At 41.8% G+C, this 72,089-nt stretch overlaps 2 pseudogenes; both read left to right on the top strand.

Annotated features, from left to right (window-relative positions):
- The first annotated feature begins 16,315 nt into the window (after window positions 1-16,315).
- Window positions 16,316-18,767, top strand: LOC129852809 (NLR family CARD domain-containing protein 3-like; annotated as a pseudogene).
- On the top strand, window positions 18,439-21,968 carry LOC129852924 (ribonuclease inhibitor-like; annotated as a pseudogene).
- The last annotated feature ends 50,121 nt before the right edge of the window (window positions 21,969-72,089 follow it).

Raw genomic sequence — 72,089 nt, 5'->3', positions numbered from 1 at the left:
AGCAAAGTACAGACAGATCCTTGATGAAAACCTGCTCCAGAGCACTTAGGACCTCCAACTGGGGTGAAGGTTCACCTTCCAACAAGACAACGATCCAAACATTTCTGGAGACCTGACAATAATTGTGCAGCAACGCTCCCCATCCAACCTAACAAAGCTTGAAAGGATCTGCAGAGAAGAATGGGAGAAACTCCCCAAATGTTTTATTTGATTTTATTTCACCTGTATTTAACTAGGCATGTCAGTTTCAAATTCATATTTTCAATGACGGCCTAGAAACAGTGGGTTAACTTGTATAGGTGTGCCAAGCTTGTAGCGTCATACCCAAGAAGACTTGAGGCTGTAATTGCTGCCATAGGTGCTTCATCAAAGTACTTAGAAAGGGTCTGAATACTTATGTAAATGTGATATTTCAGTTGTTGTTTTTATTAGAACTTAGCACAAAATTCTAAAAGCCTGTTTTCGTTTCGTCATTATGGGTTATTGTGTGTAGATTGAAGAGGGAAAAAACTATGTAATCAACTTCAGAATAAGTCTGTAACCTAACAAAATGTTGAAAAAGTCAAGGGTCTGAATACTTTCCAAAGACACTGTATGTGTGCTTTATGACCATGGGTAACTCCTCAATCCTAATGCATGTACGTGTTATGTTGTATGTTGTACCTTAATGTGAGCATATTTACCCATACACTATGAGTGAGCCATTTGTGTAGCATGTCTGACTATCAGAAGGGAATTGGTCTGTGCTTCATAAGCATGTCTACGCATGCCTGTTTCCTTTGCCTTCTCTCAGACAATGCTGCCTCCTTCTCATTAAGACAGAAAAAAAACAAATGTCCTCAAGAGGTAACAGGGAGTGAGAGAACAATACCCATTGTGTGTGTGTTTGTGCGCACGTGTGTATGTGTGTATAGATGGTGTACAGATACCCTTGTGTGGGTGTGTGTGTGTGTGTGTGCACACAGCAGGCCTATTTCAGGGCCCTGATTTGATTGATAAATCCTCGCTGACGGTGGAGGAGAAAAGAGGCTCCATATAAATGGGAAATTAGCAGCGAACGTCGTCAAAAATAATTAACTCCCCTCCGCACCGCTGTCCATTAGGCCTGACACTCTGACACGGGAGGGGGAAAAAACGCTCGTGTCAACTCTGGCAGCCGCCCGCGTTGATCAGATAAACATTTTTTTGCTTTGTTTTGACGCCTGATTACAAAATGATTCGCCGGCGTGCCTGTCTACTCCTTACCCTTCACCTCCCCCGCTGGGTGAGTGACAGATGAGGTGATCCTCTGCTGGGGCTGTGTAAGATGTCTACCTCCGCCTCCGTCCTCAGCACTGCTGCATGGGCTACATGACATTGAGGCTCGCTGGGTTTTTAAAAACAGCTATGTATTCAGTTCAAACAAAACCTACTTTTTATTTTATTAACCTTGATGTTACAGAGGAGAAAATGTGTGACTAAAGTTGATGCATTTTGGTGTACTTTCATTGTGAACACGTGGGAGCTCATGTTGAGGTATTATGCTCTATAAAATGTCTCTTTCAAAAGTGATATTTGTGTTGATGAGAAACTATTTTTGTTGATGTGGTCCATTACAGTATTCTCAATTGCGAGTGTATTATTGTGAAGAGGTTGTCATTGTCCAGTTATGGATTATGTTAACCATACTGTTCTATCTAGCTGGGTGAGTCATTCATCAAACACTCATGTCCCAAACCAACTTTACTCCACCACAGATAAAACACTGATAGTATTCCTGGTGGGACTGTATGCTAGAGTAATAACAGTAGGCCAGAGTGTCAACCTGGATAAGACTCTGTCTGACTGCCAGAAGACGACTTTGCCAGGAGATATTACTGAATGATCATAATGTCTGATATAGGCCTACATAAAGTACATTGAAATTGGATTTACTAGATCAGCTTCGACATGGTTTAATTTACTGAATTAAGAGTCCAACTATTTGTGAGGTTATTTTGTTCTATTTCTCTTGTCTCTCTCTGTGAGAGGATGCCCTTTGGTTGCCGCAGTAGCAGTAGAAATGTTTTCACAGATCACCCATAAGGCTTTAGGAGCTGATATATTGATAAGGCCATGATAAGAATTTGATAAGGACCGTATCTTAAATCTGTGGATTTATTGATTTACTGCATGTCTGTTTACGGCTGGCACCCTTCTCAGTTCCCTCCGTCTCCTTCCTCCCCAAACCATTCTGAAGATATGAGCATCTCAGAAAGATAAAAACACATTACGTAATAACATTCCCCTCAGGTGTGGGGTGTAAAAGAATATAGGTACAATCAAACTGAAATCAAACTGATAGGACATGTTCCCCTGGTCTTTGTATTACCTCCAATTACAAAATGTGGTTGAACCAGTTGAACCTCTGAGCGTTAACACTAATGGCTTAAATGATGGACCTAGTTTAATGGAACTTCTGCTATCTATGTTGGTCCCTAATCACCTGTGGAGAGACCTGTAGTACAATTGAATTAAAAGTAAGCTGTCACAAATGCAGGAATACAAATCAATGTGTAAATGGTCTCATAACTATTTGGTGTTTGTGTGCTTTCATCTGCTCTCTTCTGAATATATCATAGTCCACACAATATGGCTCACTGAGCTCAAGGGCATGATAGCTGAACGGTTGTCATCTGTCAGATATACAGTAAACCTGGTCTGGAATTCTTTGGTCCAAATGTACACATTCCCAGAGTTTAGTATAGCAGCTGAGTAAAAAATGGTACAATGTTTCATACATTTTATTATTGTGTCCTTTTTATAGGGAGGCTGATAGCTGGCTGCTAATAAGGAAACATAAGCAGTAAAACCATAAAGGCAGGTAACTACTGCCTGTCACCTGAATGCTGTAAATGTTGATCTCCATTTTTGCCAATTACAGTAATAAACAGTATAATTTCAACTTTGGACCTCTTTCACACAGGCTGCAGTCTGCTGGATCCCTGCCAGAGTTTCTCTGGGCTACTTGTGCCAGTAGTAGCAATCTATCACTGTTAGGCATGCATTTATTATTGGTCATGTCACGGCCGTCGAAAGAACTGGACAAAGGTGCAGTGTGGTGAGCGTACATATTCCTTTATTTCATATGACGCCGACAAAAACAATAAACAATCCAAAACAACCGTGAAGCTAAAGGCTATAGTGCCAACAAACAAAGACAACTTCCCACAAAGACAGGTGGGAAAAAGGGCTACCTAAGTATGGTTCTCAATCAGAGACAACGACAGACAGCTGTCCCTGATTGAGAACCCTACCCGGCCAAAACATAGAAATACAAATAATAGAACGAAAGAACATAGAATACCCACCCCAAATCACACCCTGACCAAACCAAATAGAGACATAAAAAGGATCTCTAAGGTCAGGGCGTGACCGGTCATTTATTAGTATGGATAGCATCTAGATTAATGTATGAAACAAATTAACTTAAGCATAGGGCTGCTTTCAAAATTGTACACTATAATGGAGACTGCTTCAAAATATGTGCCCCGAAAATAGCTCCAAAGTTGAAAAGTCTGGTTAAAAATTATTTGGGGGCATAAATGGCTTCCATGACATGTAATATTTTGTGTAACTACATTTTGTAAGTCTTGGTAGTCATAAAAAAACTGCTGACACCGCGCCTAAATCCCATCTTTTAGAAAATTCAAGGAGATTAACCAATCAAGTGAATTAATATAAGTGGTGAGATAAGTCAAAGTTGTTGTACGCCTTGGATATCAAGCTAGATAGGGAAATTAGCCATGCAAAACTTATTTAGCTAAACTCAACTCCAGCAAATGGCATATACCTGTATATCTATAAAACAATTACAAGTACAATACTGTCGGCTTTTGATGTACAGCAACTTTTTGCACCAAGGAAAAAGGAAACCTTGACCATGGAGAGATGTGTGGGTGTCACTTAGCTAGCTAGCAAGCGTTAGCTTTAGCTAGACTTGGCTCACTAAACTTTGAAGGCTGTTTTCTAAGAAGAAGAGAATCCCGTTTAGCAATTTGCAAAGGAGAAAATGTTTGTTTAAAATGTGATTCTATTCAGATTTTTGCTACTTGAGATTCGGTTTGATGGGAGTCAGTCGCAACTTATAGTTCAATATGCATAATACAGTATAATATATAATACAGTGTTTCAAAATGCAGGGTCACAGCAACTAGAATCACATTCACTCCATTGACCTTGTGTCTAATTCATTGTGACATATTAGTAGAATTGATGCGCCATAGCTCACAGGTTGCCCCTTATCCCAACCTGGAGAGGACCAGAGTTAGGAGCATGTGCAGCAGCACATAGAGTTGTGCTTTGGCCTTTGGACACTGATTGCTGTAATAGCTCTGGAGTTCTGGTCACAATTCAGAGCACACTCGTTAAGTTCAGGCAGGTTTAGAAATAATTAACCGTGTTTGAAGTGGATGGAGAATGAAACTTCCGTTCATAAGAAGATAATAAGCTGATAGGACAGATAGCAGTGTGCTATTATAAATGAACTGAGAGGGATAGGGAATGAATGCATTTATGAATGCATGAATGCATGAATGAATGAATAAATGAATGAATGAACGAACGAACGAATTAACAAATTAATTAATTAATGAAAGGTATGGCTGGCCGGGTGTTATTAGACAGTTGGAGATTGGGCAGGTCATCAGTTTAGGAGATCATCAAATAAACTCTTTGCCTGAGATATACCATACTGTGGGTTTATGAGTTTATTTAAGAATGCACACTTGCATACAGTCACTGGGTTCAACCTGACTTAAAGGTGCACTCCTGAATATCTGAAACGTGGAGGGTATTTCTATGATACAGTACAGTACACCTTTAAGTGTTGCCACTCTGATTGTATGAATTCTAGGACTTTTAGCTTTGACTCTGAAAACCTCCCTTGAGTTAGCACAGGGATACCCAAGTCCAGCTCTCGCAGTAGTTGAAAAGTAGTTATTGCAAGGTAACTGTCCCCTGCAATAAAGTTTTAGTAGGTAGCTCCATAAAGGTGAACGTGCTGGTATTTCCTTCTGTACCAATGTGACATTGACCTCTGAGTAGTACTGTTTTACTACATAGTCATATAAGAAGTTAGGTGGTTATATGTTCCCTTCAAGCAGAGGGAATCAGGGGCATCATTGAGTGTTGTACTTCTGAGGAGATACTGTAAAACCCATTAAAACCCATTAAAGAAATCTGAAATAAACACTTTTTTTGTCTGATGAACTTGACCAATCCACATTTTATAATTTTGCACCCATCAGAACTGTAATGACAAATGGCATCGCTGGCATCTCTGTTCAAAAGTTGATACTTAAAACCTTTTTGGGATAGGGGTCAGCATTCGGAATTTTGGATGAAAAGCGTGCCCAAAGTAAACTGCTTGCTACTCAGGCCCAGAAGCTAGGATATGCATATAATTGGTAGATTTGGATAGAAAACACTCTAAAGTTTCCAAAACTTTCCAAAAAATAATGATGTGAGTATAACATAACTGAATTGGCAGGCGAAAACCTGAGGAAAATCCATCCAGGAAGTGCTATTATTTTGAAATGGGTGTTTTTCCATTGAAAGCCTATCCACCATTTAAAAGGGATAGGACCCAGATTCCATTCCCTATGGCTTCCACTAGCTGTGAACAGTCTTTAGACATTGTTTCAGGCCTTTATTCTGAAAAATGAGGGCGAATGAGCAGTTTCAATGAGAGGCCAGTGGAATTTCCCCAACCTGTTTGGTGCACAATCCCGAGAGTGCGCCTTCCTTGTTTTTCTTTTATATTGACGACGCTATTGTCCAGTTGAAATATTATTGTTTATTTAGGCTAAAAACAACCTGAGGATTGATTATAAACATTATTTGACATGTTTCTACGAACTTTACAGATACTATTTGGAATTGTCGTCTGCTTCTTGTGACCGCATTTGAGCCATTGGTTTACTGAACAAAATGCTCATAAAGTTAATCTTTATTTTAATGTATTGTACTTGTGATTTCGTGAAAGTTAAATATTTATAGTAATTTAATTTTAATTTGGTGGTCTGCAATTTCACCGGAAGTTGTTGAGGTGGGACGCTAGTGTCCTACTGATCCATAAGAAGTTTTAACTTAAAACCTCTAACGCCTCACAAACCCGGATCCGGGAGCACCCCCATCAAAAAAGCTGACTAGCATAGCCTAGCCTAAAGCCACAGGGATATCATATAATAAAATGTTCATGAAATCACAAGTCCAAGACACCAAATGAAAGATACAGATCTTGTGAATAAAGCCATAATTTCTGGTTTTTAAAATGTTTTACAGCGAAAACACAATATGTATTTCTATTAGCTAACCACGTTAGCAAAAGACACCACTCCCAAACTCCACCATTTTCTTACTGCATCAGTAGCTATCACAAATTCGACCAAATAAAGATATAAATAGCCACTAACCAAGAAACAACCTCATCAGACGACAGTCTGATAACATATTTATTGTATAGCATAGGTTTTGTTAGAAAACTGTGCATATTTCAGGTATAAATCATAGTTTACAATTGCAGCCCCCATCACAACTCTCACTAAAATGACTAGAATAACTACAGAGACCATCGTGTATTACCTAAATACTCATCATAAAACATTTCTTAAAAATACACAGCATGCAGCAGATGAAAGACACAGATCTTGTGAATCAAGACAATATTTCAGATTTTCTAAGTGTTTTACAGCGAAAACACAATATATCGTTATATTAGCTTACCACAATAGCAAACCAGACAACAGCATTGACTCCAGCCAAACATAGCGATATCGTATTCACCACCAAAATAAAATAATTTTCCACTAACCTTCTCAGAATCCTTCAGATGACAGTCCTGTAACATCATATTACACAATCCATATAGGTTTTGTTCGGAAATGTGCATATTTAGCAGAACAAATCGTGGTTATACAATGTGATTAGAAGCAACAGGTCATGCCTTCTGGCCGGCGCCATCTTGGAAAGGCACCTAGTCTAATCAATAAATAATCGTAAACTTGACTAAAAAATACAGGTTGGACATCAAATGAAAGATGCATTAGTTATTAATGCAAACGCTGAGTTAGATTTTTAAAATTAACGTTACTAGACATACAGTGTGCGTTATAACCAGACTAGTGCCGCAATAATGGCGGACAAATACGTTTACATTTTTCCACATAAATACGGAATAACATCATAAATAGCTCTTACTTTTGGACGAGCTTCCATCAGAATCTTGGCGAAGTGGTCCTTTGTCCAAAAGAATTGTTGCTTGGTTGTAAAACGTCGTGTTCAACTTCGGAAGTAGCAGCTAACATTAGCTATTTGGCCACAGCACGCCCAAATCCTCAAACTCAATACTAAGGAAATTCCGAAAATAGCAATATACTCGCATAAACTGATATAACTCGGTTTAAAATAACTTCGTTATGATGTTTCCAACACCTATATCGAATTAAATTACAGACGGATATATCTAAGGTCGATAACTGAGCGTTTCAAAATGCCATCCTGAGGTCTTGCTTTGCGTAATGGCGAGCGTTGAAAAGAGAGGTCTCTCGCTCCTTGGCCTTTTAAAAACTCTGGGGACTACGTAGAAAGTCCATTCCACTTCTCATTGGTTACTGACATCCAGGGGAAGGCGGGTGCAGTTCATGTCGACCCATAGGATACATACAGAGCTTTAAACTGATCTGAGAGCAGAGCCTAGTTTTCAGACCTTCACAGTTCCTGTCATGGATTTCGCTGCAGAAAGAGTTCTGTTTGACCCACAGACATAATTCAAACGGTTTTAGAAACTAGAGAGTGTTTTCTATCCAATAGTAAGAATAGTATGCATATTGTACGAGCAAGAATTGAGTACGAGGCCGTTTAAATTGGGTACGATTTTGTGCTTTGTCGAAATGGCACACCCCTAGTGGCAAGAAGTTTTAACCTTTCATTGCTACCCATCCCGGATCCGGGAGCATCCTCATCAAAAAAGCTGACTAGCATAGCCTAGCCTAATGCGACAGGGATATCATATAATATAATTTTCATGAAATCACAAGTCCAATACAGCAAATGAAAGATAAACATCTTGTGAATCCAGCCATCATTTCCGATTTTTAAAATGTTTTACAGCGAAAACACAATATGTATTTCTATTAGCTAACCACAATAGCAAAAGACTCAACCGCATATTTTCACAATTTTTCTACCGCATAGTAGTCACAATTAGTCACTAACCAAGAAACAACTTCATCAGATGACAGTCTTATAACATGTTATACAATAAATTTATGTTTTGAAAATGTGCATATTTGAGGTATAAATCATAGTTTTACATTGCAGCTACCATCAAAAATATCACCAAAGCAGCCAGAATAATTACAGAGAGCAACGTGAAATACCTAAATACTCATCATAAAACATTTATGAAAAATACATGGTGTACAGCAAATGAAAGATAAACATCTTGTGAATCCAGCCAATATTTCAGATTTTTTAATTGTTTTACAGCAAAAACACAATATAGCATTATATTAGCTTACCACAATAGCCAAACACACAAATGCATTTATTAGCAGCAAAAGGTAGCGATCACAAATCCAGCAAAAGATATAAAATTAATCAGTAACCTTGGACAACTTCATCAGATGACAGTCTTATAACATCAGGTTATACAATACACTAATGTTGTGTTCGAAAATGTGCATATTTAGAGCTGCAACCCGTGGTTATACATTGTGAAAATGTAGCATCGATTCTCCAGAATGTCAGGAGATATTTTGGACACTCACCTAATCTGACCAAAGAACTCATCATAAACTTTACTAAAAAATACATGTTGGATAGCAAATGAAAGATACACTGGTTCTTAAACTTCTTATGGCTGCAAGGCAAAGTGTTGAGTAGCCAGTGAAATCGTGCCCATTTCAAACGGCCTCCTACTCAAATCTTGCTCGTACAATATGAATATTATTATTCTTTTTGGATAGAAAACACTTTCTAGTTTCTAAAAGAGTTGGAATTATTTCTCTGAGTGAAACAGAAGTCCTTCTGCAGCACTTTTCCTGACCAGGAAGTGAAATGTCAGAAATCGATGTTCTTTTCAACTTGATGCCTATACATGGTCTTGACACTTAGGAGTCTGCTGACACTCTAAACGCCTTCCTATTGGTGTAAAGAGGATGTCAGAGAAGAAATTTTTGTGCTCATCTTGTTCTGTGGTGGAAAAAAAACTATTTCTTTGACGTGACCGTCCACTTCCGGTACTCTGAAGGAAGTGGGATTGACTTCTGTTTTGCCTTGGTAACGAACGGCTAACCTCTCCGGCTCTAATTTTTTTTGATACATGTGACCATATCATCGTAATGTATGTTTTTTCAATATAGTTTAATCAGATTATTGAAACTTTATTCGGGAGTTTTGCCGTGTTCCGTCCTCTGACTGTGTTTACGTTGGAGAAATTTATGCCACTCGGCTAGTGCCAATGCTATTTGAAGAGGGGAATTTGCCATTCTGAATCGAAACAACGACTCATCTGGACAGAGGACACCTTCTTCAACATTCTGATGAAAGATCAGCAAAAGTAAGACCCATTTTATGATGTTATTTCATATATCTGTCGTGCATGTGAACTGGCCGTGGGCGCCCAATTGTGTCTGTCTATTGTAGCTACGCTAATATAGCGATACATTTTGTTTTCGCTGTAAAACATTTAATAAATCGGAAATATTGTTTGGAATCACAAGATGCCTGTCTTTCAATTGCTGCAGACTATGTATTTTTCAGAAATGTTTTATGATGAGTAATTAGCTATTTGACGTTGGTGTCTGGAAATATTATGGCTGCTTTCGGTGCAATTTCGGATTGTAGCTGAAATGTAAACTATGGTTTATACATGAAATATGCAAATTTTTCAAACAAAACATATGCTATACAATAAATATGTTATCAGACTGTCATCTGATGAATTTGTTTCTTGGTTAGTGGCTATTTATATCTTTATTTGGTCGAATTTGTGATAGCACCTGATGGAGTAAGAAACTGATGGAGTTAGAAAAGTTGTGTCTTTTGCTAACGTGGTTAGCTAATAGATTTACATATTTTGTCTTCCCTGTAAAACATTTTAAAAATCGGACATGTTGGCTTGATTCACAAGATGTGCACCTTTCATCTGGTGTCTTGGACTTGTTAATGTGTGAAAGTTAAATATAAAAAAAAAATAGATTTTGAATTTCGCGCCCTGCACTTTGAGCTGGATGTTGTCATAAGTGTACCGGTGTCGGGCTGCCTCCGTAAAAGGTTAATGCAACCGCCGTGTTAGATTTTTAAAAATAACTTTACGATAACAAACAGCTTACGTTATAGCGAGACAGCGCCCGCCAAAAATGGCAGATAATAGAAATAACATTTTCCACAGATATACGAAATAACATCATAAATTGTTCTTACTTTTTCTGAGCTTCCATCAGAATCTTGTACAAGGAGTCCTTTGTCCAGAATAAATTGTTGTTTGGTTTTAGAATGTCCTTCTGTCCTGTCGAATTCGCTCCACAAGGCTAGCCAATGCTGATGACGTTCCCAATTTCTCTCGACGCAGAGAACGGAAAACTCCAAAAGTCCCATTAAACTTTGAATAAACTGATGAAACTCGGTTGAAAAACCTATTTTATGATGTTTTTCTAATATGTATCAAATAAAAACAAAGCCGGAGATATTAGCCATGTATACCGAACGCTTATCATAAGACAACATGGAGGTACTTCCCGCGCCTAGGTAGAGAAAGGAAATTCTGGACACGTCATTCCAAGAGCTCTTGTGTTATTTCAGGTATAAATCATAGTTTACATTGCAGCTACATTCAGAAATTGCACCGAAAGCAGACATAATATTTACAGACACCAACGTCAAATACCTAATTACTCATCATAAAACATTTCTGAAAAATACATAGTGTACAGCAAATGAAAGACAGGCATCTTGTGATGCCAGACAATATTTCAGATTTATTCGGTGTTTTACAGCGAAAACAAAATGTAGCATTATATTAGCCAGAAACACTTGGGCGCCGGCGACTACGACAGATATATGAAATAACATCATAAATTGGGTCTTACTTTTGCTGATCTTTCATCAGAATGTTGAACAAGGTGTCCTTTGTCCAGATGAGTCGTTGTTTGGATTCAGAATGGCAACTTTCTCTCTCCATTTAGCAAGCGCGCTAGCCGGGTTGCACGGATCTCTCCATGTAAACAAACGGAAGAGAACGGAACACGGCAAAACTCCCGAAAAAATTTCAATAATCTGATGAAACTATATTGAAAAAACGTACTTTACGATGATATGGTGACATGTATCAAATAAAATCAAAGCCGGAAATAATAGTCGCCTATAACGTCAGCAAAACAAAAGGCAACCCCACTGTCCAAATTGCGTTCTTCAGAGTACCGGAAATGGCGTACACGTCATTCCAAGAGGATTTATTCCATCCCAGATCGAGAAAATCACCTCATTTCTTCTCTCACAGCCTTCTTGACACCCAGAGGAAGGTGTATGAAGTGTACGTAGACTCTTACGTTCATTGCCCATGTATAGGCATGAAGTTGAACAGAGCATCGATTTCTGACATTCCACTTCCTGGTCAGGAAATGGGCTGCAGAAGGAGTTCTGTTTCACTCAGAGAAATAATTCAAACGGTTTTAGAAACTAGAGAGTGTTTTCTATCCAATAGTAATAATAATATGCATATTGTACGAGCAAGAATTGAGTACGAGGCCGTTTGAAATGGGCACGATTTAACTGGCTACTCAATACTGCCCCTTGCAGCCATAATTAACTTGGCTTTCGAAGACTTTAGAAAGGAAGGGCAGGATAGATATAGGTGTGTACCAGTTTGGGTCTAGAGAGTCTCCCCCTTTGAAGGGAGGGGATGACCGCGGCAGCTTTCCCATCTTTAGGGATCTCAGACGATACGAAAGAAAGGTTGAACAGGCTAGTAATAAGGGGTTGCAACAATTGTGGTGGATAATTTTAGAAAGAGAATGTCCAAATTGTCTAGCCCAGCTGATTTGTAGGGGTCCAGATTTTGCAGCTCTTTCTGAACATCAGCTATCTGGATTTGGGTGAAGGAGAAATGGGGAGGCTTGGGCAAGTTGCTGTGGGGGGTGCAGAGCTGTTGACTTGGGTAGGGGTAGCCAGGTGGAAAGCATGGCCAGCCGTATAAAAATAGTTATTGAAATTCTCGATTATCATAGATTTCTCGGTGGTGACAGTGTTTCCTAGCCTCAATGCAGTGGGCAGCTGGGAGGAGGTGCTCTTATTCTCCATGGACTTTACAGTGTCCCAGAATTTTTTGGAATTTGTGCAACAGGATGTGCACATTTCTATTTGAAAAAGCTAGCCTTTGCTTTCATAACTGCCTGTGTATATTGGTTTCTATATTCCCTGAAAAGTTGCATATCGCGGGGCTATTCGGTGCTAATGCAATACACCACAGGATGATTTTGTGCTGGTCAAGGGCAGTCAAGTCTGGAGTGAACCAGGGGCCATATCTGTTCTTAGTTCATTTTTTTTGTTGAATGGGGCATGCTTATTTAAGATGGTGAGGAAAGCAGTTTTAAAGAATAACCAGGCATCCTCTACTGACGGAATGAGGTCAATTTCCTTCCAGGATACCCGGGCCAGGTCGATTAGAAAGGCCTGCTCACTGAAGTGTTTTCGGGAGCGTTTAACAGTGATGAGGGGTGGTTGTTTGACCGCGGACCCATTACGGACGCAAGCAATGAGGCAGTGATCTCTGAGATCCTGGTTGAAGACAGCAGATGTGACGTTATTGACAAATAGACACACACCCCCGCCCCTCGTCTTACCAGACGTAGCTGCTCTGTCCTGCAAATGAACAGAAAACCCAGCCAGCTCTATATTATCTGTGTTGTCATTCAGTTATGACTCGGTGAAACGTTAGATATTACAGTTTTTAACCTGTTGAGGATGGGGGCGCTGTTGTCACTATTTATGCTAATCGTGTAATTTTTGAAACGGCTTCCCACAAAATTCTTGATCGTACAATATGCATATTATTATTATTATTGGATAGAAAACAGTCTATAGTTTCTATAGGAGTTGAAATTTTGTCTCTAAGTGGAACAGAAGTCATTCTACAGCAATTTCCCTGACATGGAGTCAGATTTCAGAAATTTTGGCCCCTGATCTGGAGTCAGTTCAAAGGCCGCAGTTATTGCTATGAGTATACGGACACTGCTTACGTCTTCCCCTGGATGCCTTTACATGATGACGATTTGAATGGGGTCGATTGCGCGTTCACAGGCACTACAAATTAAAAAACCCTGTAGCTAGGAACTCTTTTCTTGCTGCGTAATGCGCCTGGAGGACATCGACCCGCACTTGTTCCAAGCATTAGTGGAGGGAGTAATATTACTCTGGTCATGTTTCTACTCGTTATGGGAGTTAAAAACATCATAAGGTAGTTAATTTAAAGCGTTTTATAGCAATTTATATCCGTTTAGTGCGATTTTGGGACATTTATTTCTGAAACGCTGTGAATTGCTGGGCACGCTTCCAGTTCATGCTGAACGCAGTTGGCATTTCCACATGGCAAGAGGACAGCTTTCCACCAAAAGACGATTAGACCCAAGAAAGGATCCTTTGCCCAAGATACTGATGGAAGAACAGCTCAAAGTAGGACATTTTTATTATGATAAATCGTGTTTCTGTCGAAAAATGTTAGTGGCTTAGGACGCCATGTTTTTTGACGTAGCTTCGCTTGGCGCAAACTGTATTGAAAAGTAAGGATAATTTAAAAAATGTAATTCCGCGATTGTATTAAGAATTAAATTGTCTATCAATCCCTGTCCACCCTATATTTTTTAGTCACGTTTATGAGTATTTATGTATAAGAGTAGATCACTGTCTAATATGGCGCACGGACATTTTCTCACCAGCTGGGCTACATTTCACATTGTCTAACCATGATTTTGGTGGCTAAATATGCACATTTTCGATCAAACTCTATATGGATTGTGTAATATGATGTTACAGGAGTGTCATCTGAAGAATTCTGAGAAGGTTAGTGAAAAAATTAATACATTTTGGCGATGTTGACGTTATCGCTCACTTTGGCTAGAATCAATGCTGGGCTGCTATGTGCTATGTGCTATGCTAATATAACGATTTATTGTGTTTTCGCTGTAAGACACTTAGAAAATCTGAAATATTGTCTGTATTCACAGGATCTGTGTCTTTCGATTAGTGTATGCTGTGTATTTTTACGAAATGTTTGATGATTAGTAAGTAGGTAAACACGTTGCTCAATGTAGTTTTTCTAGTCCATTTGTGACGGTGGGTGCAATTGTAACCTATGCCATCTACCTGAAATATGCACTTTTTTCTAACAAAACCTATCCCATACCATAAATATGTTATCAGACTGTCATCTGATGAGTTTTCTTCTTGGTTAGGGGCTATAAATATCTTAGTTTAGCCGAATTGGTGATAGCTACTGGTGTTGGTGGACAAATAAAAGATGGTGGATTATGCTAATGTGTTTTTAGGTAATAGATGTACATCTTTACATATTGTGTCTTCCCTGTAAAACATTTTAAAAATCGGACATGTTGGCTGGATTCACAAGATCTGTGTCTTTCATTAGCTGTATTGGACTTTAATGTGTGAAAGTTAAATATTTAAAAAAAAAAATTTTTTTGAATTTCGCGGCACTGGTTTTTCAGTGGGGGTGGGGGGGGAGTGCCGCTAGCGGCACCCTCATCCTAGACAGGTTAATGTCCTGTTGGTAGGATAGTCTCGACCGTAGATCACCGAGTGTGTTTTCCGGTGATTGTACGTTGGCCAATAGAACCAACGGTAGTGATAATTTACCCACTTGCCCCCGAATTCTCACAAGGCACCCCGACCTTCTCCCTCTGTATCTCCGCCTTTTTCTTCACGTGAATGATGTGGATTTGGGGCTGATCTCTGGAAATCAGTATGTCCTTTGCGTCTTACTCATTAAAGAAAACATCTGTGTCCAGTTCGAGGTGAGTAATCGCTGTTCTGATGTCCAGAAGCCCTTTTCAGTCATAAGAGACAGCAGCAACAACTTTGTGTACAAAATAACTTACAAACAATGCAAAACAAAACGAACAAAATAGCACAGTTGGTTAGGAGCCCGTAAAACGGCAGCCATCCTCTCCGGCGTCATTATTCACACTCTCCTATCTTGCTTCTTTACTATAAAATGAATCTAGTCATGGCCGTATGCTGACCTCATAAACCAGAAAATATTTTTTATTTTGTATTTATAAATGTTTGTTCTTTTGATGTGTTGAGGGAACATTAAAGTTCCTCTTGAAGTATTTGGTTGTCCATATTTGCAGAACATGGAAGGGAAACAATCTCTAAAACTTGTCTGTCAAAATATGGATGTGGCCCTATTTCTCAGTTTGTCAACCCTGGCACTGTCTCCAAATGCTAAAGGGCCTCATTGCCAAAATCCCAAAGTATCCCTTTAAGCTCTGAGACGGAGGGAGAAAACATGCTATTACAGACTAATGTCATACAGTCACTTACATTTACCTGTATATTCCATGAATGTTATGACCGTGCCATGATATCTGGACTATTTTTAATTTTCCTATTTGGCTTCTGAATTGTGTCTTGTAGTTTCACTGTAAGTTCTATGAACAACATATTGCAGAACCATGTTGCTTTCCTAGACTATCAAGTCAAAATGAAATCAAATGTTATTTGTCACATGTGCCGAATACGACAGGTGTAGATCTTCCTGTGAAATGCTTACTTACGAGCCCTAAAAAAAGTATGTTTAAAGAAAGTAAGTAAGACAATAAACTTAATAAACTGAAGGTAAAATAGTAACACAATAAAAAAACAATAACCGGTACCTAGTCAATGTGCAAGGGTACGGTGTAGTCGAAGTACTTGAGATAATATGTACAGGTAGGTAGGTAGGTGAAAAATGACTATGCAGAGATAATAAACAGAGTAGCAGCAGCATGTGTGAAGAGTGTGAAGGAATGTGAATGGTTGTGTGTGTGTGCATCAAATGGGGTGGTGCTATGCAACGCATTGGAGGGCCAATAAAAAAACCTGGTATAGGCTGCAACCCATATATAGACATAAACACACTTGACAAAATTGGAAGTGGTCTCTCACTCTTTCTCAACCCCCCCCCCTCTCTCTCACCCAACCAGCATAGCTGGTTTCCTGTTTGCTCAAATGGGTTGCCCACACACTCCCCGCTCTTAGTGACAATAAGGCAGAGAGTCAAAGTTGAGCGCCACAACACCACACTGTGAAAAGTGTATTCATGTTACAAGAATTGTTTTGTATTGAGACTGGGGATACAGAGATTTTGAGGGCACTACCTTAAAAATGAAGGCGGGGAATGAGAAAGAAGGGAAAAGAGGAGTCAGAAAAGGAGAGAGAAGAGGGGGACACTGAAGAAAGAAGAGAGGAACCCTGGCTGTCCCAATAATGGAGCAACAATTCTCTAGAGAGACTGAATGTAAGGCAGAGAGTCAAAGTTGAGCACCACAACACCACACTGTGAAAAGTGCATTACTGTTACGAGAAAGGTTTCGTATTGATACTGGGTATACAGAGATATGGAGGGTACTACCTAAGAACAGAGGAGAAGGAGAAAGAAGAGGAGACACAAAAGGAGAGAGAAGATGGGGGCACAGAAGAGAGAAGAGAAGAGAGGAACGCTGAGTCTGTGGACAGGTACAGATCTCAGTCAGAGGTTTTCCACGGTGATGCCCATAGCAGATCACCTGCTCCAGAAGTGTATGATCCATGAAGAGGTGTATTCAAACATTCACACTGCCCGGACCAGAGAGGAACAAATGAGGGAGCTGTTCAAGGCCTTAAATTCAGGGGGAATAAAAGTCAAATCAGCCTTCCACAGGATCCTACTGAAGACAGAACCTGTCTTGGTCCAGGAGCTGGGTGGAGCTACGTCGCCAGCCATGAACCATGATCATCAGACCAGGAGCACTGCACAGATGAAAGTGGGTGACATTATACAGAGAGTTAAAGAGAAACATAAAGCCAGTCTAAAGGAGAGGTTTGCATTTGTGTTTGAAGGTATGTCAACAGATCAAACACTCCTTGCAAGTATTTACACACAGCTCTACATCACAGTGGGTGACAGTGGGAGGGTTAATAAAGAACATGAGTTTCAGATGTTAGAAAATTAATCCAGGAGAAACAAACCACCATGTATTCCAATGAACTGCAATGACATTTTCAAACCCTTAGGTGGACAAAAGGCACCCATCAGAACTGTAATGACAAAGGGCATCACTGGCATCGAGAAAACAGTCTCTGTACAAAAGTTGATCCTTGACTGGACGGACGGAAAAGCGTATCAGGATGTTGATCTTTGTGCTCCCATTCTGAGAGCTGAATTTGATTAAAAAAATGACCAGTACAGTCTTCAAGAACTTATACATTATTGCCATCCTGAACTTAAAGAGATAACCAACACAAATACACTATCTTGGCCGTAAAGTAATGTTCATCTTTGATGGTCTGGATGAAAGCAAACTTCCATTAGATTTTTGGCAGAACAAGAAGTTGAGTGATCTAACAGAGATGTCATCAGTGGATGTGTTGCTGACAAACCTTATCAAAGGAAATCTGCTTCCCAAAGCTCTCCTCTGGATAACATCCAGACCAGCAGCTGCCAATCTCATACCCTGTGAGGTTCCTAACCAAAGGACGGAAGTACGAGGGTTCAAAGACAAACAGAAAGAGGAATATTTCAGGAAGGGGTTCAGTGGTTCAGCGATTCAGTGAAAAGTAGCTGGCCAGTAGAATCATGTCACAGATAAAGGGAATGAGGAGTGTCTACATCATATGTCACATACCAGTCTTTTGTTGGATTACTGCATTGGTTTTTGAGGACATGTTGTGTGAAGATGAGTGATGAGATCACAACTCTGACTGAGATGTACACTCACCTTGTGCTTATTCAGACAAACCTAAAGAATAAGAAGTATGATGGGCAAAATGAGCATGATCCACAAAGAATCATGGAAACAAACAAAGGAATCATTCTCAAACTGGGGCAGCTGGCATTTGATGAGCTGGTAAAGGGAATAACATATTATGTGAGGATGACCTGAGACAGTGTGGAATTGATATCAGTGAAGCATCTGTGTACTCTGGGTTTTGCATATAAATCCTTAAAAAGGTGTCTTTGTGTTATCAGATGATGGTGTACTGCTTTGTTCACCCGAGCTTTCAGGAGTTTCTTGTTGCTCTTTATATGTTAAACTGCTGTGTGACCAATGTCATAACGTTGGATTGATTAATGTGACGACAGCTGTTCAGCAAATGATTAACTGTTTATATGAATGTGATTAAATTAATCAGGTAATTATTAAGTCAGTAACCTGAGGCACCATGGGTGAGTTTCTATTTCCCAAATTAACTCAAAGAATATTAGAATATCGATTTTACAACAGTCGCAAATTAATTAATATCCTCTACAGTCTCGTTCTGAACGTCGCATAATCCGGGAATCTGCACAAACCCGAGTCTCACTAAATAAGTCCGTACCACACCAATTGAGTTGAATCTTTATTTACTAACAAGCTAAAATTATAATATATGATACACATACACACAGTCTGAGCTATTGATTAGAACTTAGTACACTGAAACACATCCCTAGCGGGTCAACACAATATGATGCGTGTCACACAAAATGGGGATTTCAAAAGAGAGAGAAAGAGATAGAGTACATGAGAGAAAAGCACACTTGGGTACATTTGTAAACTATGCTTAGTTTAACCCTAACCTTGCCCAGAAGGTTAGGTTATATTCTAACCCTGCTTATGGGTTAGAATATAATGATGTAATTACGTGTCGAAGGTCGCCCTCCGATGTGGTGTCACTTCGTGGACTTGTTTCGCCTTCTCCTCTGATGACGGCACTTCTTCTTTTACCGGGTGTAACTCTCTGATTGTCCTCACTATGTCAGTGTCCTTTCTCTTAGTGGTCTGTTTCCTCGCCCTTGTTCTGAAAGAGGGGTCTTCTGAGGACGGCTAGTCTGCCAGGTGGTTCCAGCGTGGGAATGAAAGCAGTGTAGACACACGATTCCTTGGAGAGAATAAACGGTGGTCCTGCTTGAATTCACCCTCTTAGACACAAAAATTTTCCTTTGTCTTCTTCAGCCTCGTGTTGCGTTTTGGGGTTACAACTAATTGGACCGTGGCTGCGGCTCGTGGTCCCTAGTCATAATGTTAATTCTTAATTAACTTGCATGTTTTATACCCTCGGGTCAGAAATGGGCGTTTACATCTTTAGGGTAAATTCTCTGGGCTTAACTAATTACGAGGCAAGGTCTGGATTGTACTTAAATCCAATATAGACAACTAACTTCACATTTCATCTTTACAAAAACATTCTCTTTGATCTGGACATTTTCCACACAATGTACATTATGCACACGTCAGGTACATATGGTGAAAACTCTTCAAGTTAGAATGTTGTTTTCGTTATAACATCGTCATTTAACTTTTAATAACATAACAAAAATGACATTCATTTTCCTATTCCATCTATCGTCATTGCTACCATATTGGCTGACAAAACATATTGTCCCAAAGTCCATTTATTGCATGTTACTGTTCTGGGGTAGGTTCTCCATAGGCCCATCATACATTCCATTCATCCATACTGAGAGGAAAAGGGGATTTTGTCTGCTGCCTTAAGATTTCTAATGGGCGTGAGGTGTAATAAAAAAAAACATCTCCATACCTCTCGATCTCTTCCCCACTGGTGGGTGTGAAAGATAACCTGACCCAAACAGGCCAGTCATGACACCAAGAACATCAAGAGCCTGGAGTCTTTTATGAAGAATGTGTCTACAGAGCTTCCCTTGAATGAGTTGCTAAAGATGATTGTGGATAAAGCCTTGAGAGTGATAATGGACACCTGGACCTGTTCCTCTGCTTCTTTCTTGGCATCTCAGTGGGATCCAATCAGAGTCTTCTAAAAGGCCTACTTCCACAGACACTGAACTGCTCAGATGCTTTTGAGGAAACTAAGGAATACCTCAGGGAGCCTTCCATAAGGAATGTCTCACCTGATAGGTACATCAATCTCCTCCTCTGCTTGACTTAGATGAAAGACAACTCTGCACATGAGGACATACAGAACTTCCTCGAGTCAGGATATCAAACAGACGCAGCATTTTCAGAACAAACTTCTCAGCACTTGCCAATGCACTGCTGATGTCAAGGTGTGTGTTGGATGAGATTGATATGAGGAAATATAACATATCAGAAGAGGCGGTGTGAGAGACTGAGCCCAGCTGTGAGGAAATGTAGGAAGGCAAAACTGCCTGACTTTACACCTTCTGAGGAGTACTGTGAAACACCGGCCTCCATTCACAATCAGCAGACTCACCTCTGAGAGAGCTTGACCTGAGTGTCAGAGTGACACTGCATAATTATGATTTTTATTATGACAGTGGGGTTAATGATGCTGAGGAGCACAGACTGAATATTATCTTTGATTCACTGAAAGATCCAAACCTTTAACTGGAGACACTGAGGCTGTCTGGCTTCACTCTCACTCTCACACTCACATGCAAGCTATGTGAATCACTGGCTTCCATTCTCCAATCTGCAGACTCACCACTGAGAGAGCTTGACCTGAGGAACTTTAAACTGTTTGATGATGATGATCATGAGGATTATGATTATTATTATGATCATGATGATGATGGCAGAATGACAATCCTCCTTACTTCACTGAAAGGTCCACACTCTAAATTGGAGACACTAAGGCTACACAGATGTTCCCTGACCAAGAAATGTTGTGAAGTGTCGGCATCAGCTCTCAAGGCAAGCCTCTCTTCCCTGAGAAAACTGGACCTGCGTCACGATGACCTGCACGATACAGAAGGGAAATGGCTCTCTGCTGGTCTGCAGAATCCAACTGTAAACTAGAGATACTAAGGCTATCATTCTGTGGCGTGACAGAGGAGGACTGGCATCAGTTATCTGGCATCAGCTCTGAGGTCCAACCCCTCCCATCTAAGAGAGCTGGACCTGAGCTTCAATCACCCAGGAGAATCAGGCTTGAAGGTTCTTTCAGCTAGACTGGAAGATCCACAATGTAGACTGGAGAAAATCGATGTGGACCATAATGAAGAGTTCTGGGTGAAACCATGACTACTTAGGAAGTATGCTTGCAAGCTCACACTGGACCCAGACACAGCACACAGACGTCTCTCTCCCTCTGAGAGGAACGAACAGGTGAGGGTGATGGAAAATAATCAACAATATCCTGATCATCCAGAGAGGTTTGAACACTGGCCACAGGTGCTGTGTAAAGACGGTCTGAGTGGACGATATTACTGGGAGGTACAGTGGAATGGGATTGAGACTAAGATTGGGGTGTACAGTGGAATAGGATTGAGACTTAGCTTGGGGTGTACAGTGGAATAGGATTGAGACTAAGTTCGGGGTGACATAAAGATATCAGCAGAAAAAGACATAGCCGTCTCTGTTAACTTGGATCCAATGACAAATCCTGGTGTCTTAACTGCTCTGGAGAATATACCACTTGGCATGGTTACTCTGTCTGCCACAACAATGAAGAGGATGATATACCTCTCCCACCCCCCACCAACTCCCTTAAACCCCAGGAAGACTCCCAACCTGCCAAAAGAGTAGGTTTATCTGAACTGGCCGGCCGGCATTTTGTCCTTCTACAGAGTCTCCTCTGACACAGTGACACACCTGTTTACATTCCAGACCACATTCAATGAGCCCCTCTACCCAGGGTTTATGCTTGACCTGGTGCCCTACTCATATAAATATGAGATTGGGCATTGTCAGGATTTGACACCTAGCACTGTCCTTCTCTGTTGTACAATTTATTAAAATGAGAAAGAAAAGGGACTTTAATCATACATTGGCTTTACTAATGTGTCTGAGATATCTGTTACACATACCAAAGTTTTATTATGGGACTTTTGTTATGTTGTACTTTGTTTATATTCTTATTTGTTATGTTGCTTGATTTGTAAACTTTCTTAAAAGCAATTAAATACATTATAATTTAAAACAATGCTATTTCTCATCCCTTCAAAATGGTCAGGTTAACCTGTTGAGGCTGGGGGCGCTGTTGTCACTATTTATGCTAATCGTGTAATTTTTGAAACGGCTTCCCACAAAATTCTTGATCGTACAATATGCATATTATTATTATTATTGGATAGAAAACAGTCTATAGTTTCTATAGGAGTTGAAATTTTGTCTCTAAGTGGAACAGAACCCATTCTACAGCAATTTCCCTGACATGGAGTCAGATTTCAGAAATGTTGGCCCCTGATCTGGAGTCAGTTAATGTGTAAAAGTTAAATATTTTTAAAAAATAGATTTTGAATTTCGCGCTCTGCAGGGGTGTCATTTTCGGTCCGAGGTCGGGCTTGCACCCCAAACAGGTTAAAAGGCCACAGTTATTGCTATGAGTATACGGACACTGCTTACGTCTTCCCCTGGATGCCTTTACGTGATGACGATTTGAATGGGGTCGATTGCGCGTTCACAGGCACTACAAATTAAAAAACCCTGTAGCTAGGAACTCTTTTGGAGCTGCGTCATGCGCCTGGAGGACACCGACCCGCACCTGTTCCAAGCATTAGTGTTGGGAGTAATCTTTCTCCGGTCATGTTAAGACTCGTTATAGGAGTTAAAAACATTATAAGGTAGTTAATTTAAAGCGTTTTATAGCAATTTATATCCGTTTAGTGCGATTTAGGGACATTTATTTCTGAAACGCTGTGAATAGCTGGGCACGCTTCCAGTTCATGCTGAACGCAGTTGGCATTTCCACATGGCAAGAGGACAGCTTTCCACCAAAAGACGATTAGACCCAAGAAAGGATCCTTTGCCCAAGATACTGATGGAAGAACAGCTCAAAGTAGGACATTTTTATTATGATAAATCGTGTTTCTGTCGAAAAATGTTAGTGGCTTAGGACGCCATGTTTTTTGACGTAGCTTCGCTTGGCGCAAACTGTATTGAAAAGTAAGGATAATTTAAAAAATGTAATTCCGCGATTGTATTAAGAATTAAATTGTCTATCAATCCCTGTCCACCCTATATTTTTTTGTCACGTTTATGAGTATTTATGTATAAGAGTAGATCACTGTCTAATATGGCGCACGGACATTTTCTCACCAGCTGGGCTACATTTCACATTGTTTAACCATGATTTTGGTGGCTAAATATGCACATTTTCGAACAAACTGTATATGTATGTTGTAATGTGATGTTACAGGGGTGTCATCTGAAGAATTCTGAGAAGGTTAGTGAAAAAAATAATATATTTTGGCGATGTTGACGTTATCGCTCACTTTGGCTAGAATCAATGCTGGGCTGCTATGTGCTATGTGCTATGCTAATATAACGATTTATTGTGTTTTCGCTGTAAGACACTTAGAAAATCTGAAATATTGTCTGTATTCCCAGGATCTGTGTCTTTCGATTAGTGTATGCTGTGTATTTTTACGAAATGTTTGATGATTAGTAAGTAGGTAAACACGTTGCTCTATGTAGTTATTCTAGTCCATTTGTGACGGTGGGTGCAATTGTAACCTATGCCATCTACCTGAAATATGCACATTTTTCTAACAAAACCTATCCCATACCATAAATATGTTATCAGACTGTCATCTGATGAGTTTTTTTCTTGGTTAGGGGCTATAAATATCTTAGTTTAGCCGAATTGGTGATAGCTACTGGTGTTGGTGGACAAATAAAAGATGGTGGATTATGCTAATGTGTTTTTAGGTAATAGATTTACATCTTTACATATTGTGTCTTCCCTGTAAAACATTTTAAAAATCGGACATGTTGTCTGGATTCACAAGATCTGTGTCTTTCATTAGCTGTATTGGACTTTAATGTGTGAAAGTTAAATATTTAAAAAAAAAAATTTTTTTGAATTTCGCGGCTCTGCCTTTTCAGTGGGGGTGGGGGGGGAGTGCCGCTAGCGGCACCCTCATCCTAGACAGGTTAAAACTTTTTGTTTTAAAAAACAATTTGGATCACATTCTATTTGGTTCACAGGTATACAAGGCATCACATCTGAGTCTAGGTTTTGGACATTGTAACAGGGCTAGATGAAATAATATGTCAGTTCAAGAGTATCCATGATGCTTCATCAAAAGACTGGAGACTTTGCTTATTATGAATCACCTTGGAAACACACATTGATACATAATCCATAACGGGCACATCATGTTCAGAATGATATTCAAGCATTCAGGAGCACCACTACAGTTGCCTGTTAGCATGTATTTTGCATTTATTTACCAATTTAAAAAATGCATTCAGTATGGATTTGGAGGTGCTATGTAAAGCTACAGCGCTCCTGTAAACAGATTATGGTCTTTGGGGACAGCGTGATATTGAATGACTAAATACTATGATTTATGATAATGATAAGAGATGCAGTGTTCCTTTCCTCAGACCCTTAACCCTACCTACGGATTAGAAGAGCAACACTTTGTCAGTACTTTTATATCCCATGGAATCATGGGCTGGGCTTTCAAAACACTTCCCAGTTATGGGTATATCTACTGTACGTGTTATCTCAACTCTGTGTAGTTTCCTCAACATTTACAGGGATATTCTGTTGAAACTAATAATGAGATGTATCTTTGAGTCATAAGGAAGAATGCAGTTGCTATGTTATATTGTCTGTAAATATGTTTGTGGTTTGATGGTTGACAGTCTCATCAAGCCCTTTTGGTAGTTGAAGTTCATAAAGTTGAACTTACAGTACACATGGGACAAAAACATGCGCACACACACACACACACACACACACACACACACACACACACACACACACACACACACACACACACACACACACACACACACACACACACACACACACACACACACACACACACACACACACACACACACACACACACACACACGTTCACAGGCTGACACACAAATTCTATTTTAAAGGGAACATCAAGCCTAAACCCGAATACCCTGCCCCTCAATGGAGTGAGTCTCTGATCTCCTGGCTTTAGCATGCATGCCACTAGCAGACGCTACATGGCCTATGTTAAACAAGTCTCGGTGCATGTGAGCGCTATGCGAGTGGGAGAGAGGTGTTGGTTAAGACCCCGCTCATTTGAATTGACAGGTTGAACGCCCCTCAGAGCAAGGGGAGATTTGGGCCATCACTGGATGTGACAGAAGAGATTAGGGGAGTAATCCCGCCTGGGCACTGGGGAATCATCCAGTGTTCAACCTGCTCTTATCAACTGATACTACCTAGCTTCACAGTCGGCGTAATGAATGAATCTCTTCATTTACAACCCGTTCGCTTTGAGTTTCTGTATTCAGAGCTCAGAAGGAGACTAAATGTATTTCTGTTTCATTCTAAGGCCCTGCTTTTATCTGTTTAGCTGTGGGTTTGTGAGTCTTTAGAATGAGTGGTAAATGTAATGTAGTTTAGTTTTACCATCAGCCTTACATCAGCTCAGCTAATTATTGGGTTTTTTCTATGAATCCTCTTCTTCCTCTCACGGAGGCCAGAGAATAACTCTAGCTCTCTGACTTAATGCATGTTGGTGAAATCATATACAGGCCTACCGTTTCCCATTGGAGCCTCTACTGTAGCTTGGCCATGAAAGCTACTCATAACACTATTGAATATCGATGTTAACCTAGCACATGACAAACACAATATAGCATCCTTTGTATAACAGCAGAAACCTCCTGGTGTAGTAATGTAGGTGCTGAACTGCTAGACTTAAGATCTCAGATTAAAGTCCCACTCAGACTGTCCCTCAGATTAGGTAGAATACTGTACCTGCAGCTCATAGTGAAACTGAAGGTTTACTGCCATAACTCTTACGTGTTCTTTATCCCACTGAAATACAACCAAGCCACTTTATTCCAGATCCCTGCCTCTTTCCCAACCAGAGATGCCTCTCTCTTATTGCCCCTTCAGAATACCATGCTGTAATCACATGACGCGCACGGCTGGCCCTAACAGCATTATTTTACAGGGTGATAAAATCTAATGACATCTCAAAGGTTCCCAATGCAGAGCAAAGCACAACTCCAGGGAACACCCGGGGCTTACAGTCATCCTCTGACATATAACTGGGAGAGTGTGCTCCCTGTCACGCCTGATGTAACTGTGTCTGTACCTGTATGTATGGAGATAGATAAGGGATAGATACATCGGAGCTGATGAGGGTAGTTAGGGAAATTAACCTTTCATTTTAGCAATCTGCAATTACAGTGAGGATACCATTGTGTGGATGACATATGATCTCTATGTGTCAGGTTATGTCAGGTTTATGATATAGGTTCTCCCTTTGATAACCTGACTGATATGAGAGCTGGTCTGACTGATAGAAGTGTAGTCTGATTATCTATAGCATATTTTTACCTATATACCGTTTGTTATGTTGCTATGTACAAATTACTTTAGCATTGGACTTTTCCTGTGTGATAACCTGTTTTTGTCAGTATGAACTGTGTCACAATGATTTGATGGATCCAGTCCATTAAGAGTTAATGTGTTACTTGTTTAGTGTCATGTCATGTGGTCGATGGTGACATTGCCCTGGTACTCTCACAGAAGTCAATAGCTGTATTAATGTATAAAGGAGCTAATAAATGATACAAGTCAAGATCACCATACTCAAAGGGGACAAGATCAAAGGTCAAGATCATACTCAAAAGGGTACACCAGGAGTGGTGGAAACCTCTGAGGAAGTGCCCGAAGTGAAGCCCCTGCTCGATGAATCTGTGTGTGGGGCAAAACAGACTGCATGCCCCTCCTGTCTATCTGTCATCAGGGGAATGTGGACAATGCCACACAAAGTCAACATTTTGAAACTGAAGTAAGTCATCAGAGGTGTCACACTCAGATCTATTCCATCCACATACATACTAGACACAAAGACACATGTACACACATACATACACGCACCGACACACACATCACACGCACATACACACATCACACGCACGTACACAGAAACACACACAGCGGGCAAGGTCATGCTCCTGATAGGAGAGCTTGGGATCTGTGGCACATTGTTGACAAGAGCAATATCCATCAGGCAGAGCTGAGGCCGCCCTGCTGTCAGTGTGTGATTGTATTAAAGCAGGCCGGGCGTATCTGCCGGCTCCAGGAGGACCCCAAGAAGACCCCAGGTGCTTCCTGCTTCCTGGCCCTGGAGGCCCCTCAGTACCCCGACCTACCTACGCCCTGCCCTGACAAACTCTCAGCTGGGCATGGGGTGGAAGGGAGCTGGAGTAACCTGAAGGACAAATAATTGGACTCTCACTGAATCCATAACTATCGCTGCATTACAGAAGAAAATATATTAGTGCAAATCCTATTCACACACATCGGTTAAAATATAGACGCAGAATGTGCACGCCCATGCACACACACACACACACACACACACACACACACACACACACACACACACACACACACACACACACACACACACACACACACACACACACACACACACACACACACACACACACACTGCTGAAAGCCCAATATTCAAACAATTGTTTAGCTATTTCCCCTACTTTCCTTAGAGTAGAACATCCATATTACACCAAATGTTACAATCATATTAGATTAATAATATTCCAATTAGTCTGTAAGCAATATTGATCGTCTAAACAGAAATGAATGTTTTCCAGCTAAACTTAATGCAGATCTGAGAGGGTATTGGTTGCTGTGAGATGCTGTAGAATGAATGGTTGGAGAGCTAGCAGGCTTTTGCATTGTAATAACCATATTCAGTAAAATCAATAGCCCCGGAGAGGAGGCAATAATGCAGGCTAACTGCAGGAAATGAAATCCCACTGAGGGAGAGGGGCCAGGTGGGGGAAGTAAAGGGATTTGTACCGAAGTGATGTCATTTCATTACGGAGAGACCGAGTGAGAGTTGGCCCTGTAACATTACATTTTAAACCAGGTTCTACAGCACAGCATTAGTATTATGCTTCGTACTACCATTGCACATTAGGACACGTTAAATACAATGATCCATTTATATATAATTACCATATTTATTCTGCCCCTCGCAAAAGAGTCCCCTTTTTAAGCTTAGCAGATAGATAAACCCGGTACAGCTACTGTAGTGTTGAAGGATAATTTATTGCAGCCGCTTCGTGGATACAGTAATAGTGACTGAAATAAGTAAAACTGAAATATAGAAGGAAAAGAACAACGAGTAGGACTTATTGTATGCTAGCTGAATACTAGGCTTAATTCTCACCTGTTCATAAACACAGAAATAAGCGGCCTTATGCATTAAATCGGATGCAAATAATTCCCCAAAACATGACAAGATCAAATGCACTGAACAGATATCCATGTGGCTATCAAGAAGATTCATAAATCTCATTAAAACGATAATCCGTACAAAATATCATCATGAAGTCATTTAAGAACAAATTCTGTGTTATGTTATGATTAATTTTACTTACAGACAACGCTTCTACAAAATGATAGCTAGAAGGATGGAGTTTGACAACATCTGAAGCTCCACCGTGTGACTTTCACCATTTTGGAACGTAAACCATTCCTTTTCTACAGGTTTTAGCATATTAAACGAACAACACACATCAACGCAGGAGAGTGGCCCCATGTGGTCAACAATGGAATTACATGATCGCCTAAAGGAACTCAAACCCAACTACAGGGGCTAGAACAATATTGTTTATTTTACTCACAGCATTGAGGAAGCATGTTAACTGTTATTAAAATGTAAGTACTTTAAATTGAATCCACTTTAGAGAAATGTATATTTTTGAACATGTTTGTAAAATACATAAGCTTGAGACCTATTTTGTGATGCAGCTGGTTTGGGGAGAACATTGAGACACACACTGCTGTTTCTGACCAAGACCACATAGAGGCTTGAATATAAGAGGCTCTCTGAATATAAAGGAACAATCAGGGACCAGGAGTAACGTGGGGCTGCCCCTGCCCTGAACAAGTAGCCCTCTCACTCTGCATCGCAAAGTCAACCTGACATGGTTCCCCCTTCTCCCCCCACACTTCTCCTTTCTCCCCCCCACCTCCACTACTCCAGATCTTAATTAAAGCTCTCTCCCCCCACTCCCCCTCTCCCCGGCCCCCATGCAGCAGGATTATGGGATTACAATGGCGAGGTCCGCTCCTGTGAAAGCCCACTGCGGCGACCAGCGTGGGCCGGCAGCCCCGTGGCACTCCGGAATTCTTCAGCGGGACTAAGGGAGCCCCGGCCTTTGTGAGCCGAACAGCGGGATGCTCCCGGCAGTCGCCCATGTTTCCATCCTTTGGAGAGAGAGTGCTTGCATAAAATGAGTAGCCACGTATTCATTGGATCAGAATTCCATTAAGTAGGAATGCCCAAATTACCCCGAAGAGGTGCGAGGGGTGTGGAGCTGTTGTTCACCCCCTTTAGTGTGGCAGAATTAATAAGACTATTATCCAACAATTACCGCTATGCGCAGAACCCAGGATTAATTTCAGTGGAAATCCGATGCCACTAATTAAAACTGTTGCCATCGCTCCGGCCTGAGAGTGATTGTCTCAGAAGATACATTCCTCACCAAATTACAAAGGCAATTTTATTGGTTGGAAAACTGAGAGCAATTATTTTAACGAGCATAAAGCATTTTCTATTGAGCAATAGTCTCGGCTGATCTAATATTAGCGTCCGTAGCATAAGCAGCAAAATAGAGAGTGCAGCCAGCAGCAGCAGGAGCAGACAGTCAGGGGAGAGAATGAGCCACCTTCCACAGAGGGCTGTAAACTAGGGGAAGAGACGGCCCCCTGCTGCTTCTCTCTGTGTGGCCACAGACTGTCTGGCAATGGCCCATACAGCAGCCATTTTTACAGGGCACAGATTCATGCACACACAAACACATGTGTATGCACACCCACACATATACACTAAGAGGTATGCATACCCATACACATACACTATGAGGTATGCACACCCACACATATACACTAAGAGGTATGCACACCCACAAATATACACTAAGAGGTATGTACACCCACACATATACACTAAGAGGTATGCACACCCACACATATACACTAAGAGGTATGCACACCCACACATATACACTAAGAGGTATGCACACCCACAAATATACACTAAGAGGTATGTACACCCACACATATACACTAAGAGGTATGCACACCCACACATATACACTAAGAGGTATGTACACCCACACATATACACTAAGAGGTATGCACACCCACACATATACACTAAGAGGTATGCACACCCGCACACACACACACATATAGCCTTAGATTTGGCCTGGTATTGATAGGCCTATGGTTGACTGTCTCTGAACAATGTATGTGTCCATGTTTTGTGGTTAAACATATCTTATTCTTCAATGCTTCAGTAATGGTAGCTAGGAATTACACATACTGGGTAACTGGCTTCTACTGACAAGAACAAAAGCACTAATATCTGTAATTTAATGGCTGGTTCTGTCACGCTCTGACCTTTATTTCCTTTGTTTTGTCTTTATTTAGTATGGTCAGGGCGTGAGTTGGGGTGGGCAGTCTATGTGTGTTTTTCTATGTTGGGGTTTTGTGTTTGGCCTGGTATGATTCTCAATCAGAGGCAGCTGTCAATCGTTGTCCCTGATTGAGAATCATACTTAGGTAGCCTGGGTTTCACTTTTGGTTGGTGGGTGTTTGTCTTCCGTGTCAGTGTTTGTCGCCACACGGTACTGTTTTGTTAGTTCACATCGTTTATTGTTTTGTTAAATGTTCTGAGTTTATTAAAAACATCATCATGAACACTTACCACACTGCGCTTTGGTCCTCCTCTCTTCCACATTACGACGATCGTTACAGGTTCTTGTTTTTAACTTGTTTGCCCTGCACTAGTTAATGACTATTTGGTTGGTTTATTAATATTAGGTTGGGAAGAGAAAGACAAAATCAGCGCTGCTGTTAATTGCAGTTTAGCCTGTGGAAAGTTGAGGCAAACACAGAACTTTACTGATATTTTTAGCTTAGAAATGATATGTAAAACACAGGTATAGCAACCATTTCAGTGCTTGTGTGTGTGTGTGTGTGTGTGTGTGTGTGTGTGTGTGTGTGTGTGTGTGTGCCCCCTCTATGTCTGTATAATTACCATGGCATTAACAACCAGTAGCTATAATTCCCTGTTGCAATTAGATGTGTTCTTGACACTGGGGATCTCCCCAAACTTATCATTACTGATGTGCAAATTATACACATACCTCTGACATGCTCCCCAATTAGTCACGTTGTACTGTTAATTAAGGGGCATTAATCTGGTGTGTGTGTCTCCGGGAGCACGGGCTGAAACTGGCAGCACCACAGGATCAAATGAAATGAGAGAGAGACAGGGGGGCCAAATCATGGCATGCTGGTATGTGCTCATTTGGCCTGGGCCTGGCACGGGCCATGCCTCACTGCACACAGAGCAAAGAGCCTGGATGAACATACACAGTAGACGGTTGTAATGTGAATGATGATAGGGGTAATGTGTTATGATACCTGTTATGGGTTGTGTTGGCATATAGTATGCTGCTTCATAATGCAGACACTACAGTGAGGTAATGAATCATTTGCATATAAATTAGCATGTATCCTCAACCAATTGACCGGGAAAATGGAAATTCGAAAAATTCTAATCCCTGCTATTGTATGTTGAAAAATACCATAGCATCTATATGTTCAGCTCACCATTCATGACCATAAACATATTCCACATTTCACTAACTCTGTCCTTGTATGACCTGTGGTCTCTGTCCACCATACAGATAAACTGTATCTTACCGCACAAAGCCCAAACAGTTAGATAGTATGCTATCGCTCCACAGAAAACTATTGGGCCAATTGAAGCAGATCCCCCATCCACACGTATTCATCAGCCCTCCACCCCATCCAGCAGTGTCCCTTCATCCCCCAATATATTTCTAATTAATACAGACCCGCTCATCCAACAGGCACCGTGGTCGGTGTTACACTGCCAATTTTAGGACAGCCTCGGCCTCAAGTCTCACTGAGGATGCAGCATCACATGGCCTTACACAGCCCATTGTTTTTCTGTCACTGTTCTCTCTGGATGGTGCTGTGGAAGGTGCTGTGGATGGTGCTGTGGATAGTGCTGTGGATGAAAAGCGATCCAGGTAACCCTAGCTGATGCGACAGCATGTATTATAGATGAGTGACACTATTCGTATTGGAGCTACTCGTTATGGCATAAGTGCTATAATGCATGATAGTTATAGCTGTGGGATGGATTTTCTACATAGTAAGCAGAGTCTATTCATCTAATTCTACATTCAATGTTTCCTACTACACATACATATACACTCACTGAATCTCAATACACAAAAGTTGCATATCCATTAAGCCTCAATGCATACACCGCTTTTTGATTTGTTGTGTTGCCCTGGGGTGGTGGAGAGAACGGAAATCCATGCATCGTAATATGTATGGAAAATAAATATGTAACGAGCTGTTTATCTGACTCTGTCCTCAGTCTCCTGCACATCTGGACCCTAAACTACAATGGCTGAAAACAAGGGAAAATTTACTGCCGTCCTGACAGGGTTTCAGACTGGGCACGGAGCCCAGTCCCCCAGTCCCGCACAGCCCTGGAGCCCTAACACATGGGGGACATTATTTGTAAAGTAGCTGTGGTGGCACCAGGGAATGGTTTGAGAGGCGAACACGTGTACTGGAAAACATGCTGCCCAACTGTGTTTACCCGTTTTTATCACATCCACCCATCTGCAATAAGTGGCGAGGAAAGAGCGTGTCATGTCGAGGTTGGAGATACAGAGAGATTACCGAGCCACTCAAACCTCAAACTCTCTGTCCCGCTCCCGCCTATGTCTCGCTCCTCAGAGATGTATTATCTTTGGAGCATCGTACGGTACTTAAATGAAATATTCACACACACGTCTTTATCTTTCCTGGCGTTAGCCGGCCCACCACAGATATACATAGTAACTACAGTGGTGGATAAAGTACACTCACACAAATCACAGTGCCAGGCGGGAGGAGATTAGAGGAATGAGTAGTAGTGGTAGAGGCTGTAAGGGGGAGTAGCGGTAACTTTGAGGAATGTTGTGCTCATCATAAAGAGAGAATGGGTTGGTCCTTTGTAGCTCAGTTGGTAGAGCATGACACTTGTAACACCAGGTAAGTGGCTTCGATTGCCGGAACCACCAATACATAAAATGTATGCACGCATGACTGTAAGTCGCTTTGGATAAAAGTGTATGCTAAATGGCATATACAGTATTAGGAAGACATCAGGACAGAGAATATACAGACAAAGAGAAAAACAATCGTGGAAAATATAGAGAAAATAAATGAGAGACAGTGAGAGGCAAAGAGAAGGGAAAGAACAGGAAGCATTAGAGGTGTAGAGGCAAAGAGATACAGACAGGCAGACAGACAACCAAGAGACAGATCGAGACGGAGAGAGAAGATGAGTGAGATGGGGTAATTTGCCTGGCTTATAGCCCCACATTAAACCCATTGGTTGGCCGTGGGTCTAGGCTGTAGACGGACCGTCTCCTTCAAGTGCTGGGTTAATTAAGCTGTGGTTCCTCTGGAGGGCCCCAACCAGCCCCAGCAACGTGCTAAACCCAGACGTTACTTATGGCTACCCACGAGGGCTTAGGCCCAAAGACTTAGGACGTACACCGTGCAGAGAGAGATTTGGAGCGCGCGCGAGAGAGAGAGAGAGAGAGAGAGAGAGAGAGAGAGAGAGAGAGAGAGAGAGAGAGAGAGAGAGAGAGAGAGAGAGAGAGAGAGAGAGAGAGAGAGAGAGAGAGAGAGAGAGAGAGAGAGAGAGAGAGAGAGAGAGAGAGAAAAATAGAGATTTAGAGGAATACTAAAAGCCTTCATGAAAATAGCCACAAAAGAAAACCAGAACATGACGAAATATGTGGCCAACACCACTCCCCTTTCCCCTCAACAGTCCCCTCAACTTTCCCTCTATTCGGGCTTTGTCACGGCTCGACCAAGGTCACGGCTGTTGTCCGGTGGTGGTCAGGGGAGACCCGCACGGATACAGATGCTCTCAATCAGGTCCTCCAGACCACGGCTGTAAGGGATAGTACCTCACAGCAGGGCGATGAGTAGCAGCGGTCAGGGAGAAGCTGCTTACAGCATGATGATCATTCCATGATGGAATCTGCGCCATTCCCGACTTTTCCAAATAAAGGATTTGGTTTCGTCCCAGAGAGGGAAAGGATGAGCAGTCCTAGGAAGAGGGAAAGGATGAGCAGTCCTAGGAAGAGGGAAAGGATGAGCAGTCCTAGGAAGAGGGAAAGGATGAGCAGTCCTAGGAAGAGGGAAAGGATGAGCAGTCCTAGGAAAAGGGAAAGGATGAGCAGTCCTAGGAAGAGGGAAAGGATGAGCAGTCCTAGGAAGAGGGAAAGAGGAATTACAATGGGGCCATAATATTAATACAAACACAATAAGATAATGTCTTATTAAGAGCAAGTGAGTAAGAATATTAAAAAAAGACAAAGAACATCTGTACTGACTGTCCTTAAATGCTCTTGTGGTGTAGAAAATAAAACCACTCAAAGTCATTGCATGAAATGCTGAATATCTTGGCACTAATTACAAGGTTTTTCCTAACAGCCATAGCACTTCTAAATGACTTTGACAGTCACCTCTCCTTGTCAGAACAAGCTCTGATTATTTCATTGCACAATGCTTCAAACCACATCATACACATGCACTTAAAAGGCATTTGATACGGGCCTTCTAGGCTGGTTTGTTAGACTGTGCCACTCATATCAGAATGGGCAATGTGTGGTTAATAAGATACTGCCTGTGAGTCATGCTATGTAGCCAGCCATACATTATGGTTCGAGCCGAGGCATGCAACAGCTTTATTGATAACAGGTCTTACAGGGTACTACCGATGGCTCCGTAGTAAACATAAAACATTGTGCTGCTTTTAATAAGATGGTACATAAGAGAAATGTCAACGATATGTTGAATGAGCTGTCAGGTTGAGAATGCATTTGTTTTGAGAGGACTCAACGTTTACACTACCGTACCTCATTGTAAATGATGTATGTTGGTAGGTTAGGCACATGGTACAAAGCTCTGGGTGCATTAATGTTGATAAGAATTACATATCAATTCACCCCCGACCCCACTCTGCCATGCAAACCAAGCACATTCATTAACCCAGGTCCCTCATACTCTAAATATTTGCCGTCACTAACTCAATTTACGGTTTAATTTGCTGTATGGAGTCATTTATCGACCAGGAAAGCCTTATTAGTGATCGAGCTCACAGACCATGGCCCATCCTACAATGTTTAAATTTATATTCTATGAGCAGCTGGGTCTGACGAGAGACTGATGGTCCCATCACCTGGGCTATGGGAGGCTAAATGACCCCCCTCCCCCAAAAACACACCCCAACACTCACCCTGGATGGATGTTAAATTCTTCCACAACTCACCATTTGACTGCTTGACATTATAGTTGTCTCCATTGGCTGGCGATGACACGGGTGCACCAATGATGTGTTAGTTAGTGAATTTCTTAATTCCTCCAAACATGGTTGTTATGAACAGAAAAGATGAACCCTGTACCCCATCCTCCTGCCTCTCTTCCACCTCTGGAGGCAGAGCATTCAGTACATGACACAGAATACATAAACACATGCATTTTCAAACAGCATTGGATTCCAGTGGACTTACTGTACATGACCTTGATATACAAATCAGGTGGGTGGACTGTCTTATTAAAAAAGATGATCTTAAAAAATATAATATTGACAGCAAAACAGGCAATCAAATGACATGGCTGACAGTGGTAGAGTGGTGATCTCTTGGAATTGTGTTTTTAACTTTTGGATATCCCTTGGCTTCTGCCCAAGGGATATCCAAAGGTTAAAAACACAATTCCAACCTTTCAACAATTTAGTGTATATCTCTAACCTCTATGCAATTTCTTTTAAATCAGCATATGAAAACCGTACATAAACAACACCCTTCCATCGGGGAAGTTCAGTATCCAAGAGATCATCACTCTACCACTGTCAGCCATGTCATTTGATTGCCCAAGTCGGTCGCAGCCGTCAGAGACTTATCTCCTCTTCCTGTTTAGATTTCCAAACATTTCATTTATCCCCAATCATTTCTACTGCTCCTCTCTCCCGCTTTTATCGGCCATCATCAGTCTTGTTTAAAGCAGACATGCAGAAGAGATGGGCTTGCTGGGTGGAAACTGCCCTAGTTTGATAATGAGGTGGTGGAAGTACTGTAGTAGTGGTGGTGCTGGAGGATTGAAGAGGATGAGAAGGGCTAAATAATTAAACTGTACAGGTGATTCATTCGAAGGAAAGGCAACGCACGAGTTTGTGACAACGCAGCAGCCGGGATGAAGCTTAATTGCACGCGCTGGCTGAAGCTGAAATGGATTGTTCCTAATGGGGAGTCTGTCTTAGCCAAGGCCTTGCTGTGAACATGGGCTTTACCTAGTATACGGGTGGTGTGTGTGCACCTGTGTATGTGTGTGTCTATGCATACAAATCTAATCAAATTGTATTGGTCACATACACATGGTTAGCAGATGTTATGGTGAGTGTAGTGAAATGCATGTGTTTCTAGCTCTGACAGTAGAGCAATATCTATCAAGAAATATCTAACAATTCCACAACAATTATCTAATGGAATAAGGAATGGAATGGAATAAGAATATACGGTGGCAACAAAAAATATGTGAACCCTTTGGAATTACTGGGATTTCTGCATAAATTGGTTATAAATTGTGATTTGATCTTCATCTAAGTCACAACAATAGACAAACACAGTATGCTTAAACTAATAACACTCAAATTATTGTATTTGTCTTATCTATATTGAATACATAATTGAAACATTCACAGTGTATGTTGGAATACGTATGTGAACCACTAGGCTAATGACTTCTCCAAAAGCTAATTGGAGTCAGGGGTCAGCTAGCCTGGAGTCCAATCAATGAGACGAGATTGGAGATGTTGGTTAGAGCTGCCCTATAAAAACACTCAAAAAATTTGAGTTTGCTATTCACAAGAAGCATTGCCTGATGTGAACCATACCTTGAACAAAAGAGATCTCAGAAGACCTAAGATTAAGAATTGTAGACTTGTATAAAGCTGGAAAGGATTACAAAAGTATCTCTAAAAGCCTTGATGTTCATCAGTCCACGGTAAGACAAATTGCCTATGAATGGAGAAAGTTCAGTACTGTTGCTACTCTCCCTAGGAGTGGCTGTCCTGCAAAGATGACTGCAATATTGCTGAACTGATTTGCCTAGTTAAAAAAAGGTTAAATAAAATAAATAAAAATAAAAGAGCACAGTGGCTCAATGAGGTTAAGAAGAATCTTGGAGTGTCAGCTAAAGACTTACAGAAATCTCTGGAACATGCTAACATCTTTGTTGACAAGTCTACGATACGTAAATGTCACGTTCCTGACCTATTTCTGTTAGTTTGTTGTATGTGTTAGTTGGTCAGGACGTGAGTTTGGGTGGGCATTCTATGTTGTCTGTTTCTATTTTGGTTTATGCGTTGCCTGGTATGGCTCTTAATTAGAGGCAGGTGTTTGGCGTTCCTCTAATTAAGAGTCATATTTAGGTAGGTTGTTTCACAGTGTTCGTTGTGGGTGGTTGTCTCCTGTGTCAGTGTTTGTCGCACCATACGGGACTGTTCGGTTTGTTTGTTCATCGTCATTTATGTGTAGGCTATTTTCCCTGTTCGTGCGTTCTCGTGTTTTATTGTAAGTTCGTATGTCCAGGTTTGTCTACTCCGTTTTGTTATTTTGTTAATTAGTCAAAAGTATTTCGTTTCGTGTTTTTTCCGTCTTGTTTATTAAAATCATGTCTTCACAATCCGCTGCATCTTGGTTCCATCACTACTCCTCCTTTTCGGTTGAAGAGGAGGAGGACCACCGTTACAGTAAAACACTAAACAAGAATGATGTTCATTGCTGCACATCTGAAGTACGCAAAAGAGCACCCGGATGTTGAACAGCGCTACTGGTAAAATATTCTGTGGACAGATGAAACTAAAGTTGAGTTGTTTGGAAGGAACACAACACTGTGTGGAGAAGAAAAAGCACTGCACACCAACATCAAAGCCTCATCCCAACTGTAAAGTCTGGTGGAGGGAGCATCATGTTTTGGGGCTGCTTTGCTGCCTCAGGGCCTGGACAGCTTAGTATCACCAACATAAAAATTAATTCAAGTTCATCAAGGCATTTTACAGGAAAATGTAAGACTATCTGTCCGCCTATTGAAGCTCAACATATGTTGAGTGATGTAACAGGACAACGACCCAAAACACAGAAGAAAATCAACAACAGAATGGCTTCAACAGAAGAAAATACGAAAAAATATAGTCCTGACCTCAACCCGATTGAGATGCTGTGGCATGACCTCAATAGAGGGGTTCACACCAGACATCCCAAAAATATTGCTGAAATGACACAGTTTTGTAAAGAGAAATGGTCCAAAATCCTCCTGAACGTTGTGTAGGTCTGATCCCCCAACTACAGAAAAAGTTTGATTAAGTTATTGCTGCCAAAGGTGGGTCAACCAGTTATTAAATCCAAGGGTTCACATACTTTTTCCACCAAGCAATGTGAATGTTAACACGGTGTGTTCAATAAAGGCATGATAATGTATACTTGTTTGTGTGTTATTAGTTTAAGCACATTGTGTTTGTCTGTTTAGTGACTTAGATGAAGATCAGTGTAACGGTCGTCCTCCTCCTCTTCGGATGAAGAGGAGGAGTAGGGATTGGACCAAAGCGCAGCGTGATAATTTGACATAATGAAGTTTATTAAAGTAAAAACGAAAAACGAAAACACTTCAACAAACTACAAAATAACAAACGAACGTAGACTGACCTAAAACATGTGAACTTACATATAACGAAGAACGCACGGACAGGTACAGACTACAAACAAACGATACAGTCCCGTGTGGTAACATATACGGACACAGGAGACAACCACCCACAAACAAACAGTGTGAACAGCCTACCTTTATATGGTTCTCAATCAGAGGAAAACGTCAAACACCTGTCCCTGATTGAGAACCATATAAGGCTAATTACAAACAACCTAAACATAGAAACACATAACATAGAATGCCCACCCCAACTCACGTCCTGACCAACTAATCACATAGAAAAATAACAGAAAACAGGTCAGGAACGTGACAATCAGATCAAATTTTATGACAAATGTATGCAGAAATTCAGGTAATTCCAAAGGGTTCACATATTTTTTCTTGCCACTGTATACATATAAATATATGGATGAGCAATGACAGAGCGGCATAGGCTAAGATGGAATAGATAGTATCAATTACAGTATATACATGAGATGAGTAATGCAAGATATGTAAACGTTATTAAAGTGACATTTTAAAAGTGACTAGTGTTCCTGTCACGGATTGATCTGTTTCACCTGTCTTTGTGATTGTCTCCACACACCTCCAGATGTCACCTGTTTTCCTCATTAGTCCCTGGGTTCTTATGCTTGTGTTCCGAGCGTGTCTGTTGCCAGTTAGTCTTGTTTGTCAAGTCAACCAGCGTGTTTTTTCCCTTTCTCCTGCTTTTTCCTTCTCTCTGTTTTTGCTAGTCCTCCCAGTTGTGACCCTTGCCTGTCTGGACTCTGAACCCGCCTGCCTGACCATACTGCCTGCCTTGACCTCAAGCCTGCCTGCCACTCTGTACCTCCTGGACTCTGAACCCGCCTGCCTGACCATACTGCCTGCCTTGACCTCAAGCCTGCCTGCCACTCTGTACCTCCTGGACTCTGACCTGGCTTTGATCTTATGCCTGTCCACAACCATTCTCTTGCCTACCCTTTGGATTATAATAAATATCAGACTCGAACCACCTGCCTTCCGTGTCTGCATCTGGGACTCGCCTTGTGTCCTCATAGTTCCATTTATTTAAGTGGCCAATTATTTCTAGTCTGTATGTAGGCAGCTGCCTCTCTGTGTTAGTGATGGCTGTTTAACACCTTGAGATAGAAGCTGTTTTTCAGTCTCTCGGGTCCCAGCTTTGAAGCACCTGTACTGCAGACCACACCACCCTCTGAAGAGCCCTGCAGTTGTGGGAGTCGAGATTGCCGTACTAAGCAGTGATACAGCCCGATAGGATGCTCTCAATTGTGCATCTGTAAAAGTGTGTGAGATTTGTAGGTGCCAACCCCAATTTCTTAAGCCTCCTGAGGTTGAAGAGGCGCTGTTGCGCTTTCTTCACAACACTGTCTGTGTTGGTAGACAATTTCAGTTTATCACTGACACTCCGAGAGCCCTCACCTCCTCCCTGTAGGCTGTCTCGTCATTGTTGGTAATCAAGCATACTACTGTTGTGTCATCTGCAAACTTGATGATTGAGTTGGAGGAGTGCGTGGCCACACAGTCATTTGTGAACATGGAGTACAGGAGGGGGCTGAGCACTCACCCTTGTGGGGCCCCAGTGTTGAGGATCAGCGAAGTGGAGATTTTGTTGCCTTCCTTCACCACCTAGGGGCGGCCAATCAGGAAGTCCAGGACACAATTGCACAAGGCGGGGTTGAGACCCAAGGCCTCAAGCTTAATGATAGTGTTGAATGCTGAGCTATAGTCAAAGAACAGCATTATTACATAGGTATTCCTCTTGTCCAGATGGGATAGGGCAGTGTGCAGTGTGATGGCGATTGCATCGTCTGTGGACCTATTGGGGCGGTAAGCAAATTGAAGTGAGTCTAGGGTGACAGGTAAGGTGGAGGTGATATGATCTTTGACTAGTCTCTCAAAGCACTTCATGATGACAGAAGTGCGTGCTACTGGGAGATAGTTATTTAGTTCAGTTATCTTTGCATTCTTGGGTAGAGGAACAATGGTGGCCATCTTGAAGCATGTGGGGACAGCAGACTGGGATAGGGTATCTCTCTGTGTGTACAGTATCTCTCTCTGTATGTACAGACTATCATCTGACCACATATCCAATGACTGAACCACATAAACATGTCACTCATAACCGTGTATTTTATTTTTATTTATTTAACCTTTGTTTAACCAGGCAAGTCAGTTAACAACAAATTCTTACTTACAATTACGGCCTACCAAAAGGCAAAGGCCTCCTACGGGGATGGGGGCTGGGATTAAAAATATTGTACAAAACACACATCACGACAAGAGAGACACCACAACACTACATAAAGAAAGACCTAAGACAACAACATAGCATGGCAGCAACACATGACAACACAGCATAGTAGCAAAAACACATGACAACAACATGGTAGCAACACAACATGGCAGCAGCACAAAACATGGTGCAAACATTATTGATTGGGCACAGACAACAGCACAAGAAGGTAGAAACAACAATACATCACTCGAACCACCCAGAACTGTCAGTAAGGGTGTCCATGATTGAGTCTTTGAATGAAGAGATTGAAATTAAACTGTCCAGTTTGAGTGTTTTTGGCAGCTCATTCCAGGCGCTAGCTTCAGCAAACTGTAAAGAGAAGCGACCCAGGGATGTGTGTGCTTTGGGGACCTTTAACCTTTCTAGGACACACGTTCCGCTAGCGGAACTCCCCCAACATTCCGCTGAAAAGGCAGCGCGCGAAATTCATTTTTTTTTTTAAATATGTAACTTTCACACATTAACAGGTCCAATACAGCAAATAAAAGATAAACATCTTGTTAATCTACCCATCGTGTCCGATTTTTTTAATGTTTTACAGCAAAAACACAACATATATTTATGTTAGATCACCACCAAATCTAAAAAACACACAGCTATTTTTCCCAGCCAAAGCTGGTCACACAAAATCAGAAATAGAGATAAAATGAATCACTAAACTTTGATAATCTTCATCAGATGACACTCAGAGGACATCATGTTACACAATACATTTATGTTTTGTTCGATAATATGCATATTTATATCCACAAATCTCGGTTTACATTGGCGCCATGTTCAGAAATGCCTCCAAAATATCAGAGAGCCACGTCAAATAACAGTAATACTCATCATAAACTTTGATGAAAGATACATGTTTTACATAGAATTAAAGATACACTTGTTCTTAATGCAACCGCTGTGTTAGATTTTTAAAAAACTGTAGAAAAAAGCACACCATGCAATAATCTGAGACGGCGCTCAGATTTAACAAAATTTCTCCGCCATGCTGGAGTCAACAGAAATACGAAATTACATCCTAAATATTCCCTTACCTTTGATTAACTTCATCAGAATGCAATGCCAGGAATCCTAGTTCCACAATAAATCGTTGTTTTGTTCGATAATGTCCATTACTTATGTCCAATTAGCAACTTTAGCTAGCATGTGTAGTACACGTGTCCAAACGCTGGCGCAGATGCAGGCAAAAGTCGGACGAAAACTTCAAAAAGTTATATTACAAGTCGAATAAACTGGTCAAACAGTAGAGAATCAATCTTCAGGATGTTGTTATCATATATATCCAATAACGTTCCAACCGGAGCATTTCTTCATGTCTGTATAAGTAATGGCACACATGGCCATTCCATGACTAGCGCGCATGACCAGGAACTAGCACTCTGCCAGACCACTGACTCAAATAGCTCCCATCCGGCCCCACATCACACTAGAGGCTTCATTCCACGTTCTACTGACTGTTGACATCTAGTGGAAGGCGTAGGAAGTGCAAACAGATCCATATATTACAGGGAATTGAATAGGCGATGACTTACACATCGACACTTCTCAGAATTCTCACTTCCTGTTTGGAAGTTTGCCTGCCATATGAGTTCTGTTATACTCACAGACATAATTCAAACAGTTTTAGAAACGTCAGAGTGTTTTCTATCCAATAGTAATAATAATATGCATATATTATCATCTGGGGCAGAGTAGGAGGGAGTTCACTATGGGCACCAATTCATCCAAAAGTGCTGCCCCCTATCCCAAAGAAGTTTTAACAGAATGTGACTGGCAGAACGGGTGTTGTATGTGGAGGATGAGGTCTGCAGTAGGTATCTCAGATAGGGGAGAGTGAGGCCTGAGAGGGTTTTATAAATGAGCATGAAACATTTTTTTAAGCATCAACCAATGGGTCTTGCGACGGGTATACAGAGATGATCAGTTTACAGAGGAGTATAGAGTGCTGTGATGTGTCCTATAAGGAATATTAGTGGCAAATCTGATGGCCAAATGGTAAAGAGCATCTAGCCGCTGGAGAGCACCCTTACCTGCCGATCTATAAATTTAATCTCCGTAATCTAGTCCATCATTGTCAATAAGAATTTGTTCTTAACCTGTTGGGGATGGGGGCGCTGTTTAGACTATTTATGCTAATGTGGCTAATTTTTTAAACGGCTTCCCACAAAATCCTTGATCGTACAATATGCATATTATTATTATTATTGGATAGAAAACAGTCTATAGTTTCTATAGGAGTTGAAATTTTGTCTCTAAGTGGAACAGAGCCCATTCTACAGCAATTTCCCTGACATGGAGTCAGATTTGAGAAACGTTGGCCACTTTTCTGAAGTCATTTAAACGGGCACTGTCGTTGCTATGACTATACGGACACTTCTTACGTCTTCCCCTGGATGCCTTTACGTGATGACGATTCCAACGGGCTCGATTGCTCGTTCACAGGCCCTACAAATGAAAAAAACCTTTAGCTAGCAAGTCTTTTCTTGCTGCGTAACGCGCGTGGAAGACACCGACCCTCTCCTGTTCCAAGCGTTAGTTTAGCCTGTTATATTTCTCCGGTCATCTTTTCACTCGTTATAGGAGTTACAAACATCACAAAGTAGTTAATTTAAAGCGTTTTATAGCAATTTATATCCGTTTAGTGCGATTTTGGGACATTTATTTTTGCAACGATGTGAAAAGTTGGTCACGCTTTTCAGTTCATCCCGAACGTAGTTGACATTTCCACATGGCAAGAGGACAGCTTTCCACCAAAAGACGATTTCTCCCAAGAAAGGATCCTTTGCCCAAGATACTGATGGAAGAACAGCTCAAGGTAGGACATTTTTATTATGATAAATCGTGTTTCTGTCGAAACATTTTAGTGGCTTAGGACGCCATGTTTTTTGACGTAGCTTCGCTTGGCGCAAACTGTATTGAAAAGTAAGGATAAATTAAAAAATGTAATAACGCAATTGTATTAAGAATTAAATTGTCTATCAATCCCTGTCCACCCTATATTTTTTAGTCACGTTTATGAGTATTTATGTATAAGAGTAGATCACTGTCTAAGTGGCGCAAGGACGTTTTCTTTACCAGCTTGTCTACATTTCACATTGTCTAACCATGATTTTGGTGGCTAAATATAAACATTTTCGATCAAACTGTATATGCATGTTGTAATGTGATGTTACAGGAGTGTCATCGGAAGAATTCTGAGAAGGTTAGTGAAAAAATTAATATCTTTTGGCGATGTTGACTTTTATCGCTCACTTTGGCTAGAATCAATGCTGGGCTGCTAATTGCTATGTGCTAAGCTAATATAACGATTTATTGTGTTTTCGCTGTAAGACACTTAGAAAATCTGAAATATTGTCTGTATTCACAGGATCTGTGTCTTTCGATTCGTGTATGCTGTGTATTTTTACGAAATGTTTGATGATTAGTAGTTAGGTAAACACGTTGCTCATTGTAATTATTCTAGTCCATTTGTGATGGTGGGTGCAATTGTAAACTATGCCATATACCTGAAATATGCACTTTTTTCTAACAAAACCTATCCCATACCATAAATATGTTATCAGACTGTCATCTAATGAGTTTTTTTGTTGGTTAGGGGCTATAAATATCTTAGTTTAGCCGAATTGGTGATGGCTACTGGTGTTGGTGGACAAATAAAAGATGGTGGAATATGCTAATGTGTTTTTAGGTAATAGATGTACATCTTTACATATTGTGTCTTCCCTGTAAAACATTTTAAAAATCGGAAATGTTGACTGGATTCATAAGATCTGTGTCTTTCATTAGCTGTATTGGACTTTAATGTGTGAAAGTTAAATATTTAAAAAAAATATTTTTTTTGAATTTCGCGGCACTGGTTTTTCAGTGGGGGGGGGGGGGGGAGTGCCGCTAGCGCCACGCTGATCCTAGACAGGTTAACCTGTCTAGGATCAGCGTGGCGCTAGCGGCACACCCCCCCCCCCCCCCCCCCCCCCACTGAAAAACCAGTGCCGCGAAATTCAAAAAAAATATTTTTTTAAAATATTTAACTTTCACACATTAAAGTCCAATACAGCTAATGAAAGACACAGATCTTGTGAATCCAGTCAACATGTCCGATTTTTAAAATGTTTTACAGGGAAGACACAATATGTAAAGATGTACATCTATTACCTAAAAATACATTAGCATAATCCACCATCTTTTATTTGTCCACCAACACCAGTAGCCATCACCAATTCGGCTAAACTAAGATATTTATAGCCCCTAACCAACAAAAAAACTCATCAGATGACAGTCTGATAACATATTTATGGTATGGGATAGGTTTTGTTAGAAAAAAGTGCATATTTCAGGTAGATGGCATAGGTTACAATTGCACCCACCGTCACAAATGGAATAGAAAAACTACATTGAGCAACGTGTTTACCTACTTACTAATCATCAAACATTTCGTAAAAATACACAGCATACACGAATCGAAAGACACAGATCCTGTGAATACAGACAATATTTCAGATTTTCTAAGTGTCTTACAGCGAAAACACAATAAATCGTTATATTAGCATACCACATATGCAAACGTTACCAGAGCATTGATTCTAGCCAAAGAGAGCGATAACGTCAACATCGCCAAAATATATTAATTTTTTCACTAACCTTCTCAGAATTCTTCAGATGACACTCCTGTAACATCATATTACACAATGCATATAGAGTTTGATCGAAAACGTTTATATTTAGCCACCAAAATCATGGTTAGACAATGTGAAATGTAACTCAGCTGGTCAGAATATGTCCTTGCGCCACTTAGACAGTGATCTACTCTTATACATAAATACTCATAAACGTGACTAAAAAATATAGGGTGGACAGGGATTGATAGACAATTTAATTCTTAATACAATTGCGGAATTACATTTTTTAATTTATCCTTACTTTTCAATACAGTTTGCGCCAAGCGAAGCTACGTCAAAAAACATGGCGTCCTAAGCCACTAAAATGTTTCGACAGAAACACGATTTATCATAATAAAAATGTCCTACCTTGAGCTGTTCTTCCATCAGTATCTTGGGCAAAGGATACTTTCTTGGGAGTAATCGTCTTTTGGTGGAAAGCTGTCCTCTTGCCATGTGGAAATGCCAACTGCGTTCGGGATGAACTGAAAAGCGTGCCCAACTATTCACATCGTTTAAAAAATAAATGTCCCAAAATCGCACTAAACGGATATAAATTGCTATAAAACGCTTTAAATTAACTACCTTATGATGTTTTTAACTCCTATAACGAGTGAAAAGATGACCGGAGAAATATAACAGGCTAAACTAACGCTTGGAACAGGTGCGGGCCGGTGTCCTCTAGGCGCATGACGCAGCTCCAAAAGAATGACTAGCCTCAGGGTTTTTTCATTTGTAGTGCCTGTGAACGCGCAATCGACCCCATTGGAATCGTCATCACGTAAAGGCATCCAGGGGAAGACGTAAGAAGTGTCCGTATAGTCATAGCAATAACAGTGCCCTTTTAACTGACTTCAGAACAGTGGCCAACATTTCTGAAATCTGACTCCATGTCAGGGAAATTGCTGTAGAATGGGCTCTGTTCCACTTAGAGACAAAATTTCAACTCCTATAGAAACTATAGACTGTTTTCTATCCAATAATAATAATAATATGCATATTGTACGATCAAGGATTTTGTGGGAAGCCGTTTCAAAAATTACCCAATTAGCATAAATAGTCTAAACAGCGCCCCCATCCCCAACAGGTTAACTGACTTGCCTAGTTTAAATAAAGGTTAAATAAAAATGTATAAATACATCATCTAGCATGGGTAGGATGGTCATCTGAATCAGGGTTAGTTTGGCAGCTGGGGTGAAAGAGGAGCGATTACGATAGAGGAAACCAAGTCTAGATTTAACCTTACCCTGCAGCTTTGATATATTCTGAGAGAAGGACAGTGTACCGTCTAGCCATACTCCCAAGTACTTGTATGAGGTGACTACCTCAAGCTCTAAGCTATCCTCACGGATGTTGTTAATCATGGGCAAAGTGTTATCCTGCTACTGTCTCAGTAAAAAGTTGAGGGAGAAATGTAACCACTCTAAAATTCGTAGACCAAGCTGTGGATGCAATGACTGACCATCCATTATATCAAAATGTTAGTTTTAATGTTGTTTACATTTACTTTATTTAAAACGATTGGAGTAAACCAAGCGTGTATTTTGGGTTCTGATCGGGTACGACAGTTGGACTAAGCTTCAGAGGCATTAATAAGTTATTTTCTTGGGTACATATCATTTATCATTAATTTCTAAGTAAAAAAATGGATGTAGCATCTGCAAATTGCCCCTTTAAGGCTTGGTGAAGGACATTTGGAACACGAGGTAGTTTTCCACGACAGAATCATCTTAACATAGCCGTTAGATATCCAACGGGGCATGTTCATGGACCATGTCCATGTTGTTTATCATGTTACAACCCTATTAAACTCCAAGCCAAGCGATGAGTCCACACTAAACATTAACACCAGGCCAAGGCAGTTCACTGATAGTAATAGCTCTCCTCATAACCCTCTTTACAAGACCTTTAGGCTCCTCTTTACCTAAGAGATGTTCTGCCTGACTACCCTGGACCTGTCTTCTCTAACCTCCCTCGCTGTGTGAAAAGAAAACAAGTTAGGGTAGAAATGTCTAATCTAGATTGTACGTCTTTGTAAGCCAGCCATAGTGGAATGCTATGCTCCATTGTATGGCTTGCTTGTTTGGCATTTGGCAGGCATGTCTATCTATGTATGCTTGTGAAATCAGCATCTGGCAGTATTAACTGCTTTATACAGTATAATACACTGCATTGCATGTCAATCCTGGATTCACCTCTCTGACATAGCTATACTGACTCTTTGGAAGTATAGTCTAAATATCATAATTGGCCAATCTAAACTGCTATGACTTAGCTGCTATGTGGGATGTCTGAATGGTAACTGGTTTTAACAATCCTTGACTCCTCCATTCAAATCTCATGGTATCATTAATGTCCTTGTGTTCCACGCTGTTTTCTTCCGCTGCAGAGAAGCATGGTAAACGTAATCTTGTGACTCTGGCGTGGAGATCCCATGACGAATAGCTAATGAATGTGGGGACATATTAACTGGCCTGACACAGAGAGCTTTCTGTGTGTGTGTTTTATGCATTGTCTTCTGAACATCCACCTATAATATGTCTGTGTTCTTCTCTGTCTCTTCTGTGTGCTCCAACCCTCCTTTACTACACTGTCTGACTTTCTCCTTATCCCCACACTCAATCAATTGATCTGCAGTTCATGTTCAGTAACTGATAAAACTCTGTGACGTTTCATAAAGACAATACAATGACAAAGGATCTGGCTCTGAAAGGAACATCCATATGAGAGGAACTGTGTTCAAAGCTTTTCATTATAAAATAATCTGATTTTATAGAGCACATTGAGCCAATAGACAGTATACACCGAGTGTACAAAACATTAAGAACACATGACAGACTGACCAGGTGAATCCAGTTGAAGCTATGATCCCTTGTCACTTGGTAAATCCACTTCGATCAATATAGATGAAGGCGAGGAGACAAGTTATAGAAGGATTTTTAAGCCTTGAGACAATTGAGACACGGATTATGTATGCGTGCCATTCAGTGGCTGAATGGGCAAGACAAACGATTTAATAAGTGACTTTGAACTGAGTATGGTAGTAGGTGCCAGGCGCACTGGTTTGTGTCAACAACTGCAACGCTGCTTTGTTTTTCACGCTCAACAGTTTCCTGTGTGTATCAAGAATGGTCCACCAGTCAAAGGACATCCAGCCAACTTGACACAACTGTGGGAAGCATTGAAGTCAACCCTGTGGAACGCTTTCGATACATTGTAGAGTCCATAGAATTGAGGGTGTTCTGAGGGCAAAAGAGTTATACTCAGTGAATATTTGTAATGTATTTGTCCATTAGAAACCCCATGTTGTTCCCAGTCCACTGCTGGCCAGTCTCTGCCAGAGCATGAAGCCCAGGTGATAGAGCTCCTATTGAATGTGCATGGAGGTAAAAAGCAGAGGTTATCTGAAATGAGGAGTCCCATATGAAGGAATGGCTTTAGCCTGTTTAATCCCTTATCAAACAGACTATACGGCAGGGTTTACTTTTAAACCAGGGGAATTCACTGCCCATTTTACACTGTTTGTCCACCTTGGATCCACAGGGGTGTCCCAGGGTATCGCCACGGTAACCTTGAACAGGGATTGAGGCCCGGGGTTTGCCACCTACTGTAAGTGTTACTATTACTGAGAATATCTCTGTTCTATCACCCTGCTTCTGACTGAGATAGTTTTTCCTGAATACACCGTACCTCCAGTTCAGTTCAGTATTGATTTAACAATTAATAAATATACACTGCTCAAAAAAATAAAGGGAACACTTAAACAACACAATGTAACTCCAAGTCAATCACACTTCTGTGAAATCAAACTGTCCACTTAGGAAGCAACACTGATTGACAATAAATTTCACATGCTGTTGTGCAAATGGAATAGACAAAAGGTGGAAATTATAGGCAATTAGCAAGACACCCCCCAAAACAGGAGTGATTCTGCAGGTGGTGACCACAGACCACTTCTCAGTTCCTATGCTTCCTGGCTGATGTTTTGGTCACTTTTGAATGCTGGCGGTGCTCTCACTCTAGTGGTAGCATGAGATGGAGTCTACAACCCACACAAGTGGCTCAGGTAGTGCAGTTCATCCAGGATGGCACATCAATGCGAACTGTGGCAAAAAGGTTTGCTGTGTCTGTCAGCGTAGTGTCCAGAGCATGCAGGCGCTACCAGGAGACAGGCCAGTACATCAGGAGACGTGGAGGAGGCCGTAGGAGGGCAACAACCCAGCAGCAGGACCGCTACCTCCGCCTTTGTGCAAGGAGGTGCACTGCCAGAGCCCTGCAAAATGACCTCCAGCAGGCCACAAATGTGCATGTGTCAGCATATGGTCTCACAAGGGGTCTGAGGATCTCATCTCGGTACCTAATGGCAGTCAGGCTACCTCTGGCGAGCACATGGAGGGCTGTGCGGCCCCAGAAAGAAATGCCACCCCACACCATGACTGACCCATCGCCAACCGGTCATGCTGGAGGATGTTGCAGGCAGCAGAACGTTCTCCAAGGCGTCTACAGACTCTGTCACATCTGTCACATGTGCTCATGTGCTCAGTGTGAACCTGCTTTCATCTGTGAAGAGCACAGGGCGCCAGTGGCGAATTTGCCAATTTTGGTGTTCTCTGGCAAATGCCAAACGTCCTGCACGGTGTTGGGCTGTAAGCACAACCCCCACCTGTGGACGTCGGGCCCTCATACCACCCTCATGGAGTCTGTTTCTGACCGTTTGAGCAGACACATGCACATTTGTGGCCTGCTGGAGGTCATTTTGCAGGGCTCTGGCAGTGCACCTCCTTGCACAAAGGCGGAGGTAGCGGTCCTGCTGCCGGGTTGTTGCCCTCCTACGGCCTCCTCCACGTCTCCTGATGTACTGGCCTGTCTCCTGGTAGCGCCTGCATGCTCTGGACACTACACTGACAGACACAGCAAACCTTTTTGCCACAGTTCGCAATGATGTGCCATCTTGAATGAACTGCACTACCTGAGCCACTTGTGTGGGTTGTAGACTCCGTCTCATGCTACTACTAGAGTGAGAGCACCGCCAGCATTCAAAAGTGACCAAAACATCAGCCAGGAAGCAAGGAACTGAGAAGTGGTCTGTGGTCACCACCTGCAGAATCACTCCTGTTTTGGGGGGTGTCTTGCTAATTGCCTATAATTTCCACCTTTTGTCTATTCCATTTGCACAACAGCATGTGAAATTTATTGTCAATCAGTGTTGCTTCCTAAGTGGACAGTTTGATTTCACAGAAGTGTGATTGACTTGGAGTTACATTGTGTTGTTTAAGTGTTCCCTTTATTTTTTTGAGCAGTGTATTTCTTTCTCAGAGGGAGACAGGAAAAGAAGATTGAATTTCAAATCTCAAATACAGTGGTAAGCTCTCTCCAGCTCTGGCCAGCCCCAGAAAAACTATGGTTTGGTACCTTGACAATAGTTGAATCAAAATGGGTCCAAAAGGCTGAACCTTTGAGTTACCGTACAGTGTGCGGTGGAGTCAACAACACAACCCTGGTAGCAAAGGAGCACTGTAGCATGTACCAGTTGGTATTCTTAAGCCATTGAAAATACAACATGTATCTGACTACAGTATTTCAGTTTGATGAATCCATTGTATTTATTGTGTAATTATTTTCCATCAAAATATGATAGGCTATTCATCAATAAACAACATGTAAGAAAAGCATACTTTGATACTCTCTTTAGCTCTATAAAATAATAACTCCAGGCTGAGCCACCTCTATTTGTGCTTTTATCTCTGAATAATTAATTAGAGTCTGAAATGATTTTGCCATTCACGACCTTGATGGTGTGTACATTAAAAGAAGGGGAGCGGTGTTAAACGTGAAATAAAATGTGAGTAGAGAGGCAGCGTAGCTACATGTTGACACCCCAGAGTAAACAAACGAGTTGGGCTAGCAGAGATGGGATTACCATATCTCCACTTAACTTGTTTTATCCTGTGAGAATCATCAATATTAAACGGTAAGGAGAAGGAAGAGAAAGTGCTGAGCTATAAGCTTTTAGCAGCCGCGGTTGAACCTCTGCGTTTAAAGAAGAGAGAGATAAATGAGAGAACCCTCTGGAATCTCAATAGAAAGTAAATACCCGTCTTTTATCTTTTCTCCCTGTCCTCTCCACTCAACAGGGTCTCTCCGTTCGTTAACACGTTTCGGTGTCACGCCCATTTCTCCAGCTCTTTCTTTCATGTTGTTCAACTCGTTATGATCACTGACAAGTTGTGTCCACTTCCGTCCATCTCCCTAATGTTATCTGTTTGTCCATGCAAAAAGCACATGTAAATATTGACTAGACATTTTTGCATGTACTGCATATACGGACCTGCTAATGTTATCTGTAATTCTATCAGGGCTGTATTCTGCAGCTCTCTGCAGTTCGGACCATAATGAAGGTAATGAGAAGTGAGAAGGGACCTGTGTGTGTGCCTTTGGGCTAAAAGCCGGTGAATCTGCTGTGCTTGCCTGTCGCGTCTGTGTGTATGAAGGTAGACACTGCCCTCAGGGCTATCACAATCAGCAACTTTGTCCTCTTTGGCAGGTAAATGAGCCAGGAGTGGTACGAGTTACACTGCTGAAACATGAACTTTACTTTCCTGGCATCTGACCTGTCAGTCAACACCTTGGAGCATTTGGGCCACACAAAGTAAGAGCTAGAGAGCCATAACTTCATATCGAGTTAGAGAAAAACAGGATAGAACAGGCGAGCGTACACAATACTGTACACCTTTTCCTCAATGTAAGACACAACACAGGATCCTAAACACAAACGTGCACGCACACAGACACATGTGCACAGCCGCCACCACCCAACACACACAAACATGAGGGTCCTATCCTATAGAACACACATCTGGTCGCCCTAGGGACCCTGGAGAGGTGCCAGGCAGCGAGGGCCAACACACAGGGCCCAGAAGGGGGCTACTGTCCCCTTGCCAGCCCCCAGCTGATATTAGTTATCAATATTTTACTCGCTCCCATTAAACTTTAAAGAGGCTGCGATTAGGCGCGGAAACAAAGGAGATCCTTCATGATATCGGGTCACGTGGAGCTGTAAAAGATCCCTTTAAAAAGCTTTATTTAACAATATAAAACTGGCCCAGGTGTGTTAAGCTGTGGGGAGCTGAGAGCTGTGCAGATGGCTGAGTAAGGAGCTTCTGTGCTAAGGCCCTCTGCCAGCTCCTCCAGCCCTTCGCCACAGGATGAGCACCATACTTCCTGTCACACAGTAAAGGACAGGGCCTTTCAAAGGTAAAGAGCGAGGCCATAGTAATCCTTTCAGTAATCTCTGAGACTCAGAACAATAATCTTGGGTAGCTGGGTCATATGCTCAATTAGGTTCTGGGGAGAGATATGTGAGATAAGATACTAACGAGACTAGAGAAGTTTACACCACCCTAAGCGGAAACTCTTAGCCGAAGCAAGGGCCAAATGTCCCCTCCCCTTCTGAAATTCAAAAAATGCGAACATCTGCGAAATCGTGATTTGTCCATGTAATCGGTTACAAAATAAATCTGCCCACAGTCTCTCGTGCTTGGTCCTTTACCTGGGTCCATGCATAGTATCCACTTCCTTGGGACTAACCTGAAAGTGAAGCCTCAGCTCCTTGTCCATACACTTGCCTGTCTTGGAAGAGCAAACCCTGGCTCCAGCTCTGGTAATTAGGCTGTTTCTGGGTCCATCCATTCCTCTGTGCCCTGATGGTAAACATGTGTTTGTTGTATTGTTGTTCAGAGAGAGTGGGCCACGGTTGGCATGGATGCTGTGGTGTGGAGAGCTCTCTCCTGTCTTCTTCTTCACGTCTCCTAACCACTGTCATGACGAGCCAGAGCCACAATGCTGAAGAATCCCAGAAATGTGGTTACGGTAACGAGAGCGTGCAACAAACAACGGCTCATCTAACCCTTGTTCTCCTCTCTCTCTCTTTCTCTCTCTCTCTCTCTATCCCTTTCCCTCTCTCTCTCTCTCTATCCCTTTCTCTCTCTCTCCCCCCTCCTCTCTCTCTCCCCCCATCTCTCTCCCCCATATCTACCTTCTATCTTCATGACCCTCTCTTTTCCCACACTTCCTCCCCTGCCTTTGACTCTCCCTCTCCCTGAATACTCTCCATTTCCCCTCTCTGGCTGCTTCTCTCTTCCTACCCCTTCTCTATCCCTGTCATTTCCTCTGAAACCCATTGAAGCCCTGGAGGTTGAGGGCACTCAGTTCATCATCATCTGGGGTCATGTAAGGTTGCCCAGAAAGATGAGTTTTAAACACAACAACAACAAAGGCTATGCTGTCTGTTACTATAATATGTGCAGTCTGTTACTGTAATACATGCAGTCTGCTACTGTAATAGATACTATATGTTACTATAATACATGCTGTCTGTTACTGTAATACATGCAGTGACAATGGCTCCATACACAGTTACAGCCAATATTGAGGAACACTGTGAGTAACCTCTTCTAGAAAATGATTGTGGATTGTGTTTTTCTGTTTTACTTTATTTCCACCTGCCCCGGATAACCTCAATGGCACAGTATCTCTGTTTCATCAAGAATGGTGACGAGGTAAAAATAGGTTGTGGGGGGGGGGGATTCTTCTATCATTGTGGGGACCTAAAATCCTAAAGTCCACACAAGGATAGTAAAATAAGGAAAAATCTCCCTCGTGGGGACATTTCCCACATCCCCATGGACAAAGGCTATTTTAAGCTTATGAGTTAGATTTAGGGTTAGGGTTAGAATTAGAATTAGGGTTAGAATTAGGGTTAGGGTTGGAATTAGGGTTAGGGTTAGAACTAGAATTAGGGTTAGAATTAGAGTTAGTGTAAGGGGTTAGTGGTTAGGTTTAGGGTTAGGGTTGGGGTTAGGGGTTAGGAGTTAGGTTTAGGGTTTGGGTTAGGGTTAAGGTCACAGGTTAAGGTTAGGGTTAACGTTAAAGTTAGGGTTATGGTAAGTGCAAGGTTTAGGGTTAGGGTTTAAGGATAATAGGATTTTGAATGGAAATTAATTGTAGGTCGTCATGGGGATAGAAGAGCACAACGTGTGTATGTGTGTGTGTGTGTGTGTGTGTGTGTGTGTGTGTGTGTTTGTGGTATGGGGATTTTCCACATGACGATGACAGTAGTACATAAGCAAAAGAAATCATGCACAAGACCAAAACCTTGCACATATTCACTCAGTAGGTGTGTGTGCATGTGTGTGTGTGTGCATGTGTGTATGTGTATGCGTGTGTGGATGTGTGTGCACGTGTAGACACACATACTGTGCATTTAATAACATATACACAGACACTGTTCCACTTTTCACCCAAAAATATCCAGGCAAATGAATCTAGTGATGATTTACTGCCTTTCCTCTACTAATATGTGCAGTGAGAGAAAGTTGATATCTGAAAAGCACATTTCTCACAATTTACTACACACGGTCTGCCTTCATGGCCTTTTTCTCTTGCCAGTCTACAATATACATAAAGGGGTTTATTTCATCATTGCACTGTAAATGAAGATATATTAGCATCTATTAGGAGCTATGGGCACTTCCACTCTTTAAGAGCCAGTATAGACGGAAAAAATTAAGCGGTATTGTAATTCAATTTTCGACTTATTCATTAAATGTATTTTACTGTGCAAAAGTAATTTTGGTTAGAGCTTTTATGGCCTTCTACTCTCCTGATGCCAATGGATCCACTAGTGAGACGCAGACCGACACAGACCTGGGGTCCTTCTCCCTCTCTTCCTTGTTTCAAGGTTTTTAAACAGTATATTCCTCACCCTTTCCTTCTCTATTTCCAGCTTCTTCTCCCTCTCCCTCTCCTCACATTAATTGCATGGTTCTCTCCACAAACATTCCTGAGGGAGGTTCTACCTCAAATAGCCGGCCTTCGAGGTTGGATCCCTGGGCCGGCGGCGCGCTCCATTTGGCCGGGACCATGTCGGAAAAGCCAGGCGGCAACCGCATAACGACCAGTGTCTGAGGGGCTAATTTTTCATGTTCAAACAGAGCTAGCGCTTGGCGGCTAGCGTCTGCAGACTGACTCCCTGGTCCAGACTGTGGCTAATGCAGGGGTTGTCAGTGCCCTGAAGGGGTCGTAAAACACTGAAACCAAACCCTGGGATCCCCCCTTTTATGGGATATACATCCCCTGGTACTGTATAGGCAGTCATGTTGATGCTTTAAGTGAAAGAATTGTAGATTTGAGCCAACGTGAGGCACTACATCTCAAACTTGATCTGTGCAATAGTACAGGTAATTTCCACTGTACTGTTTTGTAAATAGGCATACACAGTATATGTAAAGTGATTTATGGCCTGCACATAAATACAGTACAACACTTATCATGACAAAAGGGATGTAGTGTCAGATCTGAACCTAACCACAGTCTATTCAGCTAGGTATGTGTAATATATCTCTAAGAAGGGACCAAGTTTTGCCCTCAGGAATTCAGATGTAAAACTTAACAAATGCTCTCTGTTTTGCATGTATGAATTGATTCCCAATGTTCTGTTGCAAAAAACATAATGTTTAGGGGAGCGTAAAATTTTGGATACAGCCTCATTTCAGATCGCATTTCACACAGTCGAGATTTTGTATAACCCCTTGTCAACCTCTGGACAACGAGTGTGTCATTCTGCGGTGACGCTGTGTGACTAAGCACTCAGATCCTCCAGTCTGTAACCTCTCCTCTGACCTCATCTTTATAAGACATAGTTAAGGAGGAGGTGAACCTCACTTGGTGTTACGGAGAGGGGGGGCTACTTTTCCCCTCATGTTCTCCCTTATTGTGGTTTGGTATAGCCCATGTCTCTGTATTCTGGCACTCCTGGCTGTCTCTGGTGCCTGTCTCTGGACCTCAGCCCGGTCCATTCTATTTAGTGAGAGGGGTTTATTTATTATTTTCTCTGACCTGGGGCAGTTGCCCCCAGCTCCACAGGACCACTGTGGCTTGAGTTCCTCATGTCTTTGTGTGTCTCTGTCTCTCCTTCCTCCACAGACCCAGACTTGACTCACCACTGTTTATTGGCTTGATTCTCTACAGTTTTGCTCCAGCGAACTTCATGCAAAACATGGCTCCAACAGGCAGAAAGACCAACATCCCTAAACTCAACAGCACATGCTTTGGGCTTTGACTGAGAAGTATGGAAACAAGTTCAGACTTCTTCAGTTTTGAAGGAAGATAAAGCATGATGTATTATGACAGATTTATACATTTTCTTTGCAGATGTCATTGTGTCTTTACTTTGTCCAAACCTAACAGGGGCTCCCGAGTGGCACAGTGGTCTAAGGCACTGCAGTGCTAGCGGCGTCACTACAGACCCTGGTTCAATTTCAGGCTGTATCACATCCGGCCGTGATTGGGAGTCCCATAGGGCGGCGCACAATTGGCCCAGCGTCGTCCGGGTTAGGTTTTGGCCGGGGTAGGCCGTCATTGTAAATTAGAATTTGTTCTTAACTGACTTGCCTAGTTAAATAAAGGGTCAATAAAAATACAATTAAAACAGTCTGAGAAGGTATGAGAGGCATAAGCAGAGTTTAAATAGGTTAGAGAGAGGGGAGCAGGCAACTGTCTTGGAGCACCAATTATTTGTGGGTATAAAAAGATTAAGCCACGCAGATGAGGCTGAGTAAGAAAAATAGACCACATCTATAGTGACCTATATATTCCTTTATCCTGCAGGTAGCATTAGAAAAGTGCTTGGCTCGGATGCTCTGGCTGCGTGTGCTGTTTTAGTTACTGGGAAGTTTATGACACACCAGTAATTATTTTCTTCTTTCTTTGTCGGCCTGTGTGTGTGTGTGCCTGCTTGCATTACCCCTAGCAAAATTCAACAGTGGTTCTTAAGAAGAAAAGCCTCAGAAAGTCAATGAGGGCAATTCCACACTGAGCTGCATAGCGTGGATTTACAGTATTTAAGATGTGCAACACCTGGTGTCTTTTACCAGAAATGCTTCTCTGTGGCTTTCATGTGTGAGGAGCACAGAGTAAAGACTTCCGTCGGACACCAATACCCAGTCACTCCTTCAAACAGTGACACTGGAAATGATTTATTGAGGTCTGTTTGTCAAAGCTACCGTGTCTGATATACAGGATGTAGCTAGGGGTTTAGGCTTTCATGCATGTCTTTACAGACAACATGGACCTCAATGAAAGTACTGTGTGGTTTTGTGGAAAGTGCTCGTTAGGGGCAGGGGTGAATATAAGATCCCACAGCATTCAACAGAACTGACTGATTCTAAGGAATCAGTATGGTGAAGATAAAACACATGCTCTAGGCATTATGTAAGCAGGTTATTTTGTATGCCTTCAAGCAATGTAATTCCAAACTTTCCACACTCATCAAATGAAATATGTAGCTGACACTTTTACTATAAAAGACACACAAGTCACACTGTGTCTCCCCTACAGCATTCTAGGGGCCAGACGTACAGTGATGCTGGAGAAGTGGGACAGGCATTAGAGAGGGAGAGGCATTAGAAACCAACAAGGAACGAGTGGATGACCACAGTCACGTAACAGTTTAAAGGCAATTCTTGTTCATTGTGAAAGAAGAATTCCACAGACTATCTCTCTCTAGCTTTCACTCTCTGCCTCCCTTTCTTGCTTTCTCTCCCTCCCTTCCTGTCTCTAGCTATGTATAAAGAGCGGTGAGAGGTGATGTGCAGATCATGCGTGTCCATGTCCTATGTGTCTGTTAAGCCGTGCCATACTGTGCTGCAGTCTCCTACAGTCTCCTTCAGCTCATGAAACATGGCGAGAGAAAGGCCATCTAGAAGCTGTTGGGCTGAACCCAGGTAGTTGTGGTTTATTGTCCCTTACCCTCGATGTAGAAAATATGTGGAATCCATTGCAAAAATAAGTCAATGATCTCACTTACTCCGTATAGGCTACAGTATATTATGGCAATGACACACTGACCCAAGCTACATATTTCTTAGCTACCCGAAAAGCATGAAAAGCACATACTGTACATATACACACCAATGGGTTATAAATCAAGACAAAATAAAAACTAAAATGCAAGCAGGAATTAAGATGCAATTCAACATAATATAGACACAGTATATCAAGGAGAGTTGAAATCACAGAGTAAGCCATTTCTTTAGTTAAACTGACTTTACTGGAGTCAGCTTAACCCTCAACAGAGTGACACGCTCCCTAGAGTTAGTGTTGATAGCTGGAGTACTTATAACTCCATTTAGAGACGGAGTTAAAACTATGGAGCATCCACAGATGTGGGAGGGGCATCATTGTCATATTTCTGTTGCAGATGGATTTTTTGAATTGTTCATTTCAATATCTGTGTTTTCGCATGTACATTGATTGTTTTTGATCATATGCTACACAATGACATGTAACATACATTTTCCTAAATGAATCTAATCTGTAAGTGGTTGGATTTATTTTAAGGCTGTTCCAGTCGACATTATGTATGTAGTTTCTAACAACAGCACCTTCCTCTCAGCTCTGACATGCATTCTGAATACAAGTTGTTGATGATGTAAAATTGCTGGACATCTTCCCTCTTAAATGGATACCACTAGAGATTGGATGTCGCATTGCAAGCCACCATAATATGACACAGTAAGAATATGTAAATTAGCCTTTACACCCTTACTCCGAAAAATGGGACCATATAAACCCCGAAGAAGTTGAATTAACACTTGTGAAAATATTGTAAAAACTACTCTAAATAATTAACTCTGTACAGAGTGAAACGCAGAGATAAATATAAACACTAAATTTAGCATATACAACTCTGAAAAAATTACTGTGTTGCCAGAGTACATTTGACTATTTTTAGACTGGGACCAAATGTTATCTGTGACAGAGTTACATTTTCTTCCATTAGAGTTAAATGTGCTCTTTCATATTTTACAGTGTAGCTAGAGACCTAAGGGATACACATTATAAACATAAAAATAAAATGCTGTGGGTAAATGAGACACTAAGATGTGATGAAATGAAATGGAAGTGGATTCAGCAGGCCTGATGGAAGAAGGCTTTCACATTGACCTTGTTGAAACACAGAAGCCCAAGGATGGAGCTGTATTTACACCACGGACTGGTAATCTAATGCAAACATGACGCACAAGAGGGCAACCTAAAGAAGTGGAGGTCGGAAAAATAAACGATAGCCACACCACACCGAGGTTTGAGGCTTTACAGTAGCTGCCAAAGCTGAGGCAAACCCAGTAATTCACCCAGATTTGAGTCTGTTATTTCATGGTATCTATAACAGATAGCTATAACAAACGAGCACACACACACACACACACACACACACACACATACACAGGCACGCACGCTTATCCACGCGTACGCACGCACAGACATTCATGCAAACATAGTGGTTAAGGGGTGGAAGATGCTCTACGTCTTAGACTAAAGAAACAAAAGTAATTTCCTTAAAAGTTCATCCCATGGTGGATAATGGATTTTATTCATTGAAATAAGTGCCTTGTGTACCATTTACTCAGCCCGTGGTCAGCTCCATACATACTTAATGTAATGGAATGATAACCATTCAGAGAAGTCACATTTCCTCCTCTCACGTGAAGTGTTCTGCTCTTGTCTATCAGTGCATAGACACTGTTTGGCAATTATGCACCTATTAGGATTAGCGTAGATTAAGCTATCATAGGGATGAGTTTGAACACTAGCTAATACCACTCTAATTACGGGACCATTATCTTCCCCCCACAGCTCTCTGTGGTCCTCTCCTCTTTGCCTAACTTTATCTGTGCTGGCCAGTCCATTGCCAGACTAGAAAGCTGTGAATGTAGGCCCTGGAGGGTGTCCCAATGCAGACCTTTCTGTTTGTTCTCTTATCACAGCTCAAGCGCTCTGATAATGATTGTAAAGTCTAGCAGAAGTCTAGCAGACCTCACAAATAAACAGTGAGGGGGTTATTCATGAGACTTCACTGCCATGCCAAGCATCTGTTTTTAACAATTTGAAATTATACTGTTTTAAGCATAACATATTATATAGCAGTCTGAGAGAGACAGATGAGAGATTTAAAGTGGTGACAAGCACACTAAAGAGAGCATTCTGTAACACCACAGCTTTCTTTGTTTCTCATTTAGTTGTAGTCCTAAAGATTCACTGGCACTCGCATACAGTAGGTCTACACCTTCATTTAGGGAAAAATGTTAAAGGCGATTTTAAGGCCTCTTTCCAACAAAAACATAAGCGAGACAACTCATAATTATGGCCCTTCAAAGTGCATCACTTGACTCGGGTTAGAACAAACCACTGAAGCAGAAAATTGCGAGAGCTACCACCACGCTTTCTAAGTGCACTTGTTGGTATGACATTAATATTGGAATGATAATTTGGTGCGCTAGGCTAATTTAGAGCCTGTGATTTCTCTGCCCGTCATCCTCTCGGCAGTCAGGCCATAGTTTCCCTGCCTCCTTACTGAACCCCCATCGCTGGGTTAATAGAGTCGAATCAGAGGGCTGTAAACATTATGGAGCTCTCTACTTCAGTCACTGCTGCTAGGACAGCTCTCTGTCTGTCTGTATGTCTGTCTGGTACAGTAGCTACTGACCCCAGACCAGGAATATCTCAGGTTGAGCCAAGAACAGTGCAACTATCAGTGTTTACAAATCCTCAAAATGTTGGTAACCTCCTGTGCAGTTGCAAGATGTTTCAACATTAAACTCAGTCACTTGTCAAGTTCATCCCAGACTCTTTGATGTGTCCTTTCCTCTGTGTGGAAACTCAGTAGGACAGGCATGGGAAGCGGGTGTGAAGGTAGAGGGAGAGCTGCATTTGAGGTTTAAAGAGAAAGTTAGAGAGAGCTGGAAGCTGTAGATGAGGGTTTTAGGGGAATGGAGGGAGCGGAGTGTGAGGGCCGAACACTGTAGATATGTAGGCATTAGCATTTTTAAGGTGCTGTAGTAAATCCTGCGCTGGAAGTGGAGAGGCAGGATCTGGGGAAATTAACCAGGATTAATGTACTCCCATCGTCACGGCGACTGATAGCGGTTACTACAGTGCCGATGGGGTCACCTTGGGCTGCCTTTGTGTGGTAAAAAGGCAGGGTGGGGTTAGATAGGGAATGTGTAAAATAATGGACTGGGTTGGGATGCATTCATATTACTGTATATGTTGCCTTCCATCAAATGTCAATGCACTTTGCATTGTGTGTGGATAACCCATCTAAACCCAATAGCAAGGCACTCATCTGGTTACGTTAATGCCCTGCAGCTGTGCAATACTTGATATGTGTGGTTAGGAAATGTACAGGCCCAGATAAAACATTTAATTGACAACAAAAAAATTCAATCAGGAAACTCCACTTTGTCTGTTTTCGTGCAGCACATTTGAGTTACTGAAAATGAAAGACATAAATATTTATCTTGATCATAATCAACAACATCCAGTATTGGAGACCTTGCTGTATTATCATTTGGCAACAACTAATATACACCAGCTGTTTTTCTGTGTCATTCTTAAGCCCAATGTCACTCTGGAAGCCACACTGTTGGCACTCAACATTGTTCTTGTGGGCCGTGCCATGATTGGTCGGAAATGTAAACTACATTGCAGTCCTCAAATTTACACTCTTGGCTGGGTGTCTCAAGTCTTGAAGAAACACATGTATTTCTTTGAAAACAACAGATTATCTAACGTATACTAACTATACCTAGTTACTTAGAGCAACAGTTGAAGATGAATCTACCCTATATATACAAAAGTATGTGGACTCCCCTTCAAATTAGTGGATTCTGCAATTTCAGCCTCACCCATTGCTGACAGGTGTATAAAATCTAGCAAGCATTGGCAGTAGAATTGCCTTACTGAAGAGCTCGGTGACTTTCAACATGGCACCGTCGTAGGATGCCACCTTTCTTACAAGTCAGATTGTCACATTTCTGCCCTGCTAGAGCTGCCCCGGTCAACTGTAAGTGCTGTTATTGTGAAGTGGAAATGTCTCGGAGCAACAACGGCTCAGCTGTGAAGTGGTAGGCCACACAAGCTCACAGAATGGGATTGCCGAGTGCTGAAGAGAGTAGAGCGTAAAAATCGTCTGTCCTCGGTTGTAACACTAACTACCGAGTTCCAAACTGCCTCTGGAAGCAATGTCAGCACAAGAACTGTTCGTCGGGAGCTTCATGAAATGTGTTTCCATGGCCGAGCAGCCGCACACAAGCCTAAGATCACCATGCGCAATGCCAAGTGTTGGCTGGTGTTGTGTAAAGTGTGCCGCCATTGGACTCTGGAGCAGTGGAAATGGGTTCTCTGGAGTGATGAATCATGCTTCATCGTCTGGCATGAATGTCAAGAGAACGCTACCTTCCCGATTGCATAGTGGGGACTTGCTTCCATTCAGCCACAAGAGCATTAGTGTGGCTCAGTTGGTAGAGCATGGCACTTGCAACGCCAGGGTTGTGGGTTCGTTTCCCACGGGGGGCCAGTACAAAAAAAAAGTATGAATGTATGTACTTGTAAGTCGCTCTGGATAAGAGCGTCTGCTAAATGACTTAAATGTAAATGTAAATAGTGCCAACTGTAAAGTTTGGTGGAGGAGTAATAATGGTCTGGGGCTGTATTTCATGGTTCAGGCCAGGCCCCTTAGTACCAGTGAAGGGAAATCTTAACCCTACAGGATACATTCTAGATGATTCTGTGCTTCCAACTTTGTGGCAACAGTTTGGGGAAAGCCATTTCCTGTTTCAGCATGACAATGCCCCTGTGCACAAAGCGAGGTGCATTGAAAAAATGTTGAGATCAGTGTGGAAGAACTTGATTGTCCTACACAGAGCCCTGACCTCAACCTCATGGAAACCCTTTGGGATGAATTGGAATGCCGACAGCGAGCCAGGCCTATTCGCCCAACATCAGTGCCTGACCTCACTAATGCTCTTGTGGCTGAATGGAAGCAAGTCCCCACAGCAATGTTCCAACATCTAGTGGAAAGCCTTCCCAGAAGAGTGCAGACTGCTATAGTAGCAAAGGGGGACAAACTCCATATTAATGTCCATGTTCGACGAGCAGGTGTCCACATACTTTTGGTCATGTAGCAGTCAGTAAAGAGAGAGCGAGAGAGAGAGAGAGAGAATATGTCATGTTGACCAGCGACCAGCGCTTCTACAGAACGGTTGGATATTTGGAGCGGTTTCATATGGATGTATTGTTCGTTGTGCCGTTGTGTAATAACTGCTGGAATTTTGTAACAGTTTGTCTTACCCTTACAGAGATGGTGGCTAATAGGTAGTCTATAGGGATAGAACTGTGCCTGCACACATCTGTGTATTTCCTTGAGTGTATGAGAAGAAGAAGGGAGAAGGACCTGTCAATTCCTCGTCTCGTCCGTTCTCTGTGCAGGGGAAAGCTCCATCCGTCAGGGCTTAAGTAGTTTTCCGACAGTACATTGACCTTGACTGCCTGGCATCGATTTCCAGTGGCGTCGCACCGAGCGGGGTCGTTACCGCGTGGCCCCGCTATGGAGTGTGATCGGGAACACATTCCCCAAATCCCGATACCACGCTGCCATATGGCGGTGATGGATCGCCCACCTCTGTAGACCATCAATCCTCACCTGCCGTAACCACAGTGACACCTGTGTCGAATTTATCATCATACACACCACAGACATGGCAGAAAAGGAGTGGGGGTGGGGTTGGATACTAAATAAAGACCCACTTCACACAGGTACACACACACACACACACACACACACATTCATACGTATCCTGCACAAACCCATGCTACCATACCCTTCTCCTTGACTTTGTCAAACCTATTCCTTGAAATGAAATCGTATCAGCTGGGGAGTTATGTTTAAATGTTACCCCCTTCTCCTGGTGAGCTCAACATTGTGTTTAACAATGAAATTGCTGATGTGGCAAGGTGATGTATGAGAAGGTGACAATGTATGTCAGATGCATGTGAATCCAGCTAACCTTAGCATGAGAGGACAGCCATTTTGGGAAAGACAGATGATATCTCCACTTCAAGCACTTCAGCCAGACACAAAACAATAGCTACAAGGCATCATCAATAAACCATTATTAATGGTTCTTTATGTGCAACGTAAATGGCATGTACTGTATATACTTCTCTTTTCATGGCAGTTCTCTGTCCCAAGAGTTAAGAGAGGAACCTCGAACGGAGATTCACCATACTTTATGGTTTGGAAAAAGAGGTCACATGACCTTGCCCATCCACTCATTTAATTATTTATCCACAGTTCCCTGGAACAGCTTTTATGGGCAGTTAAAAATAAAAGATTGGAGAAAACTAGAAAAAAAATGTTATTTTTACTGCCATGCAAGTGGCTTCGTATGTGCTGTCTCTGACAAAGGTCTAATCTCCTGTAGGTCTCTGGCAGTGATGCCAAGTACAGAGTTTAGACCTGTACGGTGATGGGACAGACTGGACAGAGGAGAGGGGCGTCCCACTGTAGCTCTGTGTCTCTGAATAACTAGCTCTCTCTTTAGCTTATTTTTCTCTCCCTCTCTCATCATCATTTCTCATCTCCTTTCCCCTTCTTTCCGTAAGTCTACATCTCTCCATTTAACATACGATCCTTGTCTCTCGCGAGGCAAAATTGTACCGTATTTCACATTCAACCTCTCTAATTCCCCCCCCCCCACCCCCCTCCTCCTCTCCCCCCTCTCCCGTTCTCCCTTCTCTACCCCCTCTCTCTGTCTCCCTGGGTATTGTCTCGTAGTGAACAGGCTCTGGTGCCATCCAGACCGCAGCTCTGTGCCCAGACCACAAGCCCCATGTGGAGGGGAGCGGCTTACGAGCTCTACCCACCAGGAGAACACTCCTCACAGGCACAATGCCCCCTTTCACAGGGCTCCTCCATTGGCGTCACACAGAAACACCATGAGCCAGAGGCAAAGAGAGTCTCAATACACACACATATACCCGCGTTTAAATACATAAACACACACTCACACACATATACGTGCACACATACAGATGCAAGTATATGCATATGCATATACATACAGTACATTGTAGAAGACGTCAAAACTATGAAATAACACATATGGAATCATGTAGTAACCAAAAAAGTGTTAAACAAATCAAATTATATTTTATATTTGAGATTCTTCAAAGTAGCAACTCTTTGCCTTGATGACAGATTTGCACACTCTTGGCATTCTCTCAACCAGCTTCATGAGGTAGTCACCTGGAATGCATTTCAATTAACCGGTGTGCCTTGTTAAAAGTACATTCGTGGAATGACTTTCCTTCTTAATGTGTTTGAGTGAATCAGTTGTGTTGTGACAAGGTAAGGATGGCATACAGACGAATGAGTAGGTGTTGGTTGGCCATCGGTACAATACAAACACATGGAGCCAACAGAGAGGGCTGCCATGCTTCTAGCTTTTAGGAAACTTTGCAGTATTATTAGCCCAGAAAATGTTTTGTGTTATTACATACAGCCGGGAAGAACTATTGGTATTTGGTATTTTATTAGGATCCCCATTAGCTGTTGAAAAAGCAGCAGCTACTCTTCCTGGGGTTGGATATCAGAGCGGTGGTAACTCCCCAGCACTACCAGCATTACAACCAGGAATTCAACTTTCCCAAATTCTTTGTTCGTACCCCCCAGGGCAATTCAAGTCAAATCAAACTCTATTTGTCACATGCGCCGAATACAGCAAGTGTAGACCTTACCGTGAAATGCTTACTTACAAGTCCTTAACCAACAGTTCAGTTCAAGAAGAGTTAATAAAATATTTACCAACTGGACTAAAGTAAAAAATAATAATAAAAAATGAACACAATAAGAATAACAATAACAAGGCTGTATACGGGGAGTACTGGTACCGAGTCAGTGTGCGGGGGTACAGGTTAGTTGAGGTAATTTCTACATGTAGGTAGGGGTGAAGTGACAATGCATAGATAATAAACAAAGAGCAAAAGCAGTGTACAGAGGGGAGGGGGAGGGCACATGTAAATAGTCAGGTGGCGATTTTATTAATTGTTCAGCAGTCTTATGGCTTTGGGGTATTGAGTAGCCTGGATAAAAAGTGCCCATTTCAAATGGCCTCGTACTCAATTCTTGCTCGTACAATATGCATATTATTATTACTATTGGATAGAAAACACTCTCTAGTTTCTAAAACCGTTTGAATTATATCTGTGAGTAAAACAGAACTCATTTTGCAGCAAACTTCCTGACCGGAAGTGGAAAATCTGAAATCGATGCTCTGTTCTAGGGCCTGCCTATAAATGTGCTTGATATTTATTAGTATACATGCACTTCATACGCCTTCCACTAGATGTCAAAAGGCAGTGAGAGAAGAAATGGAGTGTATAACATGATCTGAGGTCGAATAAAAGCTCTTGGCATGACGTGACCCCAATTTCCTGTTTTCTGGAGCGCGCGAGAAGTGACCTGGTATTGCCTTCTGTAAAACTGTCGTTATAGACGACTAATATCTCCGGCTTTGATTTTACTTGATACATGTGACAATATCATCGTAAAGTATGTTTTTTCAATATAGTTTTATTAGATTATTGAAATTTTTTCGGGACGTTAGGCGTGTTGCTTTGTCTGCGTATGTTCAGGAAGGAGAGCTTCGCGCCACTTTGCTAGCTTCCGTGCTAATTGACTGGAGAAGAGGACATTCTAAATCCAAACAACGATTGTTTTGGACAAAGGACCCCTTGTACAACATTCTGATGGAAGATCATCAAACGTAGGACCCATTTTATGATGCTATTTCATATATCTGTCGAACATGTGAACTAGTAGTTTGCGCCCAGATTTTGGGCACGCTCTCGCCATAACGTAAACTGCATGTAGTAATGAAGTTATTTTTAGAATTCTAACACGGCGATTGCATTAAGAACTAGTATATCTATCATTTCCTATACAACATGTATTTTTTAGTAATGTTTATGAATAGTTATTTGGTCAGAATATGTGAGTGTCAGAAAAATATCCGGACGTTGTGGGAAAAAGATGCTACGTTAGCACAATGTATAACCACTGATTTCAGCTTTAAATATGCACATTTTCGAACAAAACATAAGTGTATGCATAACCTGATGTTATAGGACTGTCATCTGATGAAGCTTATCAAGGTTAGTCAAAAATTATATATCTTTTGCTGGTTTGTTACGATCGCTAACTTTTGCTGCTGGTAAATGGCTTGTGTTTCTGGCTATTGTGGTAAGCTAATATAATGCTATATTGTGTTTTCGCTGTAAAACACTTAAGAAATCGGAAATATTGTCTGGAATCACAAGATGCCTGTCTTTCATTTGCTGTACACCATGTATTTTTCAGAAATGTTTTATGATGAGTATTTAGGTATTTGACGTTGGTGTCTGTAATTACTCTGGCTGCTTCGGTGCTATTTCTGACGGTAGCTGTGATGGTAGCTGCAATGTAAAACTGATTTATAGCTCAAATATGCACATTTTTCGAACAAAACATAGATTTATTGAATAATATGTTATAAGACTGTCATCTGATGAAGTTGTTTCTTGGTTAGTTTGGTTGGTTCTTGGTTAGTTAGGTTGGTTTTGTGCATGCTACCTGTTCTGTGAAAAATGTCTGTCCTTTTTTGTATTTGGTGGTGAGCTAACATAAATATACGTGGTGTTTTCGCTTATAAAATATTTTTAAAATCGGACATGTTGGCTGGATTCACAAGATGTTTATCTTTCATTTGCTGTAATGGACTTGTTAATGTGTGAAAGTTAAATATTTCTAAAAAATATCTTTTGAATTTCGCGCCCTGCACTTGAAGTGGCTGTTGTCATATTGTGCCCGGCTTCGGGCTTGCAGCCCAAAGAAGTTAAAGAGTCTTTTGGTCCTAGACTTGGCGCTCCAGTACCGCTTTCGGTGTGGTAGCAGAGAAAACAGTCTACAACTTGGGTGACTGGAGTCTCTGACAATTTTATGGGCTTTTCTCTGAGACCGCCTATTTATATAGGTCCTGGATGGCAGGAAGTTTGGCTCCAGTGATGTACTGGGCCGTTTGCAAAACCCTCTGTAACGCCTTACGGTCAAATGCCGAGCATTTGCAATACCAGGCACGATGGTGCGGCTGCAGAACCTTTTGAGGATCTGGGGACCCATGCCAAATCTTTTCAGTCTCCTGTGGGGAAAGGGTTTTGTCGTGCCCTCTTCACGACTGTCTTGGTATGTTTGGACCATGATAGATCGTTGGTGATGTGAACACCAAGGAACTTGAAACTCTAGATCTGCTCCATGACAGCCCCGTCGATGTTCATGGGGGCCTGTTCGGCCCGCCTTTTCATGTAGTCCATGATCAGCTCCTTAGTCTTGCTCACATTGAGGGAGAGGTTGTTGTCCTGGCACCACACTGACAGTTCTCTGACCTCCTTCCTATAGGTCGTCTCATCGTTGTCATGATCAGGCCTACCACTGTTGTGTCGTTAGCAAACTTAATGATGGTGTTGGAGTCGTGTTTGGCCACGCAGTCGTGGGTGAACAGGGAGTAGAGGAGGGGACTAAGTACACACCCCTGTGGAGCCCCAGTGTTAAGGATCAGCGTGGCAGATGTGTTGTTGCCTACTCTTACCACTACTCGTACCACCTGGGTGTTCCGCTAGCGGGGTGAGAAAGATTAACAACATTCTAAAGATTGATTCAGTACATAGTTTGACATGTTTCTACTGACTGTTCTGGAACTTTTGAACATTTCGTCACGTTATAGTGGACGCGCTTTGTGACTTTGGAATTGTTTACCAAACGCGCTAACCAAAGTAGCTAATTGGACATAAATAACGGACATTATCGAACAAATCAAGCATTTATTGTGGACCTGGGATTCCTAGGACTGCATTCTGATGAAGTTCATCAAAGGTAAGGAAACATTTATCATGTATTTTCTGGTTTCTGTTGACTCCAACATGGCGGCTAATTTGACTATTGTTCTGAGCGCCGTCTCAGATTATTGCATGATTTGCTTTTTCCGTTGCTTTTTCCTTTTTTCCTTTTTTTTGAAATACAACGGTTGCATTAAGTAGAGGTATATCTATAATTCCATGTGTATAACTTGTATTATCATCTACATTTATGATGAGTATTTCTGTTGAAACTATGTATTTGGACATAAATTATGGACGTTATCGAACAAATCAAACATTTATTGTGGAACTGGGATTCCTGGGAGTGCATTCTGATGAAGATCATCAAAGGTAAGTGAATATATATGATGCTATTTCTGACTTCTGTTGACTCCGCAACATGGCGCGTATATGTTTGACTTGTTTTGGTCTCTGAGCGCCGTACTCAGATTATTGCATGGTTTGCTTTTTCCGTAAAGCTTTAATGAAATCTGACAAAGCGGTTGCATTAATCCTGTATTGACACTTTGCTTGTTTGATGGTTCGTCTGAGGGAATAGCGGGATTTCTTATAAGCATCCAGATTAGTCTCCTGCTCATTAAAAGCAGCAGCTCTAGCTTTTAGCACGATGCAGATGTTGCCTGTAATCCATGGCTTCTGGTTGGGATATGTACGTACGGTCACTGTGGGGACGACATAGTTGATGCACTTATTGATGAAGCTGATGACTGAGGTGGTGTATTCCTCAACGCCATTGGATGAATCACAGAACATATTCTAGTCTGTGCTAGCAAAACAGTCCTGTAGTGTAGCATCCGCGTCATCTGACATCTTCCGTATTGAGCGAGTCACTGGTACTTTCTGCTTTAGTTTTTGCTTGTAAGCAGGAATCAGGAGGATAGAATTATGGTCAGATTTACCAAATGGATGGCGGTGGAAAGCTTTGTATGCATCTCTGTGTGTGGAGTAAAGGGGGTCTAGGATTTTTTTTCTCCTCTGGTTGCACATGTGACATGCTGGTAAAAATTTGGTGAAGCTGAATTAAGTTTGCCTGCATTAAAGTCCCCGGCCACTAGGAGTGCTGCTTCTGGGTGAGCATTTTCTTATTTGCTTATGGCCTTATAGAGTTGGTTGAGCGGTCTTAGTGCCAGCTTCGTTATGTGGTGGTAAATAGATGGCTACGAATAATATAGATGAGAACTCTCTTGGTAAATACTGTGGTCTACAGCTTATCATAAGATACTCTACCTCAGGCGAGCAATACCTCAAGACTTCTTTAATATTAGACATCGCGCACCAGCTGTTATTGATAAATAGACAAACACCACTACCCTTCGTCTTATTACCAGACGTAGCTTCTCTGTTCTACCGGTGCATGGAAAATCCAGCCAGGTCTATATTATCTGTATCATCGTTCAGCCATGTCTCGGTGAAACATTAGATATTACAGTTTAATTTGTTTATCCCCTTTTTCTCCCCAATTTCGTGGTATCCAATTGTTAGTAGTTACTGTCTTGTCTCATCGCTACAACTCCCGTACGGGCTCGGGAGAGACGAAGGTCGAGAGCCAATCATCCTCCGAAACACAACCCAACCAAGCCGCACTGCTTCTTAACACAGCACGCATCCAACCCAGAAGCCAGCCGCACCAGAGTGTCAGAGGAAACACCGTACACCTAGCGACCTGGTCAGCGTGCACTGCGCCCGGCACGCCACAGGAGTCGCTAGTGTGCGATGAGACAAGGATATCCCTACCGGCCAAACCCTCCCTAACTCGGACAACTCTAGACCAATTGTGCATCGCCCCATGGACCTCCCGGTCGTGGCCGGCTGCGACTCTGGGCTCGAACCAAGAGTCTCTGGTGGCACAGCTAGCACTGCGATGCAGTGTCTTAGACCAGTGCACCACCCGGGAGGCCCCAAGATATTACAGTTTTTAATGTCCCTTTGGTAGGGACATTAAACATAATAACAAAGCAAATTTGAGGAAAAGAATGCAGAAATTCTATCAACACATTGACTGTAGTACTCGCGTTGCTAAAATAGCTCGACCACTGCTACTCCAACTTCCAGGAGGCCTATAAGGCCCTCCCCCGCCCTCCTTTCGGCAAATATGATCACAACTTAATTTTGCTCCCCCCTTCCTATAGGCAGAAACTCAAACAGGAAGTACCCATGCTAAGGACTATTCAACGCTGGTCTGACCAATCGGAATCAACACTTCAAGATTGTTTTGATCACACGGACTGGGTTATGTTCCGGGTAGGCTCCGAGAATAATATCAACGTATATACTGATACGGTGACAGAGTTTATCAGGAAGTGCATAGGAGATTT

This window comes from Salvelinus fontinalis, chromosome 4, assembly GCF_029448725.1.
Source record: "Salvelinus fontinalis isolate EN_2023a chromosome 4, ASM2944872v1, whole genome shotgun sequence".
NCBI lineage: Eukaryota > Metazoa > Chordata > Actinopteri > Salmoniformes > Salmonidae > Salvelinus > Salvelinus fontinalis.
Note: the sequence above shows the minus strand (reverse complement) of the source record. Positions and strands in the feature narration are given on the sequence as shown.